Source organism: Pinus tabuliformis, chromosome X (genome assembly GCF_031772625.1).
Source record: "Pinus tabuliformis cultivar Carrire ecotype Pingquan chromosome X, CPIR1, whole genome shotgun sequence".
NCBI lineage: Eukaryota > Viridiplantae > Streptophyta > Pinopsida > Pinales > Pinaceae > Pinus > Pinus tabuliformis.
This window is the reverse complement of record NC_142308.1, coordinates 912612869-912684957: the sequence shown is the minus strand read 5'-3', so window position 1 is coordinate 912684957 and position 72089 is coordinate 912612869. Positions and strand designations below refer to the sequence as shown.

Genomic DNA, 72089 nt, shown 5'->3' with positions numbered 1-72089 from the left:
CATCCCTTCTGTATTGTTTTATACTTTTTCGGACTTAAAGGATTAGATGACGAAAAAGGAATTTTGGAGTTACCTTTACGTTCCTTTTCAGACTCTCTAAAATTGAAAAGGACCGAGTTATCTTTGTCGTTAAACTCGTTAAAAAGATTAATAGCGACAAACTTGTCTATAGACGAGAACGAGTTTCACTATCGCTAGGCTCGTTAAAACATAGCGATGGGTTTGCCCGAAGGGAAAATTATAGAACAAGCATATGTTATCCTCCTCAAGCTTGACAAAAATAAAGAGGTACTGGTCAGCAATGACTGGGGAAAAATTGGGAAGAAAACTTAAAGAAACTTTCTTGGTAGCAAGTCGCTCTTGAACATGACACTTCCGCTCCGTGTCCAAGTCGGGTTGGGCTGTTTCATTCACCGGTCACATCACCATGGTCACGCCATACCATCCACATTTGGGGTTAATGCTACCAATCCATCACATCAGTGTCGTCGATATGTTCAAGAGAAGTCATTCAGAGAATTCACCTGTGTCTCACCCACTACCATACATTATACTCCATTCTTTCATGATTGCCACCCTGAACCTTATATCACCAGATCGTTTTCACCTCCATTAAAATCATTTGCTCCATTCCGTGTCATTGATGTGGGATTCATTAAGGCCCTCCTGTGATGGATCATTTCTTGTCGACATCAGCTCATTATCCAAGAAGTTGATCTAGGAACACCCCATTCAGTACTTTGAAGCTTGCATGCCTCAATGGCAAGTTTCTCACTTCCGGCGACAGGTTTACATCAATGGCCTTCGACCGAAAGATTTTGCGTGGTGTTCAACGCCAAGTCCTTTATTCACACCACGTGAATTGTACTTCAGTACCTTGAGGGTCATTATCATTATCGGTGATTCCTCTCGCGATTGTTAACAGTTTACATCATTGACTGGTAATCAAGCGATGTCTTTCCATGTTCGACTTCAGAACATTTCTCACATGGATTGACTTGTACTTCGAGTGAAGATCGGACGAGATTGAAGACCCCGGATCTAGTTTCATCCATCCGGGCTGCGGCATATATATTCAGGGAAATAAAGACATTAAATGTACATCATTGCTGCACAGATAATCATCCACTCAAAAGGATGATGGTTCTATCAGAATCATCAGTCTACACTCAGACGATTGTCTGTCCTATGTACATGAGAATGAATTTATAAAGCTGAGCATGGGAATGCCCGCCTCAGCTAGATCATGAAAATAGTATGAAGATAATGTATTGTATTGTATCTTATTACAGGTCTCCTCCCAGCATTGAAAGAACTTCGGATCCTCATAATAAAGCATTTCACCCGACACCAAAAGATTAACGGCCTCATACTTTAGGGGGAAACTGTTATAGACATTTTTGGGCCCTACAACCCCAAGCATGAAATGTCCATAAACCAAGGGCTCCTAAGTCCCTAAAAGTGTTGTTCTAACCCCTAAAGGAACAAGGTCAACAGATTACAGCTTCTCCCAGAAGTTCTCCATGAGAAACTGCTCAGAATTGGTCAAAACAGGATCATTGCAGCTGCTCCACTGGCTAAGTGCGTTGCATCTCAACTAAATACACTGTGAGGGTGCGTTGCATTTCAAAATTCCCTTATATGGGGTGCGATGGGCGAGAAATGACAAATGGCAGTGTCATTCCGCGTGTTGGAGAGGCAATGGAAGCTTCCATAATCTTCTCCTGTGACACTTGCCTCACTGAATTCGACCAAGGATGAGTAAGAGGCCATCAGTCTCCAAGTGGAAGCAAGAACTATCAGAGAGAAGACACTAATCAAATCACAAGTTGACTCATCCCCCTTACAGATATCTATATATGGATCCCTCATCCCAGAGATCCAGGGGCTGGAATTTTGCATATTGTAAGGAATTGCTATTAGTTTCTTGAGACAAACATCAGATTGTTGGGTGATCTAAGCTTTGTTTGAGGTGAAGAGGGGCTTCTTTGCTGGGAGGTTGATGTTGGGTCGGAACAACTGGTTGTAACTCCTCCTGGCTCTTTTCTTGTTTATCAATAAAAGCTATTTGAGTTTTCCTCCATGCTTTTGTATCATTGATGCTTGTTGCATTTGTATGGTCAATTTACATCTGATCCTAGATTGTTTATGATTATAGATCCATGTCTTTGTATAGTGCTATGCTTCTGTGATCTTACAGGTACTTTGTGAAGCTGGGCGTGCAAGGGAGTAGGTAGCTGAGGACTATCAAAGAAGAGAGGGATCGAATCGAAGGATTAGCGCAAGACAAAGGTTGGTCTTTCTGTTCCTCTCTATCTATAATTCATAAAGGAAAAACAAAAGTAGTTTTTCTCTGTTTGTTTCTAAGGCAGTTGTCACACCTTAGTGGGATAGAGCAGTTCTAAATAGACACTTTTCCCTGTAACAGTAGGCACTCTGATTTCCAAACAGTTGTGTAGAGGTTCCATTTGACTGTTGAAGTGGATGCCTGAAGATATTTGTATCCCTCTTTGACAGTGAATTTTCCTCCGCTAGGATCCCAGATGTACCTATCTTCAGCCCCTATGTTGGTGGGGACGGAGCCTGTAAGAGAGACCTTAAGATTGGACCAATGGTCTCTGAGTTCATTGGGAATTTGGAGGTCCTTCCAATCTTTCCAGCTGTTGTGGTCCCATATTGAGATATCATACAAGGAGATTAAATTTTTAGCTTCCATCCAAATTTGCAGAGGTTTGAGGTCTTGGAGGAGGTTTCTTGGTTTGGCACCCATGATTCTATCAGTCCAGATATTTATATCCTTACTATTTCCAGGCACTTTGGAAATGTTGTCTCTGAATTGAGGGAGAACTTTTTTGATGAGCTTCCAAACAGGAGTGCAAGATCTTTCAGCTATTGTTTTGGAGAGGAGATTAGAGTTCGGTCCATTGAGATATTTTCTTTTCAAGACCTCCTCCCACCAAGAGCCTTTGCCAATGAGGATTCTCCAGATCATCTTGAAACCCATAGCACTGTTGGAGAGGCTCAGGATTTTAATGGCTAGGCCTCCCTTTTCATATGGAAGAATTACTTGATGCCATTTGACAAGGCTGAATTTTTTAGACTCTTGCTTTCCTCCCTGCCAGAGGAAGCTTCTCATAATTAGTTCCATATGCTTATGAATACTGGCAGGAGCCAAAGTGACCGCATATTGATAGATGGGGAGAGCAGAGAGGATAGCCTTTATAAGGGTTGATCTACCAGCCAAATTTAGCCAAGACACTCCCTAGCTTTGAAGGAGACCTCTCATCTTTTCTATATGTTTGGCCCAAATATCAGCCTTGACTGTTTCTTTGGCTAAAGGCAGGCCCAGATAAGAGAATTAACTCCAATTCCTTTGCACTGGGATGTCCAATATCAAGGAAATTCTTTGCCTGATTTGGTCAGAGACATTCCAAGTAGATATCTTGCATTTTTTGTTATTCAGCATCCCTCCTGAGGTTGCTAGGAAGGCATCCAAGACTTTCTTGAATTTTTTTGCCATTAGACTTGAGGCTCCCCCAATGAGTAGGGTGTCATCCACAAAGAGTAAATGGTTAATTTCTTTAGTCCCTCTCTATACGAATTCCAGTGATCTCTTTTTGCTTGCGAAGATTTTCTAAGTGAATGCTCAAGGTTTCCGCCATTATGATGTATAAGAAGGGAGAGAGAGGGCAGCCTTGCCTCAGTCCCCTGGTGCTTCTAAAGTACCTGCTTGGACGACCATTGATCAGGGGAGCAGTCCAGGGATTGGAGATACATCCAATGATGATGCTTATAAAATTTTTTGAGATCCCGAATTTTTTGAGGACTGCTGTTAGGAAGTGGTGATCAACTCTGTCAAAAGCGTTTGCCATGTCTAGTTTGATTATCATGCCTCGTTCTTTCCTGCTGATGCTGCTGTGGATTGCTTCTTGTATCAGGATGACGTTATCTGTGATTTGCCTGTGAGGAACAAATCCCCCTTGATTCTCTGAGATTAGATGAGGAAGGAGCTTTTTGAGCCTATTGGCTAATATTTTGGTGACGATCTTGTAAGAGACATTACAAAGGGAGATTGGCCGGAAGCGGTCAAAAGAAAGGGGGTTAACGTCCTTAGGGATGAGAGCAAGGTGTGAGGATTTGGTGTTTTCTCCCATCTTGTAATTTTTGAAGACATTTTTAACCATCCGCACAAAGTCTTTTTTGATTGTATCCCAATGATTTCGGAAGAAGGCGACCGTGAAACCATCAGGGCCCGGGGCCTTATCCTGCTGCATACTGAAGGTTGCCAATCTAATTTCCTCTTCTGAGATGTCCTGGTCCAGATCTCTATTTTGAGAGTCTGTGATTTTACTCTCGACAACGCTGAGAAAATCAGAGCTGTCCGACTGCTGGGGGGCTGCAGTAAGAAGAGATTTAAAATGATTGAAAGCTGCCTCTTTAATTCCTTCTTGATCACTGATCTCTTTTCCTTCTGCCACTATTTTGTCTATCTGATTTCCGGCGCGCCTGAGCTTTATGTTATTGTGGAAGAAAGAGGTATTTTTGTCTCCAGCCCTCAGCCACAGGCACCTCGATTTCTGCCTTTGTTCCTCTTCCTCAGCTCTATTTTGTCTGTATAGTTCCCTGTACATTTCATTTTCGTGGATTATATCTTCATTTGTGTAATGGCTGTTCTCTTTTTCCTGATTCCACTGCTCCATCTGCGTATAAAGATCTGCTTTTTTTCTCTTTTCCATAGTTGCATTTTCCTTTGCCCACTGTTTGATGACTGCCCTTAAAGATTTTAATTTGGTTTCCCAGATGTAATGGGGTGATCCAAATACTTCCTTGGCCCACTGTTTTTGTATGAGGGTGCGGAAATCTTCTTTAAAATCCCAGATTTTATTGTATTTGAAGGGGAGGGGCCCAAATTTCTCCCTTTATCCAAATTCATCACCACAGGTTTGTGATCAGAAGCCGAAGCTTGAATAATTTTGCTCTTAATTGATGAGAAGCTTGCTGCGATTCTTTCCTGGACGAGAAATCTATCTAACCTCTCTTTGATATTGTGGCTGCCGGTTCTTTTGTTACTCCATGTATATTTCCCGTTGAAGGGGGGAATGTCAATAAGATTATAGGTCTGGATTATGGCCTCCAGCGAGTCTCTTGAGGGATCCGCGTGAAAGTTTCCTCCAAGCTTTTCATCCATATTTCTTATTAGATTCAAATCTCCTCTCAGAATTATGCTCCTGTCATGTGCGGACTGTAAATCTAAGGATAAAGAGTCCCAACAGAGGGCTTTATCCCTATAATGGTTTGGAGCATAGATGTTGTATATAGTGAAAACTTCTTGAGAGAATTTGTTTTTTAGATCTGTTCTTATCCACCAATTACAAGATTGGAGATTGTTGTGATCCCATTTATTCTTATTTCAAAGAGTTCCTATACCTCCTGAGGTACCTTCTAAACCTGTTGAGTAACCTGTAAAATTTTTGAATCTTTTGGCTTGTTTTTGAAAATCTTGTTCTGAGATTTTGGTCTCCTGGATGAGGAGAAGGTCTGGCTACTCCTGATTTATTAAGTCACGGATTGCATTTGTTTTTGAGGAGGAGCCCATCCCCCTACAGTTCCAAGAGACCAGAATCATCATTTACCAATTTTTGGATGAGTCCCACTCCTCTCCTTTGTTTTTTCCCCGCTTCCTTTTTGCCTATCTAGATAAGAGTCCATTGGTTGCTGTGCTCCAGTAGCCATCTCTTTCGCTACTGCTTCATCTCTGAGTTCTTTATTTGACTTTCTACCTGCCTTTCTCGGGGGGTCTTAGGGTAGGCTGGCTTCTTTCAATTTATTTCTAGTGAGGATTCTCTCTATAGTTGGGGGAGGAGAGGGCAAAGGGATCAAGGGGGAGGAGATGACAGCTAAAGAGTTGTCACGGGGGGAAGGGGGGGGGGGGGGAAATGGGGTCTTCAACTTCCAAAGATTCAAAGGGGTTGGAGGAGGAGGGAAAGGAGGGGGCTGAGCTAGTGGGAGGAGGAGGGGGAGGGGGGGGGATTTCCGGGAGGGGCTTAGAGTTAGGCCCTTGAGAGGAGGAAGACTTTTTCTTTTTTACTTGTTCCCAGGGGCCATCCGGAGATTCTTCATTTTCAATGGATTCATTTAATTTTGACTTGCTACATCTATTTGCAAAATGTCCATATTCGTGACATACCTTGCATTTGAAGGGTAGCTGCTCGTAGTCCAGCTGTTGGATGTGCGTCCATTGATCGACCTTGATCTTGATAGCTTCTGGCAGGCCTTTCCCGAGATCTACTTCTACGCAAATCCTGACACACGCATGCATGTTCTCCCTTGGCTCAGATATGTCGATGTATTTGTCGACTGCATTCCCTATTGCCTTTACTGATTCATCTCCCCAACAATGGAGCGGCAGATGTGGAAGACAGACCCAAATCGGGACTGAATTTGGGATGTCGATTTCTGGATCAAAGTCTGGTGTCCATCTGTTCAGATAGAGGCCTCTTGAATCCATAAAATAAGGGCCGTTTCTGAATATGAGGTTCCTGTCTTCTTTTGTTTCAAAAATAAATGTGTAATAGCCCCTTCCATAGAATCTGATGGCTATTTTCCCTTGTGTCATCGCGTTCTAGTTGCGTTCCACCCATTTTTGAACTGATCTTGGAGAGGGCCAAAGACCAGTGAACTGACCTACGAGACCTCTTTCAGCGAGGGTGATTGCTGACTTCCTTGGTAGGGATGGAGGGAGAGAAACCTCAGGGATTTCATCTAGTTTCTTGACAATCTTTGTCACTGAAGGACGAGTTCTTGATGTAGCATTGTCAGGGATTAACGAAGCAAACAATTTCTCATAGTTCTCTGGATCTGGAGGGGGGGGGGTCATTCCCAGCCATTCAAGAACTGAGAAGCCAGCACAGAAGGCCGATGGGACAAGAACAGAGGCTATGGGCCCCAACACGGGACCGGGCAGGAGGCTCGAGGGGATGAAAGCTATGAGCGCAGGTGAGAGAGGGGCGACGGGGCTGGCGGCAGCCCTGCCAGGCAGGGCCTGGAGCGCAGAACCAGGCAAGCGTGGGAGAAAATTTTAAATCGCCTCCAGAGCTCCACTCAGGGTACTTCTCTCCTGGTTGACAATTAATGAAGTAAATTGATCAAAGCAAACTATCTTATTCTACCTTATTATTATTACTACTATTATTAATTTAAAAAACATGATAAAATTCTTAATCATGGAAATTCACTTCCACTTGTAAACACAATGAAGATCTCCAAAAAAACATTTGTCATTAAACACAGTGAAGATCTCCAAAAAGCATTTTCCATTAGCATAATTTCTTTTGAGATAAATCTAAAACTTTTATCTATTAATTATTGATAATTAAATTAAAATGATAGATGTCCTATTTCAAAATAGACATATTTATTAATATAATTATTAATAATTAGATTAAATTAATGAAACCATATAAATTAAACAACTGGTAAATGGCGATAGACACCAATCCATAATAAACATAAAAACATTTACTTTATAATAAACATATTTATTTATAATAATAATAATTATTGATAAAAATAATTAATATATAATTTACAGATATATGCATTTTAAACAGACATGTAACGAGATTCTTAACCATGGATATTCAACTCACTTTATCATGGAGATTCTTCATTTGTAAAAAGGCTTTGTTACAATACCATGGCTTATCAACATCACATGCCTGGTTATATGACACTTATTCATATGCCATTTTTTTTTAAAATTAACCAATTTAATTAAAAGGGAAAAAACATAACTATTTTGGAAATAAATCTTGGTTTTTGATTTGTGTATACTACTATGAATATTCTAGAATATTCTACGGAGGTTAAATCTCTACCGTCCACCTAATAATTATTGATAATTTAATAGACATGGCATCCACCTAATAATTATTGATAATTAAATAGAAATGCATATCGACATAATAAATTATAGATCATGTAATATGGATAATATTATTTTTACACTCTATATCTCAACTCCATATTAAGTAGTAAGGAATTATATATTCTTATAGTAAAAAGTAATTTTTTTAACATTTTTAATTACTTTATCTTTCTATATAATGATGTAAAATTAAGGTGGAAATTGAAGTATTTTATTTATGGCCAACATTGATTCTTTTGTTATTACTATTTTTAGTTCGTTAATGTAAGTATTATTTTATTATTTTTAAATGTAACATTATAGGTCAACATCACCCTCATACTGTGCTATAAAGTGTCTCTTGACAAAATATTCAAAAATAAAGTAAATTTAATTAAAAATAATAATAAAATACAAGTATGTTTTTGTAGGCAATTTAATTAATTATAAATATTTTGATCATATGCGTATGATTAGTTTGGTAAAGCATGATGTTGAGTGAGAGTTGGGAGATACTTGAAAGAGTTTGGAGATGATTGAAGTTATCTCATATAATTAAAACTATTGAATATGAAAGAATGAAATATTCTCACACTCACACATACTGTTTTGAATACTTGTAACACCTTTTAGTATGTATCTTACAATTACATTGTAGACTTTCACTCTCTTTGGGTTTCTTTCTTTTCAATTTTCATGGGAGGCTTAGGAAGTGGTTGAATAATGGGCCATCCCTCTTAATACTTAAATACATTTTTTTTAAAATTTTATTTAGAGCTTATGTATTATGAGAAAAGGGATATTCAAAGATCAAATAATAATGTTGAATTTTTCTAATCACTAGCATAATCATATAAATTAAATTGTTGGTAAATGTCGATAGACATCAATCCATAATAAGAATCAAAAAACTTATTTTATGATGCATCTCACATTAACCATGGAGATCCACCCCACTTTACCATGAATATTCTTAATCTATAAATAGACTTTGTTACAATACTATGGGATAACACCATGGGTTTTTTTTAGAAGAAAAAAACTCTGGAATTGTATTATATTTAATAGAATCCAGTACATAAATTCAGCGAAAAGGAGACATATCAGTCTATGCTTGAGATTAATCTCATATCCGCTACCCACATAGTCAGTGTTATGTAATTGTTCCAATCATGTTAAAAAAACTTCTTGAAAGGCATCCATAAAAATCCAAAATAAGAGTGCAAGAAATAAGTAAAACAATGATACTATATGAAGCTATGGTAGGTGGAGCACTCCCTCTACCCGAGTGTTGTTGTCCTTAATATATCTATACCGCATGACCCCAAAATCTCCATTGAGACCTTCTTTTGAAAGAGAGCTTGCCACCATGTTGGATTCACGATAGATATGTCATAGAGTAGTGCTTGGAAGAGTATCCATTATCTGTTTTATGCGTTCCATCCAACTAGATAAGAGAGGGGGGTCAAAAGAAATGAGAGCCGTGATACCATCAATGAGGGTTTTTGAATCACCATAGATGTGTAGATTATCCACCTGTAATATGTTGGCGAACCATTGTAATCCCCATAATGCCAATATTTCTACCCTTGTATTATTACCCGAGCCGTTATTCCAGGAGAGTATGTAATGTTTCATGTCATTGATTCTGAGCCAAGCGCCGCATCCGCATTGCCCATGTTGAGCTGCTTCGTCAAATAAACCTGCAGGGAAAAAAAGATCTGGAGGGCGATGACTATAGGAAAGATCTACCATGTCAGTTGTACGTGAAAGTGAAGATAGCTAAGAGATAATCTTGTGGCAAATGTAGGTTGGGTTAATTGGTACTCCTTCGAATATGCATCGATTTCGCACATTGTAGATCTTCCATAAAGATAATACCATGGCTTAACAATACCATATGACCAACAAACCTTAACTCATTTCATATGACACTTGTTCATATGATATTATTTTTTATAAATTAATCAATTTAATTAAAAAAACAAAGAAAGATAAATCTAAGCACTTAATTTATGCATATTATTATGAATATTATAATATTCTATAAAGACTAAATCCATAGCATTTATCTAATAATTATCGATAACTAAATTAAAATTTTAAAAATACCATTTCAAAAATAAAATAAATATGTTGAAAATCATAACTTTAAAACAATATTTCAAAATAAAGTAAATACAGTGATCATGATGATTTTTAGATTATTATACTTTAAAAATAAAAAATAAAAATTATACGACTCAAATGGTTAACATTAAAGTTACGTTAAAAGGTTCAACAAACTTAAAAAATTAAAAGTCCAAGATGCTGATGTTAGAAGACAATGCCAACTTTAAAAAAGAAGTCCAAGATGCTGATATTAGAAGACAATGCAATGAAAAACGACGAATCTTTCGGCAGGAAAGACAAAGGGATGACGGCAATTAGATCTCAAAATCTTTATAGGGAAGAGATGACGACAATAACATCTCAAAATCTTTAAATAAAAAATAAAAAAAATAAAGGATGACGAATGACAAATTATCTCTGCCTTTTCTATGGAAAGATACAATAGCGTGTATTTTTTGTTTTTGTTTTTAATAATAAATAATTTGGGAGAGTAATAAATAATGGTTAAGACTGTTATTATAATTTCAACCATAATTATAACACAAATATAAAATTGAGTGATTATAAAGATCATCATCGTCAACAAGATTTCTTTTAACTATGATCAAACCTAAAGGCTTCTTTTGGAGTTAACATGGAAGAAGGATTTGGAATTACTAGCCCCATGATTTGGATGTTGTAGTGATCATAATGAAATACATCATCATTTTGTATATTTTTATATAAAAGGTAGCATTTAATAACTATTTTCTTTGCGTGAATTTTAAAATTCAATATTTTTTCCAACTTCAAAGACATTCTGTCCTTATGAATATTAATGGAATTGATGATAAGTCTCATTTAATGTTAATACTTTTAAAGGTTACAATATTATTTTCTTGTTGAAAATAAAATGATGGTTGCAAAGTTTTGGAGGATGACCATTTCAATTTTTTTTTGGCTACTAGCCATATAGTTTATCTTAGCCATTATATTAAATGATGGACTCAAGTTTTCTATTCCCTTTAAGTAAAAAGATTTTTTTTTAAATCCATTAAGATCTTTCATTTTCGTATTTTCATATTGCTTTGATTTTCAAAATGAGGATTTTTAGTTTGTGATTCAAGAATGTGTCATAAAAAGAAACCTTTGGTGGATTTTAGTAAAATCTAAAAAAGAAACTTTTGGTGGATTTTAGTAAAATCTAAATAATTTGTATGGTTGATAAAGCATTAACATATATTATATTTATAGAAAAGAATGTATCATAATTATCAACATTTTATAGAGAAAGGAGTGATTTGTAAATTCAATAATTTCTAGTTTAAAACTTGCTTTATGATTCATAGATTTCTTATACATGGAAACTAGAAATTAAGGAAGAAACATATATTTATCTTTGTGCCATGTTGAAAATGCAACAAGAAAATCTTAATTTAATTTTGTCCTTGAATTAAATTAGGAATAAAATTGTAATTCCACATCACATGACAACTTGTATTAGTTAACTAAGTTAATTTGACTTGTTTGGCTCAGTTAATTCGAGTTGAGGGTCTAACTAGATTCATGTAGAGTGTCTCCTACTTTATAGGAGCCTTGGTTGAGTTTATTTTGAGTTGTAATTAATTAATTCAGTGTCACTGAGTTAAAGTCAGTTAAACTAGTTCCAACTGATGGATGAACTAGTAGGACATCAGACAGTAGGGTGTTGCTTCACGTGTTCGACCAGTTAACTGATGATTCACTGATAAATAACTCATGCATGTCAGATTTGAGAGTTACCCAATTGATATTGGAGTTCAGGGACAATGTACTATCAATTGTATAATCATTCGAATTGTATAGGTGGTGCATGCAGTGAAAGGAAGGCCTATGATGGATTGCGCAATTCCAATTGAGTAATTTCCCTGATTAATAGGGGCTAATTCCCAAGGAAACAATGTAAGGAAATAAGGACTTGGGCAAGCCAAAATTTGGTTAATTATTGACCAGATCTTGTCTAGGAAGCATGAGATAGATAGAGATATTGCAGAGGTTGCTCGAGCTTGAGCAAAGCATTGTAATCTCATATTTTCTGACTAATGCAATATACAGATAGCAGGGTTTTTTAGTTGTGTATTTCCCCAGGAAATCATTGTGTAATGCGTTGATTGAATTCTTTCTCTTGTATGCTTCGTGATTTTGCGATCATTTAATTGTTTCCGCTAATGAGTAGAGTAGATTTAAGTCTATTGTTTTAGTAAATTACAATTAGCAATTTGAATCTACAAGGAATTTCTACACGGTATCAGAGTAGAAATCACTCTAGAAGAGGAGAATATGAGTTTGTTTTTTTGCAGGTGAAATCGAATTTGCAGTATCATACTTTAGAGTCATTAGGATGTCGTTCTAAGGATTGAGACTCAAATATACCCTTGAGGGTAGTTCGTACTATATTGCTTGGAAGGATAGGATGGAGGCAGTGTTGGAAGACAATGGGCTTAAGGAATTCATAGACAAAGATATTCCTAAGCCTCTAGCAACTAATGCTCAAGATCTGGCAGAGTGGAGAAAATGTGTTGCAAAGGTGAGAAGGATTATCCTAGAAGGAGTTAGAGATCATATTTTCATGAACCAATATGGTAAGGAGACTCCATATGCAATGTGGAAAGCCTTGATAGACATGTTTCAAAACATCAATGACCACAAGAAGCTAGCACTAAAGGACAAGCTCAAAAAAATCAAGATGGAGAAGGGTGACACAATACCAAAGTACTTGAACAAGTTCACCCAATGTCAGGATGAGCTTGGAATTGTTGGTGTTATAGTTGCCGAAGATGATTTGGTCAGCATAGCACTTCTAGGCCTTCCCAAGAGCTAGCCCAACTAACAGGATTTGGTAAATGGGAGGGATAAGCTACCCTTGTGGGAGTGCTTGTGGTCCGACTTGGTGCAAGAAGAGATTTGACAGAACACTAGAGATGGATCCTCACCCAAGCATGATGATGAGGAGAATCGTGCCTTAGCTGGAAAGGTGAAGAAAGGGAAAGGGAAGTCATTCCATTCCAAATCGGATTATAGTTAGGGCGACAAGAAGAAGAACTTGTCGAAGATTAAATGTTTTCACTTTCATGAGCCGGGCCACTATTCCACGAAGTGTCCACATAAGAATGCTAACAAGAAGAACTTAGGAGGAACGACAGGTGAAGCTCTTGCTTCACAATTCGAGTTGAATTTAACCCTCATCGCTTGCATGGTGACATCGGTGATGGGTAGTGTGTGGTATATGGATAGTGGAGCCTTATTCCATATGACTGACAACAAAGAATTCTTCAGTGACTTGGAGGAGAAGGACCTCTAGATGCACATCAAAATGGGAGATAATGGAAGGTATAGCGCGACCGACATCGATACTGTTACTTTTCAGAGGGAGTCTGGTTTTCCTCTCATATTAAAAGATGTCATGTATGTTTCGGGTTTGAAGAAGAATTTGGTTTCAGTTGTTATGTTGGAGGACCATGGCTACGATGTGATATTTAGAAAAGGAAAGGCCTTCCTTCATCACATAGCCTCAAGACAAGTGAAGTGGATTGGGGTTCAAGTGAAGAACCTCTAAAAATTGGATGTAGAAGACCGTGCTGCTTTGAGCATAAAAGTAGAGAAGGTGCAGAGATGAGACATTAGTGATTTGTGGCATAGAAGATTGGGTCACTTGCACCAAAGAGATTTGAAGATCATGCAATAGATATCTACAGGACTTCCCAAGGGTGCACTAGAGCAGAGAGATACATGCAAAGATTATACATCGGGGAAGTACACCATAGACACCTTTCATGATAAGGACAATTGAGCACAAGTGATCATTGGAAGAGTTCACTCATATGTGTGTGGACCGTTCTTGACAACCTCCACGACCAAGCACATGTATTATGTAATATTTGTAGATGATTTCTCATATAAATGCTGGATTTTCTTCACGCAAAAGAAAGATCAAACGTTCTCTAAATTTTGTGAATTTAAAGAACTTGTTGAGAAAGACGTTGGCAAGAAAGTGAAGGCTCTTAGGAGCGATAATAGTGGAGAATATGTGTCAAATTAATTCAAGAACTTCTATGCATCATAAGGCATTAAACGAGAGTTAATATCACCCCATAACCCACAACATAATACAGTCACTGAAAGGAAGAACAAATGTGTTGTGGGAGTTGCACGGGTAATGTTACATGATCAACACCTACCATTGCACTTGTGGGTTGAAGCATGCAACACAAATGTATATGTATAGAACATGAGTCCTCATAGGATTCTCATGATGAGTACATTAGAAGAAGCTTTTTTAGGAAAGAAACCAAATGTGGCACACTTCTAGATCATTGGTTCATCAGTTTAGTGTCATGTTACCAAGGATGTAAGGAAAAAGCTAGAGCCAGCAACTGAGTTAGGCATATTTGTGGGGTACATTGATACACCTCACAACTATCAGGTGTACCTTCCATCTCACATGATGACAATGGTTCATAGAGATGTGAAGTTTGATGAAGAGAATGCCATGAGATGTTCCCTTGAGAGGGAGCTTCAGTTGCATGGGGAAGAGGAGCTTTTATCTCTAAAGGAAGAACCTCAAGATGATGTGGAGTAACCATATGTAGAGGAGTAGAGAGTGGAAGCACCCAATCATGTAGATACTTCCAGAGATGGAAGGAAGCACACCAGATAGGATGATAGATTGATGCATAATGCTAGAGAGAATGTGGGAGCATCCACATCACAACGCAGGCAGAGGAGGTCACCAGATTGGTATAGTGGATACATGGCTCTTATGAGCGAGAGTGTAGAGATTGAGCCATCCTCATTCGAGGAAGTAGTGCAACAATTAATATGGGTTGATGCCATGGTTGAAGAGTATGACTCCATTATCAGAAACAATGTTTGCTAAGTGGTCCCAAGACTAGCAGATAAGTCAATGGCGAGTTCCAGATGGATTTACAAGGTAGAGTAAGCAGAATATGGGAGTGTGGAGAAACACAAGGCCATATTTGTGGCCAAAGGGTTCTCTCAGGTGGAGGGAATTGATTATGAGGAGACCTTTTCTCTAGTAGCAAGGTACTCTTCAATCAGATATATTCTAGAACTTTCAACATAGATGGGATGGAAGATACATCATATGGGTGTGAAGACAACATTCCTCAACAGAGTGATTAAGGAAGAGGTGTACATTAAGTAGTGAGAAGGATTTGAGACCTTCAGCAAGGAGTCACATGTGTGAAGACTCAAGTGAGCAATGTATGGATTGAAACATGCATCTCGTGCTTGGTACCAGGATTAACAACTATTTCACTGGGTTGGGCTTCACCAAAAGTGAAGTAGATGCAAACCTTTACCATATTGTGGTTGAAGGTAAATTTTTTATTATAGTATTATATGTCGATCATTTAATTCTAATAGGTGATGAGAAGTTGGTAAAGTCTTGCAAAGAGGACCTTGCAAGAGAATTCAAGATGAAGGACCCGGGGCTCATGCATTATTTCCTTGGTATGATGGTATGGAAAGGAGATGCAGAACTGTTTATCTCTCAGGGAAAGTATGCCAATGAGATATTGAAGAAGTTGCACATGGAGAGCAACAAACCCATGAAGACTCCTCTAGCAGGAAATTGGAGGAAAGGAGATGCTAGAGTAAGGTGAAGTAGTGGAGGCTACTATTTACAGGTAGCTTGTGGGTCCACTTATGTATTTGGTGAACACATGACTGGACACATGTTTTGCAGTTAACCAGCTTAGTAAAGCAATGGTTAAGCCATCCAAACTCTATTGGAAGGCAACTAAACATGTTTTGAGATACCTTAGAGCCACCACTCGGTTTGGTCTTTGGTACAAACGAATAGAGGGAGTGAAGTTGCAAGGCTTCATAGATGCAGATTGGGTAGGGAGTCCATCTGATAGGAAGAGCACATAAGGGGGAATCTTCAGTATTGGGTGAACAACAGTTTCTTGGTACAATAAGAAGCAGAGATCAGTTGCACTCAGTTTGACAGAAGCATAGTACATGGCTGTGTTGTACTGTTCAACAAACCCCATTTTAATATATTATAAATTTCCTATGAAATTCATTATATTAAAATAGGGACCCTTTTTAAGTTTTAAAAACACAAAAAAGAAAATAAAAATATTTTTTCTTTTGAATAAAACATTTTTTTAGTTTTAAAACCATTTGATTTTATTTCATAAAATAGAAAAAATCAAAATAGCCCTCGAGACCAAAACTCATACTTAGGCTTTTAAAGCCCCAAGTATTAAACATGGGTTATTTAAACAAAAAATCAAAATAATCATAGTTTTATTCTTTACTGCTCCCCCACATAGCAAATAAACATAGCACTATAGGCAATACCCATCCACTAACTCCATTGCGATTGTGATTTTAAGAAAGGACCCGACGACGGAGTTAATGCAGTTCTATAAGTCATCACATATGCAGATCCCAATATCCGTGGACTTAAGTCTTAGTCTTGACCCCATTGCGATTGTGATACTCAAGGCCGGACCCAACTACAATATCAATTCCATTTCATAACCCATCACGTCCGCGCAATTGCAAAAGCCATAGGTTAACTGCCCTGCCCCTTCTCTTTGCAATTTGTGATCAATGTTGGACTTCACCACGAATTTAAATCCATTGTATAAAATATCTCATCCATGGCTATCGCAGTTTTATTAGCCATGCTGCCCATTCCAAAAGCCCCTGTCAAATGCGATTGCGATCTGCGATAAGACCCATTCCTCTTCCATGTCATCTGCTACGTCATCTTTACGTCATCCCTTATGTCATCCTGCAAATTGCAAATCGCAAATCTTTCGAACTCGATAGCCATCCACCTTTCCATTGTTGCAATTGCGATATAATTTGAAAAAGGCCCCCTTTGGATTTTGTTTGGAGTACTCCGAGTCTTAAAAGCGATTGTGATTATTCTAGGTTCTGCCCCTGATTTTCATATGATTGCAATTTACTCTTGAGTGATTATAACTTCCTGGTTGCAAAGTGATTGCAATTTAATCAAAATGGCCCACCTGCTTTTATTCAATTTTATATGAAAATATAGTCTCGATTCATGATTTACTTATCCATGGCTTATCCTTCCAGGTATACATAGATCTCAATAGCGAGGAGGAGATAGCTATGTAGAGGAAAAGGAAGATTTGTTCCTTAGAATCTGCAGAAAGTGAGGATATTTAGATCGAAAGTCAAGGATAATAAGCAAGAAATGGAAAACTGTTTTTATTTTTCATAATTCAAGGAACTTCATTTAATTTTTTTAGCGCTATGTACAAATCTGCTATTTTTAAACAATTTGTATTATTATTTAAACAGACATGATGGATCGATTCAAGGGTCAAAAATTTGTTAGAGAAATCCTAAGGAAGAATTCACATTTTTGTATTCCTTCTTGAGTATTTGTTTGAATATTTTTTTTGGATTGTGGCCTCTTTTATTTTTGCAAAAAATCTTGATAGTTGTTGCATTTCTGTATTACTTTAAAGCATTGGAGCAAAGGAGAAAAGGATGAGATTGCTAATTTTTCAAAGCAAGAATTTTTGGATACGAGTATTTTTATCAGTATTTTAATTCAATTAGGTTTTCTCTTATTGTTTGCAGTTTCTTTCCGTTTTTCTGTTATATGCATTTCTGTAAAACAACATTAGCATAAATTCATTTATGAATATGTTTAAGTGCTGCAATATTTTAATGGCATGCATCAAAGACGATTAATAATATTTTGATTGTGATATAAGCTTATCATAGTTCTTTTAATTAATTTCTTAATTAAAAGAATTAGTTTAAATCATTTTTCAATTTTGAAGTAAATGATTAATTTCTTATTCATCGACTAAGGAAAATTGTTCTAGATCACAATCAAACTGTTAAGAAATAACCTAGGTAATAAATAGATTAATTTCATATGTTTTATGTTTTAGTCATAAACCATTCCAAATCCATCTTTTCCATCCCATTATAAGCATTTCTTATCTATTTTATCACCTCTCATTGGGAAACTGGTCCCATTATATCCAGTTGGAGCCATTACCCCAAACGGAAAAGGCACCGTTTAAGGTCCAGACCGGGTGGTTATCCCCCATGTTGGTGCAACAAATTTCGATGCATCAAAATTTTGGCACTAGAAGGAGGGCCAAGACTATGAATGTCAAAGAGAACTCAATCTAAACCAACAAGCCATTCCAAGAGTCACTCCCCCTCAAGATCACCTCCAACTTCTCGATCCTCATCTAAAACTCCTACTTCTAGATTAGAAGTTGAGCAATCGCTCCCAAAATCTCCTAGTACTATTCCTAAAGTACCTTCTTCAGAATACAATCCAGAATCACTTGAGGTTCAAACTTTAATAAATAAATTAGAGGAAATCTCTATTTCGGCATAAAAACCTGTCCCATCTAAAACATCTGAAGGGAGTATAACTTCTGTTTTATGTGTGTTTTACAACCCACTCAGATTCTAACTCATTCTCAAAGTGAGAAGCTTGGGGTTCCTCCATTTGAATTTCCTCTTCCTACTTTTCGAAAGAAAACTAAGAAATCTGAGTCACAGACATCAACTAGTGAGATTTTGTCAAATTCCCCTCCACAAACACCTTAATTCCCTCCAATCATTCCTCTTAATATCCCTTCTTCTCAAGGTACTAGTGGTAGTTCATCCAGCTCAAGCACACAACCTCCCTCTTCTTCCATTCAAACCCCAATAATGGCAGGACAACAACTAGCTAGACCATGGGCTAATCCTGGTGCTATGCAAATGCCAACACCTCTCCATGCTTTACCGAAACATCCTGAAAGATGGCTACCAAAATTCAATCTCGATGATGGATTTCCTGCTGAGGAACATCTCCATAATTATATGTTAGTTATCAATCTTAATGGAGTATTTGAAGAAGATTGTGTAGTAAGATTATTTCCCTACACTCTTCATGGATTAGCAGGATCCTAGCACTTTTCATTGCCAACTGGATCCATTACTAGTTGGGATAATTTGAACAACAATTCTTAGCCAAGTTTGGTGATGATCGCACTACTTCCACTTTGATTAATGATCTCTCCAATCTTAAAGCAAGTCCCAGTGAAAAAATCAAGGATTTTAATTCTAGATTTAATAAACTCTTAAATAAAATCCTAGATACATCTAAACCTGGTGTTGATGTACAAAATGAGTGGTATATATCTACCTTACCTTCAAATATCGTAATTTTTGTCAATAGGGCTAATAAAACGACTCTAGTTGAAAACATGAAAGAAACATTAGCAGTTGAGAAAATAATACTTGCTTTAGAAAAGAAAACTACATCGGATGAAAGAAAAGCAAAAAAGGTTTCAATTAAGGGTGAGATGAAAAAGAAAACTCCTAAAGATCCCTTTGATCTTAAAGGATTACAAAAAGTCTTAAAAAATATGTCTAATGAGATAGTAGAGATTAAAAAACAAGTAGCTGAATCTTCTTCCAAGAAACCATTTAGACCATTCAGAAGAAATCAGCCAACTAATCCTCAACCTCCAAACACCATATCAAATGCTGAAACTGATGATGAGGATGAGGATGAAGCAACATTTTCTGCTAACAAATTCCAAGATGAACAAACTATTGAGTTAAACAGAATGTGGGATTTTATTCTTCCAATATGTGATAGTTGAAATGAACATGAAACACTACCTATTAGCACAAAAAGTAAAGGTCTAGCTGATCCTATACAACCAATTCAAAAACAGAAACCTTCAACTCCTCTTGCTAAAGATAAAGCTGTTAATAAAAAATCCACTTCCACATCTAATCAAGTGATTCCCTCTTCATCTAATTCTCCATCTCCACCCAAAACCTTAGTAGTTTCGGATAATATTGAGTATAACATAGTAGAGGACATGAAAAAAGTAAAAGCAAATATCTCCCTCTATGAACTCATTAAACTCAAACAACAACATAAGCTTTTATTGAAATAACTGAATGCAGTGTCTTCTTCTCCTCTCCCTGCTGCTGTAATATCCAAGGCTATGAATGGAACGAGTAAACCTCCTATTAATTCATATTTTGATTCCTCTAATGCTATTTTGATAGGAGACAATCTAATTCACATACCCCTCCTTTCCTGTTGACTTTTGAGATATTCAATAAAAATGTACATCACTTCTTAGTAGATTCACGAGCTTCTTTGAACATTATGCCATATTTAATTTGTTTAAAATTGAACATGTCTCCTCAAAAATCTGCAGTTCATATTGTGCAACTCGATAGGACAAAAGTTGAAGTCATAGGAGAAATGAATTCAGTCCTCATTCGATTATCTTCAAATCCTAAAGTTTGTCAAATAATTGATATACTAGTTGCCGACATTCCAGATTTCTATGGTTTGATTCTTAGTAGGGATTGGTCAGAAAAACTACACGGTTATTTTTCCACTGATTGGTCTCACTTGTGGCTTCCTTACAATGGTAAACCAAATCAAATTAAAATCAACCGAGAAAAACACATGAAAAATTTGGTAACATATTTTGAGGGTGAAAATGAGCCAGTAGCGTTTAATAATAACATCCTTGGAAATTACTCTACTGAATCATTTTTTGGGAATTTCAACGCACAAATGTCACCTTTTCTAAATAATTTAGTAACTTCCCAAATTGAAATTTTTTCACAAATAGATTCTTCTAGATGTGTAAATATGTTAGAAAAACCATTAGTTAACTCTTTGTTTTGGAAATTGTATTTCGATGGATCAAAATCAAGTGATGGTGCAGGAGCAGGTTGCATATTGATTAGTCCTGAAGGTGAGAAGACAATGCTAACTTGCAGGTTAGAATTCGAATGCACAAACAATATTGCAGAATACGAAGCATTGGTCCAAGGTATGTACAAAGCAATAGGCCTTAACGTTAAATACCTTCAAGTTTTTGGAGATTCAGAAATTGTAATTAAACAAGTAAGAAACACTATGCATTGCATTTATGGACACTTGAAGCATTATCAGTCTTTAGTTCAATCTCTCACTTCACACTTTTTAGCTTTTAACATTTCTTCTATTCCTAGGATTCAAAATGCTAGTGCTGACCTTCTCGTTAATGTTGCATCAAAACTAATTCCATCAGAAGATTACAACCCAGATAGATTTTCTATAGAGTTAATTTTTAGACCATCCATTCCTGAAAATATCACCAACTGGCGGGTATTCAATGATGATGAAGACATCTTAAACTTATTAAATTTAGAAAAATCATATGATAACCAAATAATTGATGAAGATGAACACGACAATCAATTAAAAAAGAAAATCAACAATAATCCCATACCAAAATCTGTAGTTAAACTTGAGGATCTTTATGATTTAAAAGATAGATTCAAAAAGGTTACTAATTCAAAACTTCAAAGTTCAACTTTAAGATTTGAATTAATAAACCTTGGGACAAATCTTAAACCTCAAAACATTAACTTAGGACTTGGTCTCTCATCTGACGAAAGATTATCCTTCATCCATTTGTTAAAGAAATATAAGGATATCTTTGCTTGGAGTTACGAAGATCTCAAAACATTTGGCACTTCCATCATTCAACACATAATTCCGATGATATCTAATGATAAACTTGTCCAACAAAAATTAAGGAAACTTCATCTGAACTTAGAAAGTCAAATCAAAATGGAATTGAATAAACTCCTTAAGGTCAAAATCATTTTTCATGTTAAGCATTCAAAGTGGGTTTCCAACTTAGTGCCCGTTAGGAAGAAAAATAGTGATATCCAAATTTGTATAGATTTTAGAAACCTCAATAAGGCCCGTCAAAAGGATAATTTCCCATTTCCTACCATGGAACAAATTTTGCAATCAGTTGCAGGTTCAAAACTTATGTCTTTCCTTGATGGGTTTTCAGGATACAATCAAATCATGGTCCACCTAGATGATAGGCTTAAGAGTACTTTCATAACTAAATGGGGAACTTATGCCTACAAAAAAATGTCATTCAAATTAATAAATGCAGGAGCAACTTTCCTAAGGGCTATGGATATATCTTTCAAAGGTCTGTGATGAGCCCCAAAAATGGATAATTATATGGGCTCATTCAACCTCCTAATTTGACTTAATCCACCATTCTCATTAGTTTATTGCATGTTTTTGATTATATTTATGCTAATAGAGTGAATTGGGTTAGTCATTATGCCAACAAGTCTAATGTGTGCTTTGTGTAGCCTTTTTGGTCAATTTGGAGACAAAATCAAAGGTTTAAATGAGCACTTGGCAGCCAAATTCGTGGGAGAACAAGGGAGAGGATTTGTAGGAAGGTGTCCCCTTCATTTATGGGCCCTTACCTCGAATTCTCCACCATCAGCTCGGAGTTCAAGGGCCACCAAATCAATTAACACAAGGGCAGCCAAGCAAGTCAAGTAGGACTGCTGTTAACTGCAAGTTTTGGGCAGCCGAGTCCCTAAAGTTTAGGAGGACTGTTGGGGTCTTCAATTTGTATAAATAAGAGGGCTTAGGGCTTCATTTCAGTTAGTCATTTTAGTTAGTCATTTTGTATTCATTTTGTAGTTCGATTTTTAGGCAGTAGATTAGCTTTGCTTGCAACACATTTTCAAGTCCTCCTTGTGGATAGTTTTTGGAAAGTAACGTTTCTTTTGATCAATAAAGATGAATCCAGCTTTGCACCAGATCTAAATCTCTCTTAGTAGGCTGTAGCTCTTGGGGTTGGGCCCATCTCAAGCGCCCATTACCTCCTTTGTTTACTTTCATGTGTCTTTGCTGCATTCTTAGAATAAAATTTGCTATTTAGATTTAAATCTTGTTTTGTTATTTAGGTTGTTTTTGATGAGTAAAATAGCTTTTCATGCTCAGATGTAGTTGATAGGTTGTTAACAGAAAAAGATTCAAGAAAAGGGCCATCAAACATCTGTGGTTTCACCTCTCCCTCAGTGGGATCAAGAGCTGTGACTAGGATGACTTTGCTGCCCCCAAAAACACTGATTTTGCTTTGCCATGCAATCACTAGTGTCTGATTTTCATGTGTAGAAGTTGGTTACAAGTTCAGACTTTCGTTTTCTTAGTTGCATGAGTTAAAATACATGGTTTCATTGCAGGTCACACTTCTGTTCATTCTCTTTACTGGTAGCTAGCAAATTAGGTCAACGAAACTACGTCTTTGAATTTACAAGTCTTTGTTGGTTTAGATTGGAAAAACGACTTGCAGAGCACCTGTACCACTCCTCCATCTACTTATTCTCCATCAGCACCATCCACTCCACCCTCTACTTAGAATCCTTACCTCACGTTTGCCACATTTTCTCACATAACCCTAGTTTTTGTACATCATTGTTTAAGCCTTCTTTGAGCCAACTTAGCTATCTACACCTTCTCACCACTCCATCCACCAGTCCCTGGGCCACTTCAGACCCCTATCCTACCTCCATATCCATTCATACATCTTCCCTCACTCATCCATCCTCCAAAATCCAATTTTAAAACATCCTGTAGAAATTTCTGAACATCCTGTAGAAATTCCTGAAACATCCTGTAGAACCCCTGCAGACTTCCTGTAGAAGCTCACGAATGAGGTTTCTTGATAGCCAAACTCTGTGAAACTCTCTGGAAGGGTGTTAGGGACCCCTTAGGCCCTCTCTGAACCTTCCCGACCTCTTCCAAGAATTTCCTCTCGCCAATCCACCTCTGCACAGTCATAAACAGTTAAAAGCACATGCATGATAATTCTAATAACTTATTCAAAAATACAAAAAGATGTTTTCTTCAGGTAGAGGTAGTCTAGACACATGTATTTTACCTTCATAGAAGTAATGGCATCCCTTCCAGTAGTTTTCATTCTCTCCTTTGCATCAGTAGGACTAGCTGGTAGAATTAGGGTTTGCTAGGGTTTACGTTACTTTTTGGATTTCAGTTTCTTTCCGCAAGTAGATTAGCTTCCTTTGAGTTAGCTTTCATCCATCAGTTAAAAAGCTTCTTCTAAGAGCTCATAGAAGTTGGCTTAAGCCCCTAGCGGACTTATGCCAGCTGACCAAGTGACAACTGCGGCAAGAGCTAGTACTTGTGCATACAGCACTGTCGCTTCCAAGTTTGTTACGAACTACCGGGTTGATAAAATTAAAGAAGGGAGTCTCAGGAGTTGTAGCATTATTGCTACAATACTGTGGCCCACCAGTCTGCTAAACCAAAAGATTGTTGTTTACTTATATGACATTACTGTTTATTCTAAGAAAAGAAATAACCATTTACATGACTTAAAACAAATCTTTGAATGCTATAGAAAATATGGGATTTCATTAAATCTGAAAAAGTATTTCTTCGCTCACAGTGAAGGAAAACTTTTAGGATTCATTGTGTCAAAAGATGGAATTTTTATTAACCCTCCTAGAATAAAAGAAATTTAAAAAATTCCTCTTCCACATAATAAAAAATCCATGCAATCTTTTTTTGGACAGATCAATTTCGTCAAAATATTTGTCCCTGATTTTTCACAAATCGTTCTACCATTACAACAAATCATCAAGAAAAATTCAACCTCTAAGTGGGGTCATAATGAAAGGCAAGCTTTCGATTCCATAAAAAAAGCTCATTAATGCTCACGGGGGCTTCACTAGAGGAGCAATACCATAGCACATGCATTCATATTGGGAGATATATATTGAGGGAAAAATGACATAATATATTGAGCATATAATAGGGGGTAAAGGGTTTTTATATTGGCACGTATAAGAAATGGAGCTCAAAGTTAATGAAAAAATATAAAGGGGTATAAAAATTGTCAATGAAAAAATGGATACCTACAATATATAGTGAAAGTAGGGGTTTTTAAATTGGGAAGGTGTATTGGGTTCGTATTGGTAGGGGGTTAAATAATGTGTTTTTTAGAGGTATTTTCTAATATTTAGTCAAATTAAGGGTATTGTTTAGTATGCCATGAATGCACGTGCTATGTCAGAGGTTCATTGAGTGAATCCCCCATGTTAATGCTCCCTCTCTAAGTACTCTGAATTTCTCTGATCATTTCATCTTGTATACTTTCACTTCTTCAACATCTTATGCTACTGTCTTAACACAAATTAACGATAAAAAAATCGAAACGCCTATCTCTTTTTTCAGTTCAAATTTTCAAGGTGCTGAATTGGATTACTCAAAGGTAGAGAAACAAGCATTTGTTGTTTATAAATCTATAAAGCATTTTAGACCTTTTCTCTTAAAAACACATATGAAAGTAATAGTTCCATTCCCAGTGGTGAGACAATTATTTATGCAGAAAGAGTTAGGAGAAAAGAGAGCAAATTGGGTAACAGCTCTGTAGGAATATGATATTGAAATGAAACCAACTAAAATTGTCAGAGGACAAGGTTTCTGCATATTGCTTATAGGAGCATCCAACATACTAGCTGATGAGGACATAGGTAACAATGAACACGTATCTGAGGTAAACCTTATTGTTACTGAGTCCGAATATGCTGATCTAATTTTTTATTTAAAAAATGGATATGCTCCTCCTAAACTCAATTATAAAAGAAAAAGAGCTTTAAGATTGAAATCAAATCAATATGAGATTGTTGATAATGTGTTATTCAAAAAAAAAAAAAAAAAAAAACTATGATTCCGTTTTGTTAAGATGTCTTGAAAAATATGAAGCCCAAAAGGTTTTGTAGGAACTTCACGATGGACTAGCAGGAGGACACTTTGGAGGAGATACTACTACGCATAAAATCCTGCATGTAGGATACTATTGGACCACTCTCTTTAAATATACTCATGCGTACGTAATAAAATGCAAAACATGCCAAATTGCGTCTGGAAGACAACGAAAACCAACCTTGCCTCTGCAACTAGTCAACATCGAACAACCTTTTGAACAATGGGGACTGGATATCATAGGTGAGATCGTTCCTCACTCTTCTAAACAACATAAGTATATTTTTACTGCTACAGATTATTTCACTAAGTGGGTGGAAGCAATTCCGTTAAAGGTAGCCAATTCTGACGCTGTTACTGAGTTTATTGATCAATTTATCATTACAAGATTTGGTTTACCTTCTGCACTTATATTTGATAATGCATCTTACTTTTTAGGTAATAGTATGACTGAATTTTCACTTAAGAGAGGTTTTAAACTAAAATATTCCGCTAACTACTATCCCTAGGGAAATGATTTAGCAGAATCCACTAATAAAAACCTCCTAAGAATAATCAAAAGAACTGTTGACCAAAATCAACGTAATTGGCATAAATCATTAATATTTTCTCTATGGGATGATAGGATAACTCAGAAGGCCTCTATAGGTACTTCTCCATTTAACCTAGTGTATGGGAAGGAAGCCATCATTCCATCACATTTAGCTCTTCCCTCACTAGCCCTAGTTCAATTCATTGAAGAAACACCTACTTCTTCTTTACAATTAAGACATTCCCAAATCCTAAAACTAGAAGAAGAAAGGGAGAAAGCCAAACTCACACATGCCAAACATCAACAGATAGTGAAAGCTTCTTTTGATGCAAGCTCAGTTGCACAAAAATCCTTCCAAGTTGGAGACCTAGTTCTCAAGTGGGACAAAGCACATGAAGAAAAAGGGAAACATACGAAATTTCAGAAATTGTGGCTTGGTCCATTCCAGATTGTCGAACAGATAGGCCCATCTACATTCATACTGCAAGATTTATCAGGAAAGAGAGATTCTCTTCCTATAAATGGGCTCATCTTAAAGAAATTCTTTTCTTAAAGATTCAATTTCGCACTAAAAAAATAAAAAATAAACAAACAAATAAATAAATAAATAATAAAAATAATAAAAATAAAAATCTGTAAAAAATCACTTCCATTATACATCCCATTGCAATTTATTTTCCTTTTACATATTTTATTAATAAAAATGTTAAATAGTACTCTATTGACTTTTCAAACATCTCTCGAAGTTATTTTTCATTTTTCAATTTGAAGGTAGGAATTTTTTAAGAAGTGGTTACCAAAATTGAAAACTAGATAAAAATTATATAACTCTGAATTTTTTTCCATTAAGTTGTGAAATCTTTAAAGAACCTCAAAAATCATATCGTTTTACTCTAGTTTCAGTCAAAATGGTTATCTTTAAAAAAGTAAAGATTGTCTTATGACTAAGCACTTTCAACTCAGATTTGTCATCCAAAACTCTTAAGGAGTCAATGATTCTCCCCATCCATTGAAAAGAGAATTTTTAGAGTGTAATTATAAATATAATAAATCTAAAAGATAAGAGGTCTCATCACGAGCTTGCTTACCATGATCATAGAGAACCAATTAAACTGACAGTACCAATATTGAACACCAAATCAGGGTAATGACTTATGATTGTTTCAATTATAAGACAAGGGGTCTCATCACAAGCCAACGTGTTCAATTTGATTATTACCAGTGAATGGCATTGTCGTTATCTGGCCACCAAACCAGGACAATGGCTTTTAGACATCAGTTAAAAAAGAAAAGAACAAGAAAAGAAAAAAAAATAAAAAACTTACCTCTAATTATTCCACTATTAAATGGATGGAATACTGGATTCTTGTTGGTTAAAAAGTAACCCTGCCAAAGTTATGAACACTAATTGGTAGTAGTGGCTCTACCTATGACAAATGAGTACATCAAAAGCTAAGTCATAAAAGGCCCCCTACTTTATCTTTACAACTGATTAATCACTGATACAAGTAAATAGGTGTTTTTCATTCATGAAATGTTTTAAAGAAATTGCCATTTAATGAATTTTTATAGTCGGAGTAATTTTATTTATCTAAATGTTTCAAAAAGTGGTTTCCACTTCCTAAATTATTTTTACTGAATTTTTGGAGAATTTTGCTATTAACCATCAGAGATAACTGGTTCTTCCAGTGAATCACCAATTGTTGTACTGTTCAACAACCCCCATTTTAATATATTATAAATTTCCTATGAAATTCATTATATTAAAATAGGGACCCTTTTTGAGTTAAAAAAGAAAAGAAAAGAAAATAAAAATATTTTTTGTTTTGAATAAAACATTTTTCTTATTTTTTAAACCATTTGATTATTTCATAAAATAGAAAAAATCAAAATAGCCCTCGAGACCAAAAATCATACTTAGGCTTTTAAAGCCCTAAGTACTAAACATGGGTTATTTAAACAAAAAATCAAAATAATTGGAGTTTTATTCTTTACTGCTCCCCCACATCGCAAATAAACATAGAACTATAGGCAAGACCCTTCTGCTAAGTCCATTGTAATTGCGATTTTAAGAATGGACCCAATAGCGAAGTTAATGCAGTTCTATAAGTCATCGCATCCGCAGATTGCAATATTCGTGGACTTAAGTCTCAGCCTTGACCCTATTGCAATTGCGATACTCAAGGCCGGACTTGACCACAATATTAATTCCATTTCATAACCCTTTGCGTCCGTGCAATCGCAAAAGCCATAGGATAACCACTCTGCCCCTTCTCATTGTGATCTGCGATGAATGCTGGACCTGACCACAGATTTAAATCCGCTGTATAAAATATCACATCCGTGGTTATCACAGTTTTATTAGCCATGCCACCCATTCCAAAAGCCCCTATCAAATGTGATTGTGATTTGCGATAAGACCCATTCCTCTTCCATGTCATCCGCCATGTCATCTTTACGTCATCCTGCAGATCACAAATCTTTCGAACCCGATAGCCATCCACCTTTCCATTGTTGCAATTGCGATATAATTTGAAAAAGGCCCCCTTTGGATTTTGTTTGGAGTACTCCTGGTCTAAAAGCGATTGTGATTATTCTGGGGTTTTCCCCTAATTTTCATACGATTGCGATTTAGTCTTGATTGATTATAACTTTCCGGTTGCAAAACGGTTGCAATTTATTCAAAATGGCCCGCCTGTTTTTATTCAATTTTATATGAAAATACAGTCTCAATTCACAATTTACTTATCCATGGCTTATCCTTCCAGGTATACACAGAGATCAACAATGAGGAGGAGATAGCTACACAGAGGAAAAGGTAGATTAATTCCTTAGAATCTATAGAAAGTGAGGATATTTAGATCAAAAGTCAAGGAAAATAAGCCAAAAATGGCAAATTGTTTTTATTTTTCATAATTCGAGAAACTTCATTTAATTTTTTTAGCGCTATGTGCAGACCTGGTGTTTTTAAACAATTTGTATTATTATTTAAAAAGCAATGATGGTTCAATTCAAGGGTCTAGAATTTGACAGAGAAATCCTAAGGAAGAATTCACATTTCTGCATTCCTTCTTGAGTATTTGTTTGAGTGAAATTTTCGGATCATGGCCTCTTTTATTTTTGCAAAAAATCTTGAGAGTTTTTGTATTCCTGTATTACTTTAAAGTGTTGGGGCAAAGGAGAAAAGGCCGAGACTGCTAATTTTTCAAAGCAAGCATTTTTGGATACGGGTATTTTTATCAGTGTTTTAAAGCGATTTTGTTTTCTCTTATTGTTTGCAGTTTCTCTATGTTTTCTGTGATATGCATTTCTGTAAAACAACATTAACATAAATTCATTTCTGAATATGTTTAAGTGCTGCAATATTTTAATGGCATGTATCAAAGACAGTTAATAATATTTTGATTGTGATATAAGCTTATCATAGTTCTTTTAATTAATTTCTTAATTAAAAGAATTAGTTTAAATCGTTTTTTAATTTTGAAGTAAATGATTAATTTCTTATTCATCTACTAAGGAAAATTATTCTAGATCACAATCAAACTGTTAAGAAATAACCTGGGTAATAAATAGATTATTTTCATATGTTTTATCTTTTAGTCATAAACCATTCCAAATCCATCTTTTCCATCCCATTATAAGAATTTATTATCTATTTTATCACCTCTCATTAGGAAACTGATCCCATTATATCCAGTCAGAGCCACTACCCCAAACGGAAAAGGAGCTTTTTAAGGTTTGGACCGGGACCATGGTTATCCCCCATGTTGGTGCAATGAATTTTGAGGCATCAACGGGCTGCTAGTTAAGAAACTTGTGAGACTATCTAGATGAGGAAGATCCTTGTTGGGTTATTTGGCCAACAGATGGATCCTATAGTGATTTACTGTGAAAATCAGAGTTGTATCAAACTCTCTGAGAATCCAGTTTTTCATGATCGGTCCAAGCATATTGACATCCGCTATCACCATCTACAAGAATGTGTGAAGAGGAGAATCACGTTGCTAGATTACATTCCTACAGAGGAACATGATGAAAACATCTTGAATAAGGAACTGTCAAGAGGAAAATTCGAGTTCCATAGAGGTAGGATCGAGGTAGTAGATAATCCCTTTCCTGTTGAGAGGGAGTGTTGAAAATGCAACAAGAAAATATTAATTTAATTATGTCCTTGAATTAAATTAGGAATAAAATTGTAATTCCACATCACATGACAACTTGTATTAGTTAACTATGTTAATTTGACTTAGTTAGCTTAGTTAGCTCTAGTTGAGGTCTAACTAGAGTCATGTACAATGTCTCCTACTTTATAGGATCCCTAGTTGAGTTTATTTTGAGTTGTAATCAATTAATTCAGTTTAATTGAGTTAAAGTCAGTTAAACTAGTTCCAACTGGTGGAGGAACTAGTAGGAGGTCGGAAAGTGGGGTGCTGCTTCATGTGTTCAACTAGTTAATTGATGATTCACTCATAAATAACTCATGCATGTCATATCTGAGAGTTACCCAGTTGATATTGGATTCCAGTGATAGTGTACTATCAGTTGTATAATCATCCAAATTGTACAAGTGATGCATACAATCAGAGGAAGGCCTATGATGGATTGCACAATTCCAATTGAGGAATTTCCCTAATTAATTGGGGCTATTTCCCAAGGAAATAGCGTAAGGAAATAGGGACTAGACAAGCCAAAATTTGGTTAATTATTGACCAGAGCTTGTCTAGGAATCAATTATACAAATAGAGATAGTGCAGAGATTGCTCGAGCTTGAGCAAAGCATTGTAATCTTCTCATATTTTTTGACTAATGCAATATACAGATAGCAGGGTTTTTTAGCTGTGGCTTTCCCCCAAGAAATCATTGTGTAATGCATTTATTGAATTCTTTCTCTTGTATGCTTCATGATTTGGCGACCATTTAGTTGTTTTCGCTGATGAGTAGATTTGATTCAAGTCTATTGTTTTAGTAAATTACAATTAGCAATTTGAATATGCAAGGAATTTCTACATGCCAAGTGATTTTTCACAATAGAGTTTGACTTATTTGAGGATATAGATTGCAACTTGAACTTTTGTCAATGGTTCTAGGGAAACTTTGATCTCTACATGAAACCCTAGATTCCAATTTTGGACCCCTCTTTGAACTCCTTCTCCACGATGCTCATCTAGGTAAGTTTGCTTAACCTCCATCTACTTTTTTGTGGTTACAATTTGCTAAGAGATAGTGGAATTCCTTTAGCAGTATTTCATTTCAAATTCATTAGTTAATGTGCTAATGTATCACAACATATGCATGTATGTGTAGACATGGACTTTAATAAGCAAATTTTAGCAAACTTCAAATTTTGAAGGATATGTTTCAAGTTAAAATTTGGATTATGATCAAGTCCCTTTTAGATGAAAGACATGCTTTCTAACATAGCACGTTGCTACCCATTGCATCAAAGTCTCAAAGGTATGGTCATTAAGGAAATATTATCACAACCAATGGTGCGATGGAGTAATGGAAACCCATCATCTAATCAACAACGATGCATTGATGTCCTCCTAGATCTCCTCCCTAAATATATAATAGATGGTTGCTCTATCTTTGGAACCTCATGTTGATGTCATTGCATGAAGGGGAAAACATTCTCCCTAGATTAGAATATAGACAAGTCAAAGTATTTACTAGAGACCACAAAATGTTGCTAGGGAGAATAACCCAGAGAGCATAAAGGCCCAAAGTATTCCCCATTTGGGAAAGTGAGTGCCTCTAGCATCAGAAAAGAAAGTTGCCATTCAATTAACATGTAGTAATGGTAATAACCCAAATTTTCACCACAAGTCACAGGTGTTGACTAGGTTCCAAGTGACAACTTGGATAATTGGTGAATTGTTCCAAGTGATGGCTTGTTGAGCAAGATGTTGATGAAGGATGATTTCCATAGGTAGTGGATTGAAACATCAACATAACTAGCTTATTCAGGGACAATCATTCTCTTTGGGTCAATAATTAGGGAGAACGGCTCGACAAAGGAAAATCATTCTTCCCATGTTAATTATGTTGACTAGAATTAGGAAGAATGGTCCTAGAGGCCTAGAATTAGTCAGTTGAGTGGGTACCTTTCAACATTAGGCTCAAAATCTCCAGATAGGTTAAGTGAGCACGTTTAAAATCAAGCCATAATTACTCATGAAGAGTGAGGCCTATAGAGATTCACCATGAGTCAAAGATATTAACAAGATTCATGGTGAACCAAGATTAGTCTAGGTCAGGAGTATCGACTAGGATTATGGTGATGAAACACCATAGGTTAGAGGTATCAACTAGAATTATGATGAATACTTGATGAAAATTATGTACCATGGGCCAGGAGTACAAAACGAGATTATGGTGATGATACAACATAGGTCAGAGGTACCAACCATAATTATGGTAACCAAGTGATGCTGTTGATTTACCATGAGCCATAGTTGCTGACCAAGATTATGGTAATAAAATGATGCTAATGTTGATGATAAATGATTAGCCTTTTCTTAGAGAAATATGTAAACAAGATAACATCTGAATAGTCATTACGACAACCTCCCTAGCTAAGAGGGAGTGTTGAATTTTGTAGCTTTGGTTTGTCTTCATAATTAATATTTTAGCCCTTCAAATGTGTGTAACAATAAATATAAGACATGTTCTTAATGTCAAATTCAAGAAAGATAATTTCAATTTTTGAAATTTATTGTTTATGTCCCTCAAAATATCAAGTCGGCCCTCCAAAAGATCAAGTCGGTCAGACCCTTCAGACGCATCACTTCAGGTACATTATCACTATATATACCCATTAGACTTCATCGCTTGGCAAGCAATTTATATTACTTCTATTCAAGAAAAGGTTCACTTATGTTCAAATGAAGAAGGAGAAAGACAAGGGAAAATCGATTTTAGGGCAAGTTGAGAATCTGGGAAGACCTATTTTTTGTACTAGCTTCAGATCAATTTATGAGGCAGTAAGCCAAAATTTTAGGAGGTTGAAATTACACCTCCTTGTTCATTTCTCTTGTGTCCATAGAAGTTTTGTTATATCATTTCTCTCAGAGACACAGACAATGGCCTCAAGGACCAAATGAATGGCCCCTAGTGGGATCTTTGTTATCTGTGGGATTTCAATACAGGCATCGCACTTTTGCGAGACTGGCCAACAAGTATGGCCTGCTCATGCATATCTACCTAGGGGTTGCAGATATATATATATATATATATATATATATATATATATATATATATATATATATATATATATATAGATACATATACAAAGAAGAGTTGTATGAAAATTTGGTCCCTACCACTCAAGTTAAGAATTATGTTAAGGGAGAAATTGCATACAAAATTATAACCTACATTGGCTAATGTTAGCTAAATTAATAGTGGTTAATAGGCAAATGGAATCCTATAGTGCTTTGAAAAGCTAATAAATTGAGATGTGAAGTGGATAAATTAATTTCTTGCTTAGGGACATGGATCAACATAAATTTTGGTGGGTACTAACCACTAGTAAGTCTACATATTCACAATTTTACTGCTACATAAGTGCTTAGGAAAATACAAATAATGGTGAGAAGTAACTCATGGTAATTATATTTGTTTACATCTTATTCCTATCCATTTTTTGTGCAAATACTTGCTTAAATTATGGTGGGAAGTGAGTGATGGTAAATATGTTATTTACTTCCTTCAAAGGTTAAGAATAAAACATCACAAAACAAATAACTAAAAATAATGTAGTCTGGAGACTGTGGTCCAACGACTACGTGTGGAAGTTTGGTCCCCACAAGTCAGGCGGTCCAATCCCAGGCAAAACTGTGTATACCCAAGAGCTTCTCAGTTGAAAAAAGAAACTAAAAAGAATGCATAAATATTGCAATTATGGTATAAAATATGTATACACATGAGATTATTTTGTACAAAAGCTGCCGATAAAGTTATAGCCTAACTAAATGTTTGAAAATTAGTTTTTTTTAATAATATTGAAAAATAAATATTTATTTTCCTTATTTAAACATTATAAGTTGTATTAGTCAATGATAAATTAATAATGGTCAATAAACAAATAGTTTACTAGAATCCCAATGCTTGTAACCTTGAACACTCCTCGAGGAAAAAAATAAAATTAATAAATATATAATGTTAAGTAGATATGCGCGAAATTGGTCACACTTTTGAGTGACATCATTCACATGTCTTTTTTACGGCGTGCCACTTAGTTAAAGCTAACCACATTTTATTTAATGTGTATTTTTTTTAAGGTAAGTGATTTGGGTTGTGGACTTAAGACGTAGATTGGTGGTTTAGATACCTCCAATTTAAATGGAATATACTAGCAATTGCACCGAGAGGTGAAAAGGAACGCCAAAAGCTCAAAAAGCCAAGCATTTTGTTTTCTACTATCAGTGTTTGTGACTGTCTTCTATTTCGTCTCAACTTTGCTGTTTTTTTCTCTCCTCCCTTTTGGCTCTGGCTCATTTTGTCTCAACTTTGTTGTCTCTATCTTTTTTTGTGTAGAGGGCGAGGGAGAAGTAAAGTGTAAACTCAAAGATAGTATGCAGAAAAACAAAGATATTATGCAGAAAACAAGCAAAGGTGTAAGGATCGATCCCCAACGTGTAAGCGCTGAAGCATCTTAAGTTTGGCCCACTCGATTGGTTGTTCTAGGGGATACTGTAGGATTCTGTCACTAGTGAAAATTGGTTGGATTTTGGCTGTTTATTCACGACATATCGTTCGGTGCCCTAAAATTGGTTGAAACAATTCCAATTAGAAGAGTTTTTGCGACCCCTACATCGAGGAGACTCTTATCTACATACATCTAATTGGGTCAGGGGGGAGGAAAGATATGAAGATGGGTACATCTAATTTATTTTGACTTGGTCGTTTCCATTTATTTTGTATGCACAAACATACACCAATAAAAATAAAAATAAAAAAATTGAAAGAGAAAGGGGACTGAGTCAACCATTAAAACAAATTCAAACATGTAACTTAGGAGATGTTCTCAATTTTCTCAACATAGCTCCTGAAGCACATCCATATCTAGGGAACTTGTCGTTTTAGCATGCCTTGCGCGGGTGTATTTCAGGTGCCAAGTCTGACTGGTGCAAATTTCACTTGGACTTGGTACCCAACTTCATCTCTTTCAAACTCATTCAATATGCATGTGATTGAACACAAGAGTGGAATCTTGGTGAAGAGATTAACACTCCATCGAGCGATTGGACCATTGCTAGATTGGTATTGCCGAATGCTTTAAAAAATGGAGAAGGATTTGACTGCTAGTCTTAAAGGAGGTGCACATTCACCTATATTTGTTTTAGAAGATGAGGGAATGTATGGAAGTGAAGTGGCAATTGTTGATGTAGAGGATAGTGATTTATCAGTTCATGGTGAAGCATTGGAAGTTCCAGAGGATATGGCCATGGAGGAGAAACACCTAGAAGAAGAACTAGACAAGCGAGAAAAGAAAGAAACGTAAAAGCAACTAAGCAGTGGGAGTTAACAGATGGATCATGTGTTATTTAACAAAATGGATGAGCTTCTTTGCTAGACTCAACTTTATTCATAGTTTATGCTTGAAAAGATGGACGACATCACGTTTATTCCAAGCGAGAATGGTAATGCAAAATCAAGTGCGGTGAAGAAAAGTGGTAGGGGTCGAAAGTGTAAGATGGTGACTAATAATGCAGACTCTTATCAGACAAAGAAAAAGTCAAAAACTGTTATCAATGCTATGAATGAGAATTTCATAGGAGGTACCCTAGTTCAAGCTTATGATAATTTAACAGAGGAGGAGAGGAACTGGAAAGAACAGATGGAACTTGTTCCTCTATTGATTGGGGGAAGGTTAAAGTCCTATCAAATTAAGGGTGTAAAGTGGTTGATTTCTCTGTGGCAAAATGAGATCAATGGAATTCTGGCAGATCAAATGGGTATAGGAAAGACAGTGCAGAATATTGGTCTCCTTGATCATTTAAAACCTAAAAGATCCTTAAAAAAACCTCAAAGGTTCAAAGCATGAATGAAAAGCCTACAACCTCCTTGAAGTAAATTCTCCAATGAAACAAGACTCTGAAAATTTATCTTGAGCCTAAAAGTTGTGATGAAACCCTATCACAGGATGGTTATGAATCACTTTATGTAAAAGAGGAATTTCAAAACCCCTTTGCTGCTGGAAAACACATAATAATATTCCTTCAAATGTTCATGGTAGGCTCAGAAAATTCATTTTGAAAATTATAAACGATTTATGTAACTAATGAGGTTTGAAACCCTTTGTTTTTCGATGTGAGAAGCCCTTGATGGCTTGCGTACTTCAGAGAGAAAAACGCCACGAAATGCTGAGGAAAAATCCATTTTTTTTAAATGCCGAAAACCATTAATAAAAATTCCGCTCCTTGTAAGGCCTGTGGTTCTGTGGCTTTCAATGGAGGGAAGAAAGAGCCAAATGAATGTCTCAAAAAAAAAGGCACAATGATAGGCTCTAAACCCCAGATGTGACGCTGGGTAAGGGATAAGCCCTTTGTCTTCACTCGGTTCCTTCAAATTCCTCAGCGATCCAGCCTGCAAAACAAATAACCTTGAAACCAAGGCTATTGGTCTCCTTGCTCATCTCAAGGGGATGGGCATGGATGGGCACTTTTTTAATTGTTGCTCCTCTTTCAACTCTCTCGAATTGGGTGAATGAAATCAATAGGTTTTTTTCCAAGCATGAATGCTATAATCTATCACGTCCCCAAAATTGAGCAACAAGAGCTGAGGAAAATCCACATGCCTCACACAGTGGGCCCAACATTCCCTGTTATTGTCACTTCATATGAGGTTTTTTTGAATGATAGCAAGGCTTTGGCTCACTATGATTGGAAATATATAGTTGTTGATGAGGGACACCGATTAAAAAACTCCAACTGCAAATTGTTGAGGGAATTGAAAACCTTACCTGCTGAAAATAAGTTGTTTTTGATTGGAACGCCCCTACAAAATAATTTGGCAGAACTTTAGTCCTTAGTGAGTTTCATTTTGCCTCAAATATTCACATCACGTGAAGAGTTTGAATCTCTGGTTGATGTAGCTAGGAAACAAATCAATGGGATGAGGCACGAAGAAATTGAAGAGAAAAGAAGAGTTCAAGTATTTTCAAAGCTTCATTTGATCCTTATACCATTTCTTCTCAGAAGGCTGAAAGAAGAGGTTGAGCAGTCCCTGCCCAAGAAAAAAGAGATAAGTTTGTATGCGGATATGACAAAACATCAGAGCAGACGCAAGATCATTTGTAAAACAAAAAACTTGAGGTTTATTAGCACAATAAATTAAAAAAAGGTACAGGCCTAAAGGGAAAGCTGAACAATTTGATGGTTCAACTACGAAAGAATTGCAACCACCCTGATCTTTTGGAGTCACAGTTTGAACAATCATTTGAATATCCACCAGTGGAGCATCTTTGTTTTTTGTTTTGTTTGTTTGTTTGTTTTTGTTTTTGTTTGTTTGTTTGTTTTTGTTTATTTGTTTGTTTATTTTTTATTTGTTTTATTTGTTTTTTGTTCTTTGATTTGTTTTGTTTTGTTTTGTTTTTGGAGTCATCTAACGAGGCAGAGGAATTGCCCGAACGGCCAAAAGTGGCTGGAATCTGGGCAAAAAAAATTCAATAAATCTTGTAGAGTGAGTGTTTGAATCGTGTTTTTTTTTGGTATGGTGGAAATGGATTCCGCACCATCAAAAACATCTAGGACACCTAAAATTTTGAAGTTTAACAACTATAACTTGGATTTACAAAAATCCTTGCCGAATTTTTCTAAATATGACTAGAATTTCCATAACTTTTCGGGCAACTCCTCCGCCTCGTTAGACTACACATTTGTTTTTTGTTTTGTTTTGTTTTGTTTGTTTTTGTTTTTTTGTTTGTTTGTTTTTGTTTTTGTTTGTTTGTTTGTTTTTGTTTGTTTGTTTATTTTTTTGTTTTTGTTTTTGTTTTTTTTGTTATATATATATATATATATATATATATATATTTTTTTTTTTTTTTTCGGTAAAAACAATACATATATCTAGTATTGGATATACTCAAATATCCATCGAAATTGTTCTTCTATATTACAATAATGGGCCCATATTCAGCTAATCTAATCTTCAATCTAAGTTATGTAACCGTGAACCTAGTGATGGATAATGCAAAAATAAAACTATATCAACAATACTCATATTTTTCAAAAGCACAATATCCTCCATATATCTACATATATTTAGTGTATTCTATGTACAAATAGAAACAAAAAATTCATCTAGTCTTCATTCTGATAGCATCAAACCAAAATTTCCTGTATAAAGACCCCATAGATATACTGTTTTTATCCCGACAATGGTATTGTCCCAGCTGCTACTCTGTTGGCCCCCATCTGTATTTCAATATGCATCTCGCCCGGTGTGTCCCGAAGCCCCATCTTAGACAAGTGGTCAACATTTTGATTGTATTCCCTTCCTATATGCTGCATGGTAGAATCTCTAAATGATTCCAAAGATTCTCAATTTGGCAGAGGCATCCATATAGCATAGGTTGTTGTATTTTGTTGCAGCCCAATACATGCTCTATGATGGTGCGTGAATCTCCAAAAATGTGTATGGTGGGAATGTTCAAAAAAGAAGAGAACCAAAGCAGGCCCCATAGGGCTATCGCTTCAGCTTTCATGTTCGTACCCCTGCCAGCACCCTAATGGACCCAGAATTCCTGTTCATCTGTGATTTTGACCCAAATACCACATCCACAAATGCCCCTTTGTTCGCACCATAAAAAAATCCCGCTAGGAATACAATATCAAGTCCAGTCCTCCTGCATATAGATTTTTTAGGGCCACTGTCTTGGACAATACCAATACTGTACCATTTAGTAATATGGTCCATCACCTGCACATCATTTTCCTTGTGGTTCTCAAAAATGATTTTATTGTGCCTACGCCAAGTCTCCCAGAAAAATGCAAGGGGTATCCACCTCCATGTGGAATTTTGGGAACACCACCAATTTAGACAGTCGAAAATATTATCATATTGGTTATAAGAAAAACCAATACTATCAGCCAAATAACGGCAGATCTGAACCGATATAGGGAATTTAAAAAAAAGGTGTGTATTATCCTCCCTCGCTTGCCTGCACAATAAACATATCCCTAACCCTTGCCAATTTCTCTTTTGTAGATTTTCCCATGTTAGATTCTTGTTTTTCCAAACTAGCCAAAGAAATAGAATAATCTTAATGGGCATCTTAGTTCTCCAAAATTTAAAAAACCAACATACCTCTGTTTTATGGATCTCCTAGTAGCATAGGTTATTATATACGTCAACCACCGCTACTTCTCCCCCTTCATCTTACCTTCCCATGAAATCTGGTCTCCATGCACATCATGGTTGACTCCAATTAATTGCATCACTGTCTGAACCTGTTCCCATTCATTTGCCATTCAGCTCGACAGTCCTAAATCCCACGCCCTTTTCCATATTGGAACATTGCCTTTCCATATTTGGATGACTGGTTCCAAAAGAATATGCCCCAACGATTTATATGTTGTATTAAGCCCTCCGATATGTTCAAGTCCCTATCCGATCCAAGAATGCGGTCCAGTCCAATCATGGTCTGGTGCCTTGACCCAAGTCTCCAACATAGGTTCTGTAGAAAATATATTTTGATCTTGTTCAGGCTATGCCATATGGCTGATCCCGCTGATATCCCAATGGCTCCTCTGTGCATCCAAATAGTGAATGATTTTTCCTTCATTTATTTATATCCTATAATATTGCCCCAAATGTTGATCCCAAAAATCCCTCTCCATAATGTCTTCTGCATCAATGCCCTTCCAAAATGTCTTAGGTCCAAAATACCCTAGCCACCCAATCTTTTAGGCAAAGTAGTAGACTCTAGTTTAACCATATGATATTTATATGTCTGTGTTGCACTCGACCATATGTATTGAGCCATAATTTGGTTCAGGTCTTTGATAATAGAGTGAGGGAGATAATATAAGTGTGCCTAGTAGACACTCAGCTGTGTAATCACTGGTTGGGTGACAGTAATATGACCCCCCAGTGAAAGGCATCTAAATTCCCATCCAAATATTTTCTTATAAAATCTATCTACAAGCCATTTTCAGTCATTAATTCTATATTGAACCGGTGGAGTAGTTGGTTAAGTAGTGCGTTAAATTTGGTTTGCTAGACAGGCTATTAACGCCTTTGAAAGCTCAAAAACACAAGGTTGATATTTTCTTAATGGACTAAAGTTCTTGACTAGCTGGAATACTATCTAAGTGTGAGAGGATATGAGGTTTGTCCCATTGTTGGAAGTGTTAAGTTGGAGGATAGGAAAAATTAGATAAGGGGTTTCAATGACCCAGATAACAACTTTTGTATCTTTTTGCTAAGCACACATGCTAGTGGTCTTGGAATCAATTTTACTGTTGTAGACACTTGTATTATCTATGATATTGATTGGAATCCTCAAATGGATATGCAAGCTATGGATCAATGCCACATGATTGGACAAACACGACCTGTACATGTTTACAATTTTATCACAACTCACTCTGTGAAGGGTCACATGCTTAAAGTAGTGTTTAGTAAGTTAAAGTTGGAGCACTTGGTGATTAAGAAAGGACAATTTTGTCAGGAATGGAATACCAACATGGCAGAGGAATCAGATCTACTTGCTTTGATCCAACAAGAAAAAGATGAAGAGGAGGAACTCATTAGGTGTGAAATTAGTGAATCAAATCTTGTCAGGCTGATGGACCATTCTGATATGCTAAATGATTCAGTTGAACATGCAAGTGCAAATGCTGATACTCTTCCTCTCAAGGGACCTGGTTGGGAGGTAACAGTACATAGTGGACAAGGTGGGAGTATGTTTTCTCCAATTAAAGGCTAGATAAAATTCTCTTATGATACAAACAATTTGAACAATAAATTACAATGGCCCTTTTGTTCTTCTGTTTTGGGAATAGGACGTCCATAAGCGGAGTGAGAGACAGGTTGAGGAAGAAACCCACTGCAAAGTACTGATCACTGTTCTTAATGATGATGAAAGAGACGTTCCGTGCCCGTGAAACACCCAATGGACATACATTGAAATAGGTTTCATTGATCATGCTTGCATGGCTCATCTCCAGATGCAGTATTATCGTATCGCAGTACCTAGGTTCCTTAACATATTGAAATGGAAGAGTAGTGCAATATGCGGACGAAATGGAAGAGCAACGACGGTGTGGTTGTGTTTTAGGGACTAACCACGTGGTTAAATACCATTGGATTGAACGAAGAATCAGTGAACAGTGTTTGGACATGAAAGTCCATGGAGAAAACACCTTTAGCGTAATTACAAGGTTAAGTAGTTTATTTTATATTATCATATAATTGATTTAATTAGTTTAATTTATATTATTATATGATTAATTTTGTTTAATTTATATTATTATATGATTAATTTTGTTAATTTATATTATATTTGTATGGTTTTTAGTGGGTTTATATATATATACATATATATTGAATAAGGGTTATAGGTTTAAATTAATCGTATATTTAATTTAGTGAGTTTAATTTATATTATCATATAATTGATTTAATTAGTTTAATTTATAATATCATATAATTGATTTAGTTAATTTTTATCATATTTGTATTGTTTAAGTGGATTTATGGTTAAGATTATGGTTTTATTTTTTTAAGGTTATAAATTTAAATTCAAAATCAAGTAAAGTATGTACATTTTTATAAATGTTAATAGTTACTATAGATAGCTTAATCATGTTCACTTAAAATTAAATTAAATATTTTTTTAGTGACTTGAGAAACTTACACAATCCTATGCCAATTTTATTCATGACTAGATTTGTGCCCATAAAACTTTGTATATATATATATATATAATAACCTTACAATTTAAATAAAAATATTAAAAATATTTCTTAAATATTAGATTATTAAAATATTTATTTAGTTTAAAGATAAATGCATTAATATTTTCTATTGTTAACATTAAAGTTTGGTTGTCAAAAGATCTTAGCTCTAGAAGTTTGGTGAACACATTGCATAAGTTTTCTATAAATATGTTATAACTTGCCTATATGTGACATTTATGAAATAGTTATATATAATAATAGTAACTAATTAAAATTCTTCATTTTCCAAAAACATTTAAAAACATAATAATAGTATTTAATTTAAACATTTAATTTCCAAAAGCTAAGTATGTTAAGAAACATACACTAATAATATCAAAAATCTTTCACTTGAAAAATCAATTTGATGAAGAAAATTAGATTTCAAAATCTTAAAAAAGAAATGATAATTGATTATAGTTATATGTCAAAATCTATTAAAATATAATTATAATTAGATTATATAATTAAATTTAAAGGAAATAAATATTTTGTAAACAATGTTTTAAATCAAGATTGTGTTTAAGTGATTTTATTAGAAAAGATAAATTAGTTTCCAATTTTATATTAATTAGTATAAATTTAAAAAAAATCAAATATTTTAAAATATAAATTATTTTTGAAATTTTTAATTTTAAAAATGTTTTACTTCATCCCCTAAATTGAGATTTTGTATATATAAATCATTTTTGAAGTTTTTAATTTTAGAAATATTTAATTTTAGAGATTTTGTATATGATGTGTCAATTTCATATGGACCATACATTTTTCTTTAAAATAATTAAATTTTTTTATTCATGCATATATACTTTTAATTTAATTATTTTATATAAAATTAATATTAAAATATTATATTAAATTAATTATTTTATATAAAATTAATACTACGCTATTTTATTAAAATATATTATTTAAATTGCACAATAAAACCTAGAATTTTAAACTTTAAAAATTATATATTAAAAGCAAAGAATTACACATTCTCTCATAATCCGCTGTAAAAAGTTTATTGGACATAAGCAGATTAAATATATATCATGATATGGACTATTTTACTTTAGACATTAAAGAAGTCTAATAATGGGAAAATCATTTTTACTTGTGTTAATTGTAACCAGATTGAAAGTTCAGGTCTTTGGAGGGACAGCCGCAAAGACAGGTGCCTTGGAAGATGACCAGGACCTAAACTGTGGTTAAGGATGTTCACATTTACTTTGCTCGACTTTTCAGCTCGTCCTGGATTACCCAGCTCTACAATCAGGTAACAGATGCGCACCTTTATTTTAGGTTGACTTTATTTGGAAGATACTGACTTTGCTTCTCATCCTTCCCATGACCTGGGCCTACAGTAGGGTTCAGGAAGCAGACCTTTGCTTTGCTTGGCTTGGCTTGGTTTGGGAATGGCTTTTTCCGATTTCGGTTTAATGGCGAGAATTGAGATCAGCTCAAGAATGGGCGGCTGTCGCTATCGGAGAACCAATTAATGTTTATCGTCCTTGATTCTTTGGTTCTAAAATCACTACTCTATCATTCACACAGATTCTTGATCAGTCCGCAACAGCGCTGCTTTTGCCTGTGTTTATGTGTTTTTTTGGATTTGGATTCTGAGATGATGGCGGTTTTGGAAGAGGCAATGAAACTTATGAATTCTGTTTGGGCTGTGTCCTACAGCTCCTTGTTAATTGCTCTTGTGTCCATAGCAGTTCTATTATATCATTTCTCCCAGAGACACAGACGGTGGCCCCCGGGACCTACTGAATGGCCCCTGGTTGGTTCTCTGATGTCTGTGGGATTTCAATACAGGCATCGCACTTTTGCGAGACTGGCTAACAAGTATGGTCCGCTCATGCACCTCCGCCTGGGGACTACAAATGTTATTGTGGTTTCAAGCCCGGAGATCGCCATGGAAGTCCTCAAAATCAAAGACGCCGAGTGGTCATCCAGGCCACCGTCTTCTGTCGGAAAATACATCGGCTTTGATTTCCACTCAATGGACTTCGCCCCTAACGGTCCCCACTGGCGCCACCTGCGGAAAATATGCGCTACACATCTCTTCTCTCCCGCAAGAATAAAGGCCCAGGCACATATCCGGAGACAGGAATTTCTGGCCATGGCGGACAACATTTTCTCCGCGTCCCGGAGAGGAGAGGCCATCAATTTCAGAAGCGTATGTGATTCTGTATCTCTCAAAATCATATCCCGGATGCTATTTGGAAGCAAATATAGTCAGTCCGACCATCCTATTGCTAAGGAAATGGAGTCATTCATGGAAGATGTGAAAGAGGCCGTGGTATGCATCGGCGCCTTAATTGTTAGCGACCTTGTTCCTCTTCTGGACTGGCTGGATTTGCAGGGCTACGATCGAAGAGTCAAAAGAGTAAGCAAAAAATTAGAGAGAGTGTACAGGCTCATTATAGACAACCATAGGCATGACCTGGAAAAATAATCATACGGGAGTATGAGCGAGGAGACCAAGGATTTTGTGCATATTTTGTTGTCCCTCCAAGGCCAAGAACAGCTCTCAGAAAAATCCCTTCTGGGATTAATGACGGTAGGTTTCTTCAATTTGTTTCAAACTTTGCAATTTACAGCTCAGTCTGAATCTGTGTGTTTGCGTGTGTCAGGATGTGTTGCTGTTCGGCATAGATATTACGGCGACTGGAATTGAATGGGCGATGGCAGAGCTGATTCAAAACCAGAGGGTTTTGAAAAAACTGCAAGGGGAAATAGACAGAGTTGTGGGCGATGGTCGGCTGGTGGATGAATCCGACATGTGGCAGATTCCATACCTGGATTGCGTCGTGAAGGAAGCTCTTCGCCTCCATCCGCCAGTTCCGTTGACGGATCCCCATTTTAATGAAGAGGCTGTGGATGTTGCAGGGTACAGAATCCCCTCGAAATGCGTAATGTTTGTGAACATATGGGGTCTTGCACATGACCCCAAATTGTGGGACGAACCTTTCGGATTCAGGCCGGAAAGATTCGAGGACGGATCGGCAACCAATATAAATATCGGTGGTAATGACTTCAGATTCCTGCCCTTCTCCTCTGGTAGAAGGAGGTGCCCAGCTGCGAACATGGCGTACGTTAAGATGCAACACGCCGTGGCACTTCTTGCGCAGGCGTTCGACTGGTCACTTCCGGAGGGCCAGGTGGATGTTAACATGGAGGAAGGATTTGGAATTACTAGCCCCATGAAGTTCCCGTTACTTGCACTCGCCACACCTCGACCACGTCATGGGGCTCACAATGGTGGCAATGTACAGTGAATGCTTTTGGCTTAGTGGTGTCATGCCATGAGAGCCCATGAAGTGAGGTAGTTAGGTGGCTGGGTATTGTTTATTGCGTTAAATGGATTGTAATGGTACTTACAATGTCTTGTAGCATTGTGTGGTCATAGTCAAATACAACATCATTGTAATTTATCTTTGGTGTACTTCTATATTTTAAATGAAGTGATCAACTTGAGGATTCATGTTTTTTATAAAAAGTTTTTGGGTATGATTAACCATTTTCATTTTATATATATCCATCCTTCTCCATACTTAATTATTCGGGCCAACTATATAAGCCAATTTGTTTGGTACTGAAAGTGAAAGTGAAGCCTTTTTGTTTGGTATTGGTAGATTGATGGTTCAACGCTTTTAATTCTGGAACACACAAAAAAATCATACTCAAAAGCTTTAATTAAATCAAAATTCTCAAACTTCTATATACATTTCTACATCGTACATGCTTCATGGCTTTCCTCAATTTATATAAATAGATTAGAACCTAAGTAGGTTCTAGATTCCTTAATAAACTCCAATAATATCTTTCTTGATCCCTAAAATCTCTCATCCAAATCCTTATTCCTAGATAAGAGCTAACTAATCCATAATCTTCTCAAACCTTCCACAATACTCTCCAATCTTCTCCTATTTACAATAATAATTATTCTCTCTTGAAAACTATAGGAAAATACAATAAATAATTAAATCCTAACTTTCTAAACTAACTCCTCTAGTAAACAATTGACCCAGGTTAGATGCTTCTGCATCAATTGATCATTAGATTGTGAGTAGGTAGTGCGATGGTGGCTTCTTCCAACAACTTTAGAATGGAGAAATTTATCAACATTATGTGGGATAACTTTATTTCTTTCAGATTCGTTTCCAAGTGCCACTGCAAAATATATCAGAACTATGTATGTGGGAGTTGGAATTCTAAAGAGATTTATCAACATTATGTGGATGACTTTATTTCTTTCAGATTCGTTTCCAAGTGCCATTGCAAAATATATCAGAACTGTGTATGTGGGAGTTGGAATTCTAAAGAGATTTATCAACATTATGCGAGATGACTTTATTTCTTTCAGATTCGTTTCCAAGTGCCATTGCAAAATATATCAGAACTGTGTATGTGGGAGTTGGAAAGATTTCTCTTATTAATTTTTTTTATCTTTAAAAGTGTGTTTGCTTCATTGAATGGAAACCTCGAAGCACAATCTGTTACCTAAATGACTGTGCCCATGATGTTGTACACGATTGCTCCAAAAATTTTAATAAAGAAACTTTTAGTCTTCGTCAACATTGTAACTCCGCGAGTTTAGATGTGTGTAGCTTTTTTGTTTATGCAGAGCTCCACACCTTCGAACTCATAGAGTTAAGATTCACACCTAGAACTCCGCATTGATACTCGCTACGCAGTGTGATCTGCTCAAGTTTTTTCAATCAATTCAAATGTTAATGTTTTCAATTGAAAAGCAAACTCCAACACAATTACAAAGAGGAAAACTGAAGCTTACATCCATTCCAATATTGAAGACAACAAATCCATACCTATGTCATTCAAAATTTAAAACGTTGTGTCCTATATAGTGAGATAATATTAAATCGTGTGTAGTGCCCTGTGATTGCTTGTCATCGGATGCATGCAGAGCAAGATACTAAACAAAAAAATGACTCGTCTATAAACGAATTCAATTGAATTGAATAATTAATGTATGTCTAGCCCATAAACCCTAGATAAAGTTGACGTAATCATAATTCTCAATTATCAAGCAACCTAGCACTCCTAAGAAGCTATCACATGGCATGTGACCACTTGTTCCCAAAATTGTTTGTAATTCTTGAGAAACTTGATATTATTGTTGTTCTCCCTCAATTGGTAACCCATGACACACATATAGTATTAATTTGTATTAGTGATGTAATAAGCTATTTTCCCATTGATGAACAAAAAATTAGATGCACTTAAATTTGGGCTAGATCGTAGATCAGAGATTGCCCCAAAGGGGGGACTTTAGATGAATAATGTGCTCGACCTAGTTGTACCACAATCTGTTGAGAAGCAAATGAACAATAACAAATGGTTCAAGGCTTTCAAGGATGACTTTCTTGACTTAGTCTTTCCAAGTGACGACTGTGTCAAATGTACTTCAAGAGGCTAGAGACTACGGTGGATGTGTCGAAAAAATGTAGCAAGAAAGGTTCAATTTGACTTTAGCCTTAGTAAATTTGCCTAAAATCGAGTTTCCACATCAGCAAGATAACTTAGAGGCAATTAAATATTGTGACATGGCTCTTGTCACTTAGTTAGCTCAATAAATTTGAGTTAGAGGGCTTGGAGTTAAGTTATGCATGTGTGATTGCTAAATTTTAGTAATCTAGTCCAGTGATTTTCAGTTAACTAAACTCTAACTATTGTTAGAGTCAGTTGAAGGTCAATTGTGCAATGGGACAATAGTCTAACTCAAAGATATGTTATTTAACTAATTAATCAACCTAAAAAATCTAGTGCATGAAGAGAATTCAAGTTCCTCAGCTGAAGTGGAGATGATTATGCAATGTAACAAGCAGCTGTAAACTAGTTTGAGTGTACAAGTGTTACATGCAGTCAAACGATCAATCCTTGGGAATTGCGTAATCAATTGGAGGAAAATTCCTAAAATAAGGGATAATTTCCTCAGGAATTGCACAAGGAAATATGAGGCTAAGTCAGATGATATTTGGTAAAGTGTTGGCCAAAGTTGTTCATTGAGCAAAGAGAAGAATTGTTCTTTTGTAGGTTGAGCTCAAAGCTAGAGGTAGCAATTGTAATAGATTCTCTATTCATTTGGTTAATGCAAAGAGGCTTGAGGGGTTTTTCACAGTTGGGTTCTCTTAGAAATTACTGTGTATTTTTGGTTTTGCTTATTGCATGTCTATGCATGTTGTTCTACATTGTGAATTTCATTATGCAGATCAGTAGAGTAGAATTGTGTTTCTTGATTTTAGATTAAATTTCTTGAGCAATTTTAATTTTATCAAATTTCTATAAGATGGATGTTAACCACCATGAAAATATGGCAAAAGTGGTGGAGTTCTAAGCATCATTTAGAGAGATTTCAGAATGTTGGTGTTTTGCTTCTACCATGGTGTCGATGGCTACATTATATACAAGTCCAATGTAGAAGAAATTGCATCATAGAATTTCGTGAGTTAGATGTGCTGGCTATGAAAAAGAGAGACAGGGTGAGATTCGAACCCTGCTCGATCAATATCACTTCTTACGGGTCATCTAGAAGCACCTCATCATTTCCAAGGAGAGTGATACAATAATTGATTGTTTTGGTGTTGCTAGACAAACTGAGAGGAATCGATGCATTTTGACTACTTCGAGATGGTAGGGTGGAGGACAATCACAATGAATTCAATGAAGGATTTGCCCAACTTGATGCATTACATGTTCTAGATTTCCGATGCCACCATCAAGTTGGATCCACTTCACTTGTTATAAAGGGGTGGTTTTTTGAAGCTCGAGTCAAGTCACATGGTTCTTTTTATGACTTCAATCTTGAACCCCGGGTAAAGCTCTTCAGAGGGTTCATAGTATTATTGGTTCCATAACCTGGGAAGAAATATTCAAAACAACCTTGGAAGAAATTCCATTGAGTTTTGGGAAATGTCATATGTTGTAAACTGTCAAGGATTTTGGAATTTTTGAAGTCACATGAAAAATTCTCCTTTGTCAAACTACATGCAGGCCACACTTACTCCATCTTCAATGCGACACAGAGCACAATGTGATTTTTTTTTTTTATTGCTGCAACCGCAAAATATGATCCCATGGTTCTTTGGTTTAGATGAAACCACAATGTGGAGAATTGTGCTTTCTACGCACTTCCGCACTCCATCAATATTGACCTAATGGGGAAGTGCGGAGAATGGTGATTTCCCTACACTTCTCTGCAAGTGGTAATATTGATAGCTATATTTTAATGGTAGAGATTGAAAATATCAAGGAATTTTATGGACATTGTGCGAAGTGCGTAGAATGATGATTTCTTCACACTTCTGTACTCAGTCAATAACAAGGACAAAAAATTATAACCCACAACTAACACTTACGTGTGTGCAAATGAACTGAGAACACCACCTGTAATTTTAATTCCAACGCTAACATCCATGAGGAAAAATCAGATGCCTTCATTGTTCAAGGCTGCTGCCTGAAGTGCAACACCATATGCAACAACTTCATCAGGATTTATGCTTTTGCAGAGTTCTAGTACAACTTTGTTAATTTTCTCTTTGCTCATCCTAACATCTTGCAAACATTCATTGAGGATCTACATGCACCTTCCAAAGAAATAGACACGAGATCTTCAAACTTCCATCAACATACAAAATCCATGTTACATTAGGGGAGCTCAAGAAAGGCTCAATCATTAAGCTCACCAAATGCACCTATAGAGTTCTTCAACATTCAACATATGCTTTTATTATACTTCCCTCTTCTTTTTGCTAAGATATATCTTACTTTTTCATCGTTAATGGCACAATGATGGGATTTGTAATGGGCCCCTGCATTTGCTTTGACACTAATATGCTGGGCATGTTGGCTGAGATTCTGTCGGCGTTCTTCTGTGGGGTGATGAAAGGAAACCCCGATTTTGGCGTTCTTCTATGGGGTGATGCAAGGAAGCCCCGATTTTGTAGACTCATTATTAGTTAACCCACTAGTTGAAGCACCAGCCAGGGCAGATTGAAGCTGCAATCGTGATGGAGTCCCTCCTCGATGGTAGCGACTATGTGAAAGAGACAATGCAACTTCATGAGAGCGACTCTTTTAGCAAACTAAAGCAATACCGCTACACTATGCGAACGTCTCCGTAGTGGTTGGGCCCTCCACTCAAAGTCATCTATGCAACCACTCACTCCATTAAGCGAGAAATAAATTTTGACAATGACAATCCATTAATTGTTGTTTCCAGAGACATGGGTCTTCATAGTGGCAACTTCTAGGTAACACCCATTGGAGTGTCCATGGGCAACATAATAACTTGTTTTCTAGCCATTGGGAAGCTCATCTTCACTCAATTCTTAGAGCTCGTTTGTGACTACTACAATAATAGTTTTCCTTCCAATCTTAGTAGTGGCCACAATCCCAACATGAAATATGGTTTCAAGTGTGCTAAGATCACCATGGTTAGCTCTGTCTTCTTCCTTTCTATCATACTTCCCTCTTATTTGTTTTCTTTCCTAATAGTCTTCTTTGAAAAAGGATTATTGCTATGGTCTAACTCGAAGTCGCCAATTGAAAATTTGCTTTTATTTTCGGAACCCAATGCCTATATTTTTTTTTTCACTTCTGGTTCATGGATACCCTGGTCAATGGGTAGCCGCTACATCCAGGGTTGTTCAACACTGAGTGGACGCACCCGAAGGCATCAACACCCCTCGGCCTATTTACTGACCTAACCCCAAGAGCTTTCGGGATTCGACCCTGTGACCTCCCATTGGCGAGGCACTTGATTTGACCGATTGAGCTAACTCTTGGGGCTCCCAATGCCTATATTACCTTTGAAAGAATTCCATTTCCATATCAATCATAGTCTCTACGATAGAAGATATTCCCCCCCTTTTAACAGTATAATTAGATCCTTTGAATAGCTTTATATAGGGTGTGATATTGAAGTCGTCGAAAAGAAACATGTGACTTGGCTTGAGATTTAGAGAAACACCCCTTCATAACGGGCATCATACACCCTCCCTATAACTCCCCACCCCATCTAGCCTTCACTCAGGATAAAGGCCTTTCTTGTTCTATTTTTTTTGCAGCACAACCATTCTCCCTTTCAACTTTTTCCTCTAGTTTCATACGCTTTGTTGTAACTTTGAAAAGTGGATGAGTATCCTTTGATTCCACCATTATCAATATGGTTACTTTGCTTCTTCCTCTAATATTGCACGAAAGTATCAAATGAGGATCCCAAATCCCACCCAACATATAATAAAAAGAGCAAAAATGATCAATTCAAGCCATCAAAATCGTCCAAATTTTTACTAAGACTCTGAGCTCTAATTCTAGCCAGAAAATTCCATCCTCTGGCATGTTAAAACTTGCAAACAAATATATTGTAATAAGGTAGAGAAGAAGACGAGAAAGCCAACTACAATCTAGAGCATTTGTTAGGATGGTTGGTGTTCCGCAGAGTGTATATGTCTTGATAGACATAAGACAATGACAAATGGATTGGGACATGGTTGAAGTGACAATTATAATATGAAATTTGTTGGGTCCTTCGATTTTTGAGGGAATTTTTGGAAATATGGTTGGAAAAATATTGCGGATAAGGAATGGCCAAAATTTTCGGAAGTGGTCACTAGAAATCAAGAAGCAATAGAAAAGCCAAAAGTTAGTTATATTGGGACTTGCAGAGGGCGCGAAAGAAGGAAGCACATGCCAAATTTTGAAAGAATCAAGATGATAAAGACAAAAACACCAGAACTTGTCAAAGTGGACCCGATCGAGATAAGGATCAAGGAATCTGCATGTTAATTAGATTGGACCAGATCAAGCGAGTGTGATATATAAAAGGGCCAAAAAAGAATGTATTGTAGGTTGAAGAGCTGAAGGCTGAAAGTCTAGAGAATTAGTAGTCTCAGGACAGAGTGCCTTGTTGATTTAGCACAGAGTATCTGTCAGAACAAAATCTGAGTTCCCTCTTTGAATCTTTGTTATGCTTTTGTGTTGTAATGTGGCCCAAAATTATGGAGATCGCACAAGCATGCGTGCGTTTCTGATGTAATATTTATGGTTAATAAAGGAAGAAGTTTTTGTGGGGAATAGATTGTATTGTGATGTTCAAATAATGGTTATGTGTCCCCTTAAAATTTTTAATTTTCATTGCATAAATATCCTACTATCTTTAGTCATGAGTATTCGATCTGCATGCTGGTTCTGTTGCATTTATTAATAAGCTATTTAGAGTGAATGTGTAATCTAATGATGAAAACTTGTTTGCCACTATACTAGATCCCTTATATCTCCCACATTCTCGGCACACCTCGAGTGATATGCTCATTTTCTCAAGGGAATGAAAATTCCAACATTACGCTAGACTACGACGATATCTTTGTTGGAAAATTAAGGTTGAACCTTGGGTTTTTGATGTTTAAATTTTACGCCAACAAATGGTTCCATTTCTGGGACTTATGAAAATTTTAGAAGGAATCTAGATCATGGTGTCAAGGATTCTTAGTGGAGACATTTAGGATTGGTGGCATGAGAAGATTAATCACTTTATTCTGCAACTAGCTAAACTACGATAAAAGAATTTAGATTGGGTCAAGGAAGGGGTTTTGTATGCAAAACGTGCTTGTGATCAATACAATTTTTTTTGGTGAAAGTTTCCTGAAGAGTTAAAAAATTGGTTGAGGAGGCTATAATTTAATGCCGGATCCGCGAATCATCTTAGGCTTCACAGAGATTGGACTACAGCTGATTTGGTTGAGCTGCACCGGTTAGACACTGAACTAACAAGAGCTGCTAATTTTTGGGTTCATGCAAATCTAGAAGGGTACATTATTGAATTTGTGACTGAAAATCATCAATATTATTCTAAGGCAAAAGTAGTTTTTAAATATGGGTTGCGGGGAACACTGTTGAAAGAGATTTCACTATGGATCAAAATTTTAATGGTTGAAGAAAACCTGTTTCCATTCTAAGAGATAGGTTGGCTATTTAAAACCCTCGGTGCTGGCGGTTGGATCTAGGGGGAGGGATGTTGTGCACTTGCGGAATATGAGGGGCCGTTGTGATGGATTCACAGGAGGTGCAAAAAGTTCGAGACTTTAGAGTGATACAAAGGGCACACATATATAACGAGTGGAGGGAGAGAAATTTGCAAGAAATTAAGGTGAGAAGAAGAAATTTGCAAAGTATAGGGGAAGCGGTGATGGGTCTAGCGTTGTAGAGAGAAGGATTGGATAACCTAGAGTTACGCAGGCAAAGAGAGAGTGAGGGATCTCCTTTTGGAAGAATAGGAGGTGCCCGTGGAAGTGTTGTAGGAAGTTAAAATAGGAGATATGGACCACACTTGGAGTCAGGAGGATTTCATACTCTCGAACCGGTTATACAGGCGATTAGAATGAATGTTGAGCACACTCCAATAGATGATGACATGCGTTTTGTAATGACGAGACTATCCTTTGAGGATGACTTGGTTCCTGTGAATAACCGTCCGCAAGCTAGTGGAAAAACTAATCCTCTCCTTAACCTTCCCTTGGTATTGTATCATGATTCTGGTATTTTATTTTCTAAATTGTGTAATACTTTAAAATTTTAGCGAGTGCACTTTAGGTATGCAACATGAGGTTCTAGTGGGGAAAATAGTTATGGTAGTATTTTTTAGTCTAGATCTGGTATTTATTCTCAATCGGGTTCCCAAGTTTTTGTAATAGTTCTGCCAGGGCAACCAAACATGGCTAAAATTACTGCTAGATCACTCACTCATTATCCAAAATTTTCAGGAAGGGGTGGTGAAGACATTGAGCAACATTGGTACCTATGTGAAGTTTTTCGGAGGGAAAGACAGACTCTTGGGGCTACTAAGCTCATTGAGTTTCAAATAAATTTGCGCGATTGAGATCTGTGATGGTTCATCAAATGGTTTGATTTGAATCCAAACCCCACCATGGACCAAGTTAAACAACACTTTCTTTAGGAGTTTAAACTTCCCTAGTCAAATCAACAAGGTTTAACAAAACTGTTGGATATTAGGTAAAGAGAAAGAGAATATGCTTGGAAGTGTATGCAACGATTTAAAGATGCCATTATTAATTTGTCTTATCTAATTGATCCCCATAATCAAAAGGATTGCTTTATTAAAGCCTTATTGCCAATGACCAGGATTCCCTTGTTGCAACAAAAGATTGATACCTTGTAGGATGCTTTAGAACAAGCAATGCAGATTGAGGCAATGGCGGGATATCCTTAGGAATACAAACCAGGCAGCCATTAGTGGAATTTTGAGGTCTAAAATGGGCCTCCTAAGGAAATTATAAAATAATAGTGGAAATAATAAATTAAGATTAGATGACATCATCAAATTTTAGAGGGAAAAAAGAAAAAAAAACATTTTTTCAACTCGTATTTTCAACTTATCTCCCTATGGGTTTACTCAAATTTCGAGTAGAAACACTTGTTGGATGCAGAATTCGATACCTTATACAAGGAGTACCCATGTTGCATACCTTTGATGGAGCCTGCTACAAGAAAAATGAGAAATACATGAAAAACGTGATTGCAATTAGGTTTTTTCATTGATTCCTCATTTTTCATATAGTAGGGTCCATTAAAAGTATGAAACATGGGTACTCCTTGGACGAGGAATAAAATTGTGCATCCAATGATTACTCCCGCTCAAAATTTGAGTAAAAAATTAGGGAGATAAGTTGAAAATATGAGTCGAAAAAGTAGTTTTATTATTTTATTATTTTTTAATCTTTTTACTTTTTTACTCTAAAAATGGTAAATAATCCCCCATGGTTGACATCATCATCTTGAATCCTATTGGTTCTTATAAATTTTGCTTTAGTTGTAAATTTTTCTTAAGAGGCCCATTTTACACCTCAAAATTCCCCTAATGACTTCTATTGACCATGCTATTATGGGACTCCAAAATTAAATTCCTAATTTGACAAAAAGATTAAAGGATCTTACTCCTACATGACCGATGATCAGGTGCTCAGAAATATGCCCAAAAATAAAAGTTTCAGAATCTTCTTAAACTCAACTTCAGATTGAAGAACTCATCATTCTAAATCCAACGGTGCAAATGACACTCAAATCTGAGTTCGTATACATAAGTTATAGCAAGTCAAAGTTCAGGTTTGACTTGCCTACATGGCAAGATTGGGATGATGTGGCAGGTCTTCAGCCATTGAGGAGGCGCCAAGTGGAAACCTGCCGTTGGCCCTCGCAAATCACATATCGTAGCGATAGGTGAAAAGATGTTAGAAATCGGCCCCCGATAGGTTGGGTTGTGATGCGATCAAATCACAATCGCAATTAGTGAAAGGGATTGGCGAATGGGTATCGGCATGAGCCCTGACAAGGTTATTTATGCAATACGATGCGATCGCATATCGTAATCTCAACAGTAACAGGAATCAGCTCCGACACAAGTTAAGTCATGAATGTGAAATACCCCGGACATGATAATGTTATATGTCATAGTGTAAAACTCTGATGGGTTCGCGATATCACAATCACAAAATTTCGTCGGGTAAATAAAACATTCTGCTCGCCGAAACCCGCTGATTATGATTTGTGATACGAACGACAGAATATGGCTCGCGGTGCGGTGAAATTCTTCCCTGGTTAGCGGATTTTGGGGCTAATTTGTAGTTTTTAGCTGTTTTTAGAGCATTTTGTGGAACGAATAGAGAAAGAACTAGGAGAAATCATAACTCCTTTAGTTCTTATCCAGATTTGATGAAAAATAGTCAATTCTAGCAGTTTTGGGTGTTCTGAATTCATGGAGACAGGTTTCAGAGGCATCTAAGCATTGAAAACACAATTTTGATGTAATTTGAGCATAATAGAAAGGCCCAAGCCATTGGAAGCTGGACCAAGGAGACATAGCTCAGGAGGGGTGAACTCCTTTATCATGTGCTTGTTGTGTGTTATATTTTTGCTGTTGAGCATATGTTTTTGTGTTAAATTGTTTACAACATTTACATAAGAAGCTCTCATGCGAATCTGTTAATTATGCAAAAGTTTTGAATCCTTAAGCGCTTGAAAAGGAAAATGATAAGCATCTTTGGTTTATTTTTGAATGAGGAATTAGCACAACATTACTAATTTGCTCCAATTCAGATCAAGTTGGTATCAGAGCACTGGTTTTTGCTTACTAGATTAGCTTTGTGAAAGAAGGATTTAATTGTTTGCAAGTTTATGTCATGCTTACAAGGTTAAAGCTCAAAAGAGTTGAAGAAAGATGGTTGAAAGCCCTGAAATTGGGTCAAGGGGAAGAAGAGCAAGGTTGCCAAAGTATTCTACACCAGTTTAGCCTCAAGTCGCAGAAGTTGCAATTGAGATTCCAACACCAGTACAACCTCAAGTTGTAGTTGAATCGTCAGAGACCATGTATCATGAAGGAGAACCTATCATGATAGAAGATGAGAAGACCTTCAGAAAGGATTTATTTGATATGATAGAGATGGTTAAGGTCCTCTATGAAGAGAGGAACAACAGATTGCAAGGAGAAATCTCCAAGCCTCCCAATGGAGAAGGTTCTTCAGGAGGAGGTAATGGAAAAGGAGGTAATGGGAATGGAGGCAAACCTCCACCATCTCCACCATCTTCTTCATCTTCTTCTTCGAAAGCATCTTCACACTCTTCCAAAAATACTACTATACTCATACTCATCATCATTCTTCAAAAGGGGTTGGTAAATCACCTTTTCTGAAGCTTGATGTTAAATTCGAGTTACCTATGTACAATGGTGAAGTTAATGCAGAGAAGTTGGATAACTGGATTTGTCAGTTGGAGGTGTATTGTAGAATTCAGAACCTTCAAGAGGATGATATCAAAATTCAGCTAGCTTCATTGAGAATGGAGGGTGCAACACTTGTATGATGGGAAGCAAGGACTCAAGACGAGATCAAAAAACATGGTAAGATCTCTATTTCTTGGTTTGATTTCATTGCTATTATAAAAAGACAGTTCTACCCTTTAGCTCATATGAAGAAAGACATTATGAATTGGAAAAATTTCAGTCAGTTGAAAGGTCAAATGTGCAAGAGTATACTCAAGAGTTTAGGAAAAGAGCTCTTATGCTAGGAGTAGACTTATAGTCACAAGATACCTTGTTGAAATACATAGGAGGGTTGCATAGCTATCTTCGACATACCATTCTTATGTTAAGTTTCATGAATCTTGATGAGGTTTGTGTTCAAGCTACACACCTTGAAGCAAGAGGGAAAAATATACAGGAAGAAGGTAAGAAGAAGTCATTACAGAGTGGTGAAAAAGGGAAGAGGTTTAAAGGAAAGAAAAAGAAAAATGCTTCTGTTAAAAAAGAAGGGGAGAAACTCGTGTGCAAGAATTATTCCAAGGAAGGACATGATGAAGTGCATTGCTGGAAGCTTCATCCAGAATTACGGCCGAAGAAATTTAACAATAAAGGGAAACAAAAGACCAACACTGCTGCACAACAAGACTTGGGTTCTGACTCATGAGATGAGACCAAGATCGCAACCACAATCATAAAAGGGAAATCCGTGGTAAAAGCAACCAAAGAGGTCAGCAAAGAGGAATCCGTAGCCAACACCAACGCAACAAATAATTTCCACAATGTTTCAAATGAGGAAAACTGAATCGAGTTGTTACACATACGAGTTATTTCCAAACATACAAATATGAATACGTTGTTTGAGAGTGGATCTCAGGCCAACTTAATTTCTATGGATTTGGTTAAGAAAATGAATCTGGAAACCGTGCCCCATCATAAACCGTATCCGTTGGGTTGGATAACCAAGGATGCCAATTTGCAGGTCACACGAAAATGTGTTTTCAGGTTTGCAATCACTGCTAATTTCATTGATGAAGTTGAATTAGACGTTGTGCCATTGGATATCTCAGGGATTGTATTGGGAAGCCCATATTTTTATGTCAGGAAGGCTATTTTCCACAGATTTGAGAACAAATACCATTTGTTAAAAAACAGAGTGGAGTACATTGTGAGAGCCCATCACAGGAAACTTAATATGTCTGTGACAAGCGCAGGTGAAATGAAGCGACTAGTTAATTCCAGCAAGAGTCTCGTGCTCCTCATGATCAAGCATAAGAATGACACGGGGCGTGAATCCTTTGCAGGCTATGATGTGAAGTTGAAAGCTGAATTGATTGATGTGGTCAATCAATATGGGGACATGTTTCAAGAACCAAAGGGACTCCCACCAAAAAGAGGAATTCAACATGAAATTCAGCTACAACAGGACTTTCCACTCCCAAACATTGGTATGTATCGAATGTCAATTCTGGAAAGTTTAGAAATTAAGAAACAAGTCCAGGAATTGTTAGATAAAGGAGTAATTCGTCCTTCTACTTCGCCACGTGGTTCACCAACTGTATTGGTATCCAAGAAAGATGGAACCTGGCTCATGTGTGTAGATTATTGAGCTTTAAATAAGATCAAAATAAAGAATCAATACCCACTACCGAAAATAGATGATTTGCTAGATTAGTTGAAAAATGAGACTCTTGCTAGGAAATATTTCACTAAATTAGACTTGAGAAGTGGATATCAACAAGTTATAATAATTGAGGAGGACATTTGGAAGACTGCTTTTAAAACCAAACAAGGATTGTTTGAGTGGTTGGTTATGCCTTTCGGTCTTTGCAATGCTCCAACTACATTCATGAGAGTTATGAATGATGTTTTAAGATCCTTTTTTGATGAATTTGTAATTGTCTATTTAGATGATATTTTGATATTCAACAAATCACGAGAAGAGCATGTCAAGCATGTTATGAAAGTGTTGGATGTCTTGAGAAAAGAACAATTATTTATGAAGATGTCTAAATGTGAATTCGGGAAAACTTATTTAGTGCATTTGGGCCACATAGTTGGAGGAGGTGAGCTGAAGATTGACCCCTCTAAAGTTTCAGTCATTGTGAACTAGCCAACACCCAAATCAGTTACAGAAGTAAGGAGTTTTTTAGGAGCAGCACAATATTGGAGGAAGTTTATTGCCAATTTCTCCTCCATATCAACTCCACTACATGTGTTGACCAGCGTGAACGTTGTATTCCAATGGGGAGGCAAACAAAAAAAATCATTCAGTGCTTTGAAACAAAAGATCAGTTTAGCCCCAGCTTTAGCATTGCCGAATTTGAAACAACCCTTTGAAATACAAACAGATGCAAGTGACTATGCCAAGGGTGCAGTTATTTTACAACATGGTAAGCTCATTTCATTTCATTTTGAATTTTTTAATGGTGTTGTTATTAATTATCCTACGTATGATAAAGAGCTTTATGCATTGGTGCAAAGTGTGAAGAAATGGAAGCAATATTTGATGGGAAAAGAAACCATTATTCACGCTGATCATCAACCTCTGTAGTATCTGCAATCTCAAACCAAATTGTAGTAGTCAAGGCACTTTCGATGGATAGGATTTTTATAGAAATTCCACTTGGTAATCAGGTACAAGAAAGGCATTTATAACAGAGTTGCTGATATGCTTTCTAGACTGGTTGTAAATGTATCCATTTTACTCAAGAATAATTATGTTTTGCCTGAAATTTATGTTGAACAATACGCACAGGATGCTGAATTTCAAGAGGTATATTTAAACTTGAGTCAAGGCCACCAAGTTGAGGAATTAGACTACCATGTTCATGATAATATGTTGTATCATTTGGGAAAACTTTGTGTTCCATAGGGAGAGAGAGTAAATGTCACAAGGGAAGCGCACACTTCTCTTATTGTTGGACATTTCGGTGTAAGTAAAACATTGGAAAATCTTCAGAGGTATTTTTATTGGCCTCGTATGCTTGAAAGTGTGTCACGCTTTATAAGAGGTTGTTCATTGTGTGGAGTTAGTAAACCTAGTAATAGGAAACTAGGATTGTACACACCACTTCCAGTGCCTTCACGACCATGGGAAAGTGTTTCTATGGATTTTGTAGGAGGTCTTCCTTTGTCAAGGAAAGGTCATGATTATTTGTATGTAGTTGTGGATAGGTTTAGCAGGAGGTGCATGTTAATGCCTTGTAAAAAAAAATTATAGCTGAACAAACAAATCAACTTTTCTTTCAAAATGCATGGGTTCATTTTGGATTGCCTACTTCTATTGTAAGTGATTGTGATTCTTGATTTGTTGAGGATTTTTGGTCAAGTTTATGGAACTTGATGGAAACCAAGTTGAAGAAAAGTACAGCCTTCCATCCGCAAACAACTGGTCAAACTGAAGTGGTTAACATGACCGTCATTCATTTGCTAAGAGGATATTGCAGCAAACATCCTATGTTGTGGAATGAACAGTTGCATTATATTCAACATGCTTACAACTGAGCAAAACACTCTTCTAATCTAACTTCACCTTTTGAGGCATGTCTTGGTTATTTGCCTAAAACTCCTTTGGATTTCATCTTTGAGAAATATGTAGCTGTAGATGGACATAGTGACATAGACAGAGCAAAGAAATTCATTGAGCAAATTCAGTTGATTCACCAAACAGTTCAAGAACAACTAGAAAAGAGTCAAGGCAAGTATAAGGAAAGACATGATAAGTATTCTATGGATCATCAATTTCAAATAGGTGATGAAGTTTGGCTATACATTAGCAAGGAAAGGCTTCAAGGTGAAGGTAAAAAGCTGAAACCAATTCGTTATGGTCCATTTAAAATTTTGGAAAAGATTGGTAATAATGCTTTCAAGCTTGATTTGCCTTCATATATGCAAATCTATTTTGTTGTTAATGTTGAAAATTTGAGATTGTATGAACCTCCTTTGATTGAAGATCAAGGAGAGAATGTTCAAATTCCATATATTGAATACTTTTCTCCAGAATACCTTGATGTGCTTCAACAAGACACTATACTTGACATAAGGACAAGGACATCTAAAAGAGGAGATATTGATTATCATCGGGTGGGTCTCAAAGGTACACATCCATCAAAGGCCAAATGTATTGAAGTGGGGAGGGTGAAGGAACAATACCCTCATTTATTCAATAACTGAAAGTGATCCTTTTGGGGTCCAAAAGGCTTCCAGTGGGGAGGAGTGATCAGGTGCTAAAAAATATGCCCAAAACTCAAAGTGACAAAATCTTCTCAAACTTAGCTTTAGATTGAATATCTCATCATTCTGAATCCAATAATGTGAACGACACTCAAATCCGAGTTTGTATGCAAAAGTTAGAGCAAGTCAAAGTTCAGGTTTGACTTGCCTACGTGGCAGGATTGGGATGATGTGGTAGGTCTTCAGCCAATGAGGAGGCACCGAGTGGCAGCCCGCCATTGGCCCTCACAAATCGTATATCATAGCGGTAGGTGGAAAAGGTGTTAGAAATCGCACCCCTGTAGGTTGGGTTGTGATGCGAACAAATCGCAATCGTAATCGGTGAAAGGGATTGATGAACAGGTATCAGCCCCAACCCTGACAAGGTTAGCGATGCGATCACATATCACAATCATAGCAATAACATGAATTATCCTCGGCGCAAGTTAAGTCCTGAATGCGAAAGACCAAAAATGCAATAACATTATATGTCACAGTTTAAACTCTTAGGTGTCCGCAATATCACAATCACAACATTTCGCCAGGTAAAAAAAACATTTCACCCGTTGAAACTCGCCGATTGTGATCTGCGATACGACCAACAGAACATGGACCATGGTGCGACGAAATTCTTGTCCGATTAGCAGATTTTGGGGCGAATTTGTAGTTTTTCCGATTTTTGAGCATTTTGTGGAACGAATAGAGGAAGAACTAGGAGAAGTCATAACTCCTTCAGTTCTTATCCAAATTTCATGAAAAAATAGTCAATCCTAGTAGTTTTGGGTATTCTGAACTCATGGAGACAGGTTTCAAAGGCATCTGAGCACTGAAAACACACTTTTGACGTAATTTGAGCATAATAGAGAGGCCCAAGCCATTGGAAGCTGGACCAAGGAGTCGTAGCCTAGGAGGGTGAACTCCTTTATCATGTGCTTGTTGTGTGTTATATTTTGATGTTCTTTTTCAGTTATATTTCTGCTGTTCAGTATATGTTTTTATGTTAATCTGTTTATAACATTTACATAAGAAAATCTCATGGGAATCTGTTAATTATGAAAAAGTTTTTAATCCTTAAGCACTTGAAAATGAAAATAATAAGCATCTTGGGTTTATTTCTGAATGAGGAATTAGCACAACATTAATAATATTCGCCAATTCAGATCAACCGATGAGGCATCACGTTTGGTGCATAAATTGTCAATTTGAGGGACATCATGTTACGAAATGTCCACAATTGAGGGGCCCGAGACTGTCTACCATGCCTATGGCCCCCCTCCACCACTGAAGAGAGCTGGGGTTGCACAAATTTATTCAACCACACCATTTCAAGGACACACCCAATACTAGGAATTTCCCAGTCACCAAGGTATGCATATGAATGAGTATTGTGAATTTTGTAGATCTTATGGTCATTCACCACGTTTGTGCCCTATTTTGAATAAGTATTCCAATGTTCCAAACAATCTATTTTGTGAATTTTGTGGATCACCCAAACACCATGAAGATCCGTGTAGATCCTTGGATGCTTTGGCCGATCATATTGACCGTAATACATTTAGAGTCAATGAGACTCCTCGCGACTAAGGAGGAGGTGCTCCAAGGGGAAGGAGGAATGGATGAAGAGGTCCAATCAGATGTTATAACTATGATCAAGAGGGTCATGTTGCATGAGATTGCCCGATGTGAAGGAGACCTTGGTGCTCACACTGCCAGATAAATACACATGTCACTGAAGATTGTCCAGAACCCATTACTTGGTGGGAGGAGTTCAACTATCTAAAAGGAGAAAACTTGATGAGCGCAAAACCGCGAGAACTAGATCCATCTACACATCATAACATCAAGATTTTTACTAGAGGGGAAAAAAATTAGAGCTGATATTGGGATTTCTGAGAAACCTGTTGTTATAAAGTCTGTGTCACCTAAGAGGTCTTATGATTCTAATCAACATAAAGAATATTATAAGGATGCAGCTAAAATCTTTAGGTAGTTGGTTTCTTCTCACAACCCTCATGCAAAGCATCGAGAATGAGTGCAGTCTAAGAGCCCACGATTTTCATAGGAGGTGTCTCAAATTGTTATAGACTAATTTACATTATTTTTGCAAATTATATATCATGACTAGTTGGTTGGCCAATTGAATAAGAAATTGAGAGAAATTATGAAAGATGAATAATTCTTAGATGAGACCATCTTTTCCAATTTACTTGAAATACATTATAGAAGAATCCAAAGGAATAAGTGAAGAATAGGAAGATAAATTCAAGTAGATGCACAAATTGCAGGATATCAAATTAAGGATTCTATGCTGGATCTTGGGTTAGATGTAAATATTTTTCTAAGGAAAACTTAGGAGGCACTAGGGAAACCAAAGCTAGTTTTTTCCCCTATTCAGCTATGGATGGAAAATAATATTACATCCTGCCTATTAGGCGATTGGAGGATGTTGAGGTTGATATTGCAGGTGTAAATACATATGCAGACTTCGAGGTGATAAATATTATGGGTGATAAAGACCCGTATCTAGTCTTGCTGGGAATTGATTGGGCATTTGAAAACTATGTAATTATTGATTTGAAAAGGGAGACTATGAATTTTGAAGTAGATGAAGTCTGGCTCATACAACCCTTATACCCCTACCAAGGTAAAAAATTTATAGAACTTATAGATGACATGGAGGAGCCTAATTTATTGGACTAGTTGTATCAACTTACTGCTGGAAAGAGGGAAGACTACATTAATTCGATTGTAGCTGGTTATATTAGCTAGAGAAGTATTCAAAGCACTGAGGATAACTTAGATGTTGTGATGGATGACTGGTAGCAAGGAGATCATGAGCTACATTCTTGACACTAAACAACTATTCGATGTGTTCAATGGATTGGTATTAAGGTATGAGAATATCCTACTTTTAATGGTACTAGATATGTTGTGAATTTTATTAAAGAAGTTGATTGCAAGATTGAAGAAGGATAAAATATCCCTTTGATTGATGTTTCTTTGGATGTGACCCCTACGAGATGGTAGGGATCCCATCAAAACTATCTTTAAGACTAGGAAACTATTGAATTTCCCATGCTGTGTAGATTATTTTCTTGAGAGAATCGCTCTAGTAGAACTATCAAATACAATGGGTACACCAACCTGGAAAAGATTTACAACTTTGTAATTTTTTTTGGTTAGAAATTGGTTTTCCAGCTGTGATTTGGATGCACCATTTCATTCATACAGTGGGAACTTTCCCTCAATATTAGTATTTGAAGGAGGAAATGAAGAGGCAAATGATGGATAGGGATACATTGATAACTCAATTTTGTAGAGATTTCTTATTCTTAGATACAGATGTGAGGATAGCTGAAGCCTTAAAAGTTATTAAATGGGTGTTTTTCCCTTTTGAAAAAGTTGTTGAGGAATGTACCAGGTATATTGTAACACCTCCCTCAACATTTACCCATTTCTACTCGCTCGCCAAGGTAAGCATGAAACGAGTGTCACTATGAATTGACTTGACCACCAATATCAAATTATGGAAGTGGGGCCAACATACCGACAACTTACAAACATCCCTCAGGAACCAAAAACCACTAAGAAGCCTGTAAACCACTCCAAATGATCAATCCCTGAGCTTGAGCTCTTTTCACATGGGAAACTCCCCAATTGCACACAAAACACAACTTTAGTGAAGTTATAAGACTATAAATGCATGCATGGGACTGCTTCCATGCAATTATGACCGAAATTTCCTAGTTCAGAGGGCGTGATCACGAGATCTGAGCCACTTTTTAAGGCCAGCATCCATACCACTGCCAAAAAATGTCTGTAACTTTCCAGAATGCTATGAAATGTGATGACAATGCTAATCAATCAAAACTTAAGCAAGGACTTGACCTAGACATGCCTAGTCCATGATAGACATTTCGTTAAACTTATGATGAACATGAAAGCTATAGGTCATGAATGCATATCTTATAATAAACTGATAGTATTAATTTAAGAATCACTAAGAAGGATCTATGCCATATCTAGAAACCTGTAATAACACTTGTTAGCCCATGCATTCATCAACCATTCAATAACGTATCAAAACATGTCAAGAGCCATAAATATAATACATCATATAACTAACATATAACCAACAAATAACCAAAATAGAAAGCATGGAAAATCATCCATAATGTCAACATGATAACCAATACAAGTGCTCATAGATCACAATAGGAAAATAAATCTTATTAACATATGAAAATTCCAATCAAGTTTGGGACTTCCACGTACCACTCGACCATAGATTGGCTGAACCAAATATCTCTTTCAGTCAATCACCCCAAGGCCATATTCCAAGCATGAATGTGGAATCTCATAGTATAAACCAAGACAAAACCAACTATGGCTTCCAGAGGCAAAACCATCTCAACCCTCAACCATATTGATCTCACCTCTATGGTCCAAAAATCACTAACATCACCTAGATCAGTCTCGAGCCAAGCCATCTAGGGTTCCAGGAACTAGTATCTCAACTCACAGTTAAATCAGGGCTCTAGAGCGTTTGTTCCACCCATGGCTCCAAGGACTAATAACTCGACCCACAAGGCTCCAGAGCGTTTGTCCCAACTTGCAGGTTCCATGAACTAGTAACTGAACCCAAGTTGTTCCAGGGCTTCCAGAGCATTTGTTCCAACCCACAACCATAGGGAACCTAAGAACCAATAAGAAAAACAAGTGGGAAACCCATAACACCATGGCTATCCAAGAAATGGCAAGGAAAAGTTGAAACCACTATTTTGAAAAAAAATTTCCGAATCCATATCACATTCACTATTTTATAATCGACATTTCGAACCAACAACTGTAGTTCATCTTTGAAACCACTGTCAATATAGATAAATATCCATGCTAATGACAACACATAACCAAGGAATCACATGCATATACCATGCATCCAAAAATCAACAATAAAATCATACATGCATCATGTTACTTGCAAGGTATCCCTACTGTTACTGTTGATCCAACGATCTCCTTACACTGCCTTTATTTCCTTTTCTTTCTTTCTCCAATCCAAGTGAATGCTAGAGTGCTCCAAGCATGCTCTAAATATACAAGAGTATGAGAGAATGAGAGAATGAAAGTAGAAAACCAAAAATAAACTGACAAAGGATGTGAATTGTTTCTCTGAAGCCTTTATATCATTGAGGCCTCTATTTTCTTCATTTTCCCTCTAATTTCCCTTGAACGCAAATTTGTGTCTCTTCACCTTCCTTTTCTCTCATTTTCCTTTATTTTCATAATTAAATGCCAATTTTTTCCTCTTTGCCAATGCCTTTGACAATTTCCATAGCCATTAATTAATCCACGAGTGATGCACGCTATAATTGTTTTCCCACCATTCAACTTGGAATACATGTCCCATGACCTTGGTCTTATTTTATTTACATGGAAAATCAACCAGGGGTTGTTACAAACCCCTCCCCCTTGGGGGAACACCATCCTCGGTGTTCAATGACGCTTATAACCAACAAAACATGTTTCTCATGGTGCTTTATAACTAAGCTCGATGCAACATTTACATCATACCAACTGCTAAAACTATGAAAACGATACTGCTTACTGGAGCTTTAACACAACTCGATGTAACATTTACAACATACTTTTTATTGGAGGTTTATAACAAAAATCATTGAGTATTTATAGTACACATATGCATATATAAACATTAACCAAAACACATATACCAAACACAGTTTCTCATCCAGTAAATAAGGAAGGATACAAAGCCCGCATCTAATCAACGATCTCCCATGTAGCTTCAACAGGCCCAGAGTTCTTCCACTACACTTTAACTTGCTTGATTGCTTGGTTCCGGAGCATGAGTTGTTTTTGCTGCAAAATGCACTATGGCTCCAGCTGGAATTCTCCGTCTAGTTCCACCTACAATACATAATAGTCATTCACATGATCAATATCCTGGACATATCTCTTAAGCAATGAAACATGGAAAACATCATAAACTTTCACTGTTGGCGGTAGTGCAAGTTTGTAGGCCACTGGTCCAATCCTCTCAAAGATCTCAAAAGGCCCACAATACCAAGGTGCCAGCTTGGCACATGATCCAATCCTCAAGGAGATCTTCTTGGGCTTGATGCGCAAGTACACATGCTTCCCAACCTGAAACTCCTTGAATGCTCTATTCTAGTATGCATAACTATTTTGCAAGTCCTATGCTGCCTATAAATTCCTCTTAATAACTTGCATATTTTGTTTCGTCTCAGCCAACATATCTAGTCCAATCAAGAACCTGTTCACTATATCACTCCAATTGATAGGAGTATTACAACTCCACCCATAAAGAGCCTCAAATGGAATCATCCTCAAGGATTCCTGATACCTATTATTATATGCAAACTCTACCAGTGGAAAATATTCCTCCCACTTCCTTTGCTGATGCATGACATACATCCTTAACATTTCCTCAAGAATATTGTTGATCCTTTTTGTCTGCGAATGATAAGTTATACTGAAATCTAACTCTGTCCCCAAGTCTGTAAAAAGATCCTTCTAAAACTTGGAAGTGAACTTGGCATCTCCGTTTGATATAATCTTCTTGTGAACACCATGAAACCTTACTATCTCCCTGATGAAGATTTGAACTACCCCACTAGCTAAATTAGTAGAATTCACTACAATGAAGTGAGCTACCTTGCTCAACTTGTCAATCACAACAATGATAAAATCATGTTGCTTCGATGTCCTCGACAAACCTGTAATGAAGTCCATGGAAATGACCTCCCATTTCCATTATGGTATCAGAATAGGACACGATAAACTAGCTGGATGCCTACGCTCTAATTTCACTCAATGATAGTCCAAACATATAACAACAAACTCATCCACTTATTTCTTTAGATTCAGCCAATAATAGAACTTCTTGATTGCAGTCAAAGTCATTTGGTATCACGGGTGACCCAAATATGACTTGACATGAAACTCCTTCAAGATAAGATTCTTGAGCTCTCTATTATCAGACACATAAATCCTTTTCCTGAATCTAACCAAGCCATCTGCCGTGATGTGATACTCCTAATTCCTATCACCTTCACCTTGCTACTGCAATCTCTGCTTCAAATGCTGGTACATGTCATCTTGCTGCCGTACATGCAAGATCTACTCCTGTAAATTTGTCCCATAAGAGCTCATAACTAAAATATGATTCAGCTGCACTCTTCTACTAAGAGCATCTATAACCTTGTTCTCCTTGCCCTCAATGTACCTAATCTTGAAGTCAAAATATCTGAGGGTAGCCAACCATGTAGCTTGCCTAACATATTTTTTTTGGTTGGTTAAACATATACCTCAGTCCACTATGATCACTCATCATAATAAACCATCTGCCAATAAGATAATGTCTCCACATCTTCAATGCATGAATTATAACTTCCAACTCAAGATCATGAGTCACATAGTTTTTCTCATTCTCATTCAACTTCCTTGACTCATAACATACCACCTACCCTTCCTACATCAAGATTCCACCAATTCCTTCCTTGAAAGAATCTATACAAACTACAAACTCCTTATAAGGATCTTCAATCTTCAAGTTTGGAGAATTTATAACAAAATGCTTCAACTACTAAAACCTAGCTGCACGCTCCTTAGTCCATTCAAACTTTTTATGTTTTCTACGCAAATATGTAATAAAATAGCCAATCTTTGAGAAGTCCCTGATGAGCCTCGTCTAGTAACCTGCTAGTCCCATGAATGATTTGACCTCATCCACATTCCTAGGAGTTGGCCACTCTATTATGCTCTACAATTTCCCAGGTTGAGGAGGATATCGAAAGAGGTAACTTCAAACCACTTGTAGTTCAGAAGATAGCCCTGCTAAACCAGAGAGGGATCTCTCTAAGGATTTCTCAGTCAATGACTGGAAGAGAAATGGATTTTAGGCTAGATATAATAGTTTAGGTTTGAGTTTTTGAAAATTTAGGGCTTATAGGTTGTTGGACCAAGGATGAGAGCAAGCAATTAGGTCAAGGTGTTAAAGGTTTGTAGTAGCAGGCATAAAAATGAGCAATAAAATGCTGTTTTGTGGTGGATTAAAGATTTTGGTCAATGTAGTGTAGGGTTTGAGAAAATTAGAAAGTCATAATGAGCATGTGTGACATGAATTCATTAATCTAGAAGAAGAAATACATATAAATGATTTTCCACATAAACATAGCTTTAAATATAAAGAATTTTGCCTATATAACTGTAAGGAAAATCATTGAGCGAAGAAAAATATGTTAAGAGAGATGAATTCATTCATAAGAAACTGATATAGAAGGAAAATAACACCACAAACTCATTGCAAAAGTATTCCTGAAAAATAGATGCAACGAATCCTTGATTAACTGTATGATAGCATAAGATATAACTCCTCTCCTCTAAAGTCCAACCTTTCTCTCTGAATGAGAAATGATATATATAGACTAGAATAAACCATTTCCCACCTTGAAGGGTTGAATCCCTAAGAGGTGGAACAATTCCCAAGAATCTCTCAACCAACAAGAGAGAGTGAGAAGGTAAAAAACTAACTCTTCTCTTAGACTTTGATTTGAGTTTTGCTTCATTTATGAGGCCAAATTAAGCACAAAAAAACCTATCATGCTAATTTATCCCATAATTACATCATAAAGTCTTTAAAATATCAAAATTACATCATAAAACCAAGGTCTGGCGAAAATAAATTGAAAAAGACTGCTACAGGTATAAGCGTAGCACATTTAGCCATAAGCGTAGCGCATTCAACCATAAGCGTAGCACCATCTTGCAGAAGGATTTTGGAAACCTTTCTGAAGTCAAATTTAAAAAGTGAGAGAACTATCAACTAGAATGTCTTGTCTAGTTTCCCGAATAACTTGTATTTTTGAAAATTACCCATGGGAAGGCCTTCAAAAATTGATTCTCCCAAGGTGACTCTATAAGCACAACGCTTGCTTTAGAATAGTGGAAAAAAGTGACTTTTTGACCTGTTTTTTGGCCTTTTATCCCAATTTCTCTTTCAAAAAGCTTGAAAAAGTGGTTATATGATAATTATAGGTGATTATCTATCCAATCATACCATTTTTTTGTCATTTGGACGTCTCTAGAGAAAGCGCAGCGCCTTGTAGTAGGGTAAAAATTCTGGGTTTTTCTACAACAATAGGGCTCAAATATAGTGCAATATATCTCTAACAATAAGGATCTTAGGAACAATTAGAGAGGTTTTTGTATATATGGATGTTTCAAAGAAAAAAATCTCTCATTTTTTGGAAATTCATTTTCATTCGCTCGCAATCCGTGCCACAAAATCATGACTAAAACAACAAATTAACTTCATAGTTTTTGATTTTCTGACATAGGTCTCCAAGAAAGTTGCATATCTGCCAATCCATGTTACTCGTGTAAATCCTGAAGGAGGTTTTTGTCCCTTGGTATATTAGTGACAACAACCTCTTCCACTTTTGTCAAGTTCATCTCCGTTTGGTCAGAAAAACACTTTGAAGAAAACTCATCCCTTTGTGCCGCAAATGACCTCCTGATGAGTTTGTGAGGCATTTATCTCTTTGATGTTAGATGGATCAACTCTTCAGAAATTTCCTCCATTATTGTACTTATTATTGTCAGTGTGTGTGGCCTCTGCTTCCAAGGTGAAACCCTAGTTCACTAGGAGGAAGAATTAGGGTTTGGTTTTGGGAAAACAGGGGATTTTGATAGCTGTGAGGAAATTTAGGGAAATGAAATGGATAGGGAACTGGAAAAATTCTAGGAAAATTTGGGGGGATAGTGAGGGAGGTTAGGGAGCTAAGGAAGGTGTAATTTTAGAGTTTGGGTGAGGGAAAGGTGTGAAAAAATCCAAAACACAGTCCTAGCCTAGAAATTTGCAAAAATGCAACATTGAGCTAGGGTTTAGGGAAAATGAGGGGAAATGAAGGGAATGGGTATGGGAAATAGTTGGGAGGGGTATATAAGGTATGTGTGGGGGTTATGGAACATAAAAACTAGGATTTTTCTCACTACAATGAAGCAAAATCATTTGGAGACCAAAAGCACAACGAAACCCTAGGAGAGGGATTTTCACTGAGTTCTTCAAAATGAAGGATGCATAAGAGGTGCCAGATGTTTACTTACTTTCCAAGGAGATGATTAAACCCGTGAATGCTGAAATGAAACCCTTTTGATGCTTTATATGGTCCTTTGTAGCTTGAAAGTTGATTTTTGCTTTGGTAGTGGCATGACATCATATGTCCCTTTGAGAAATGATGAGACGAGGTAGTGTACTGCAACATTGTCTTATTTGAAATAAAACATTACCTTTACCTTTATTTTGTTTTCCCTAAGATGCTAACTCCCTTTACCTATTGACTCACATGATGGACATGTTTTTGTTTTGACATATGGTATCATGATGACACGTGGAGTGAAACACTAGACCATGACCTACAATGAGGAATTTAACCATTTCATGACCCAAGACAGTTAAATGAAGATATGATACCTCGAAGAAGACAATGACCATAATGAGTGATGAATACCATGAGTAAGTGAAGGGGGCAGCTATGACCTAGACACAACAGCTAATGACCAAACTTTATTTTGAAACCTAATGAAATGATAAAATTTGACCTCAAGACCCTAACAAAACCTTGTAAGAGCATATCTGATCACTTGTGACTGACAAGACTGGTAGGAACTAACATTGGCTCCAACTGGGGATGGAAGCGCCTTGGAGTTGTCAAGAACACTGTAGACTAGGTAGCCTTATCCATTAGGCATGGAGTAAAAAACAAAAAGACCAAACTCAAAACTGAACACTGACTGACTAACTGAACTGACTTGTCTATAAAAAAACATATTGACTGAAATTACTAATGGCAGCAGACAATCGAGATTTGAGGGCTTCAAATCTTGATGAT

The 72089-nt window shown here is 36.5% G+C and overlaps 3 pseudogenes across 1 annotated transcript; all 3 read left to right on the top strand.

Annotated features, from left to right (window-relative positions):
• The first annotated feature begins 35704 nt into the window (after positions 1-35704).
• Positions 35705-41107, top strand: LOC149142654 (chromatin remodeling protein DDM1 pseudogene; annotated as a pseudogene).
• On the top strand, positions 35783-38661 carry LOC149142655 (chromatin remodeling protein DDM1 pseudogene; annotated as a pseudogene).
• Positions 41108-43285: 2178 nt separating the features above from the next.
• On the top strand, positions 43286-45421 carry LOC149142653 (cytochrome P450 782C2b-like; annotated as a pseudogene). Its single transcript, XR_016264590.1, has 2 exons — positions 43286-44670; positions 44744-45421. The product of XR_016264590.1 is annotated as a cytochrome P450 782C2b-like (transcript).
• Positions 45422-72089: the final 26668 nt, after the last annotated feature.